At 40.2% G+C, this 72,089-nt stretch overlaps 4 protein-coding genes across 12 annotated transcripts; 2 read left to right on the forward strand and 2 right to left on the reverse strand.

Moving 5' to 3' along the window:
• The first annotated feature begins 14,546 nt into the window (after window positions 1-14,546).
• On the forward strand, window positions 14,547-19,794 carry LOC141623343 (chromatin assembly factor 1 subunit FAS2-like). The gene is made up of 12 exons (XM_074439453.1): window positions 14,547-14,779; window positions 15,985-16,096; window positions 16,618-16,644; window positions 16,756-16,828; window positions 17,176-17,279; window positions 17,389-17,600; window positions 17,674-17,770; window positions 18,454-18,526; window positions 18,698-18,786; window positions 18,878-19,016; window positions 19,098-19,198; window positions 19,297-19,794. Exons 1-12 carry the CDS (start codon window positions 14,666-14,668, stop codon window positions 19,503-19,505), a joined length of 1,350 nt encoding a protein of 449 aa, XP_074295554.1. The 5' UTR covers window positions 14,547-14,665; the 3' UTR covers window positions 19,506-19,794.
• Window positions 19,795-19,997: 203 nt separating this feature from the next.
• LOC141623344 (uncharacterized) lies at window positions 19,998-20,894 on the reverse strand. The gene has a single exon (XM_074439454.1). The coding sequence runs from the start codon at window positions 20,818-20,820 to the stop codon at window positions 20,119-20,121; it is 702 nt and encodes a 233-aa protein (XP_074295555.1). The 5' UTR covers window positions 20,821-20,894; the 3' UTR covers window positions 19,998-20,118.
• Window positions 20,895-21,853: 959 nt separating this feature from the next.
• LOC141623346 (protein trichome berefringence-like 7) lies at window positions 21,854-26,083 on the reverse strand. Of its 9 annotated transcripts, none has more exons than XR_012533320.1 (6): window positions 25,818-26,083; window positions 24,485-25,598; window positions 24,214-24,372; window positions 23,233-23,535; window positions 22,883-23,086; window positions 21,854-22,088 (listed from the first exon to the last, which is right to left on the reverse strand). XR_012533320.1 is itself a non-coding variant. In XM_074439455.1 (5 exons), the coding sequence occupies exons 2-5, from the start codon at window positions 25,300-25,302 to the stop codon at window positions 22,052-22,054; spliced, it is 1,317 nt and encodes a 438-aa protein (XP_074295556.1). In that variant the 5' UTR covers window positions 25,303-25,598; window positions 25,818-26,083; the 3' UTR covers window positions 21,854-22,051. The 9 variants fall into 9 exon arrangements, 4 of the variants coding, with proteins under 4 accessions (XP_074295556.1, XP_074295558.1, XP_074295559.1 ...); XR_012533319.1 differs by having other exon boundaries at window positions 21,854-22,183; XR_012533321.1 differs by having other exon boundaries at window positions 22,860-23,086.
• A 1,103-nt stretch (window positions 26,084-27,186) lies between these two features.
• LOC141617472 (uncharacterized) lies at window positions 27,187-47,798 on the forward strand. Its single transcript, XM_074434669.1, has 4 exons — window positions 27,187-27,462; window positions 27,585-27,830; window positions 27,923-28,111; window positions 47,574-47,798. The coding sequence occupies exons 1-4, from the start codon at window positions 27,187-27,189 to the stop codon at window positions 47,796-47,798; spliced, it is 936 nt and encodes a 311-aa protein (XP_074290770.1).
• The last annotated feature ends 24,291 nt before the right edge of the window (window positions 47,799-72,089 follow it).

Below are 72,089 nucleotides of genomic sequence, written 5' to 3' on the forward strand. Positions count from 1 at the left end.
CGCTGTTTGTTACATGTTAATTCGAATTTTCCATGATTTTTATGATATGGGTTCTAGACAGTCGGATTTTTCGACTGTCACTTTGATTTTTGCTGTTGAAATCTGTCTAGCTAGCATCTCTATTGCGATTTTGCTGCTGATTGTTGACTAAAATCGAACCCCTGTCGATGCTTAGACATGTTTACTCTGGACCTTGCACAGAAATTGCGATTAGGGCTGCTTAAGTCGAATTTTTCGACTGTCAGACGGTTTATATACTGCATTGTCTTAATTAACTTCAGTTGATGCTTACATGTTCGATGTTAATCGCTATTCCCATTCCCTATCGCCATTTGCATTCGTAATTCGAAATTTTTGAGGATTGTTGGGATTTATTTCTTTGTAAAGTCGAATTTTTCGACCGATAGGCATTCACATCTTTGTCACATGCTGGTTTTACGTGTTGTTTTAGCCACGGTTAGCAGCTATTTTCTCATCATGCCCTTTACCTTGTCACAGGATGGAGTCCAGTACTTTGCCTTCTACCAGTACCACCTACAGTCCGTCCTTGAGTGAGTCAGTGGCCCCTGCTGTCGCCACTACCACCGCCTTAGTCACCACTGCAGCCCCTGTGTTCTTTGTTTCAGCTGCAGGGACGGTTTTTACTCCAGTGAGCTCAGCTGCGAGCTCAGTTCAGCTACCACTTCCTCCACGGTCACCACCACAGCTAGCACTGCTGCTAGTTCCTCTTCAGCGGTGACCACAGTAGCCACTACCTGTACACCAGCCACCACTTCTACACCTGTGGCGGACTCACCAGCAGCCGCAGCCGCCTTCAGAGCTGCCTTGGTTCCTTACACCGTCCGAGAGAGGGCCGCTGCCTTGCGTTCCAGAGGCCGGGGTCGTAGACAGTCTCGAGCTACGCCAGCTCCTTCTACCTCTACTTCCGCCCCTAGCACTTCTACAGCTGCTGCTCCTGCTTCTACTTCTGGGACAGTTACAGTTCGAGGGGACACTTCCCTCGATTCTCACCCAGATTATCCACAGGTACTCTTTGTTAATGCTTTACACCGTGATAAATTTTATAACTTGCTGAAGTGTATACATGTGCCTTCCCGATTTTTGGATAAATCGGCATTAGATAAACTCGGCATTTACGAGTCAGTCTGTACTTTACTACGGGTCACGGGGATGCCTGGGCTCATTACTATGAGAGGCCACACCTTCTTAGAGCTGAGTCTCGAGTTTCTCAGCTCTTTTACCTTCTCCCCAGATGCACATAAGACTGACCCCGACAGTCTTTCAGTCTCCTTCCGGTTGTTTAACCGGACTTTTCCGATGCCTCTAGCGGAGTTTGGTAGGTTGCTTGACCTTACCTCCTCGGGTGTGACATCAGACTCGAGGAAGGTTTACCGTCAGGTTTGGCGGTGCCTGGCCCAGACCCGTTTCCAGGAGCGAAAGCTCCACCAGGTCCACCATCCCCCCGTCCGTTGTTTTCTTAGACTGATGGGGAGCTCTATTTTCGGCCGAAAGGAGCCGAACAACATTACCAACACCGAGCTCTCCATCCGGGCGGTTATCCGAACGTCGACTGTGAGGGTCCTTTTACCTTCAACATAGCCTACTTGACCGCCCAGTACCTCCATGACCAGGGGAAGAAGGAGGCGGGAACCATTGCCTGCGGTGGCATAGCCACCATTCTTGCCCACCGCCTTTTCCCCACCTGGCCACGTGACTTGCAGTACCTCCCGGGAGAGAGGTTACTGAGTCTAGACGCCATGCTCGCTCAGCATTGGCTGACCCAGACCACCGGACTTGGAAGATTGACGGCTCCTTGTCTGTTGACTTACCTTGTGACAGTCTCCTCCGTCTTGAGCCCTTACCTACTGTGGTAAAGAGCCACTGTCTGCCTGCTTTGCCTCTACTTCACCTTCCACTTCAGTCTTGTCCACCTCCTGCTGCACCCACCGCTAAGAAGCGGCGACTTGAGACTGGAGAGGGGTCCACACCTTCAGGGAGTACCCAGCCTTCCACGGTTACTCCCGATCCGACCCCTACTCCCACTACTACTACCACTCCTACTCCTGCTCCACCTTCCACTGACCAGACACAGACTGAGCCGGCTTTCCCGACTACTTTTAGACCACCTCCTCCCTTTGTAGCGCCCGCGGTCCAGGACCAAGGGGGCGCAGTTTACGGTTTGTTGATCGAGCTTGCAGAGCGTCAGGCTCGTATGGAGAGGGACTTAGCTTTGACCCTACACCCTCTGTACGAGTACCACTTGCGGCGACACAGACCGATCCCGGAGGGTTGGCCACACCCTTCCTTCTTCCAGTACCCAGCTGAGGGGTACCCGGCGTCAGAGGAGGAGGAGGAGGACGAGGACCCCGAGGTTGCAGTGAAGAGAGCTCGCGCTGAGGAGCGGAGGAGGCGAGAGGAGGAGGAGGACCCGGAATACAAGGTGGATGGAGACGACGACGACGAGTAGCTACTGGTCTACTCACTTCCCCAGTTTTCTGGCTGGTTTGGGGAAGTTCGTATTTTGTATGTATCTCTTACTCTTTTATTTTGTCTCCTTTATTTTATTATTTTTATTTTGTTGGTTGTATATTCCTGTTTCCCTGTATATATCTACTGGTGTATGCTGGAGGACAACGAGGGCGTTGTCCGTTTTGGTTTGGGGAGGGTATTGCATCCTTTTGAGTCTGCATCTGCATTTGTTTTGCATCCACGTTTATTTTTCAGTTTGAGTGCATTTGTTTTGCATCCACGTTTATTTTTCAGCCTTGCATTGTTTTAATTCATTGAAAAATCCAAAAAAAATTAAAAAATTTCAAAAATTCAAAAAAATATTCACGTTTATTTCTGTATATAGGTTGAGTCGGAACGGTAGATTCCCATGATGACAATGCACTATAACTGGTCTTTTTGCTTGAGTCTTGCACTTTTATTGATAGTTATTAGCTTTGTCATACGCATAGTCTACGAATTTCTGTTCAAATATAGCTGATTGTTTAGACTTGACCGATAAATTGGCAAACTACTTAAAAAATTCTGAGTTTTAGAGCCATAACCGGTGACATTTATGACCAGTTCATTAGGAATTGAGAGTAGTACTCCTTGCATAGCATGTTCATCATTTTTGCACATTTATGACAATCAATTTCTTGTTAAATGCACATATTCGGGTTTGTGGTTGGTGTCACATGCAGGGAGGTGTTTGCAAATTCCCCTTTCCTTATACTTTTCACCCATTTAGCTCCAAATTAGCCAAAACTTACCTTTTGACCCATTAGCTACATTCCAAATTAAGCCTGCCTAGTCAAGCTAGTTTAGTATGTTCTTTTGTGGTATGAGTTTTCGTCTGCAGTTTGGCCGTATCCCTTTTGTATGGAGTTGTTGGAAAGTTGAGGAGAAGGAGAAAGAAAGAAAAAAAAAAGTATTGAAAAAAAAAAGAGAGAGAGAAAGAAAAAAAATAAAGGCTGGAACGTGTAAGAAAGAAAGAAAAGAAAAAGAGAATGTGAAAATGGAGGAAACAGACGTGCTCCTCTTGTCTGAGTTGAGAAGATGTTCGAAGATATACAATCGAAAAAGGTTGATTTGGTTCAGTTAGTTATTTCAGACGGTGTTTTAAAAAGGGAAGTTTGTGACCGTCTGACTCCTCCGTTCTATCCCATATTTTTTTGAGGAGATTGTGTTTTGAGTCTAGTGAGTTTTGTGCCGAATGAAGGGCACCTGTACTTAGTCTTTTAGTCAGTTGAGATTCGGATGGTTTCATTATGGTCCTGTTAGAAACTAGCTTGACGCTTTTACCTCCACATTTCCATAACATGTTTTGCCTTTTCTCACCTGAACCTTACTATTCCCAAATCATTTGCAAACCCTCGGCTGTGACGGACATTATTGGCTGGAATGTGTGCATTAGTACTTGAATTGTCTTTCATTTTTGTTGCATGCATGCTATGTAGGTCGCAGTTAGGTGAGTGACTGTCTTTCCTTCTCTCTTTTACATATAACATTCACCCTTTTTGCTTCATGAGAGAAGAGTGACCACGAGAGAGTCCGATTTTGTTGGTCTTGCAAAGTCGAAAGGTTGGCTATATTTCTGAACAGCTTATAATTCGTTTGCGTATTGACTGCTTAGCTTTAACTGTTAATTTTTGTTGCATTAAATTGGTTCAAGTAGACAAGTTAAGCTAGCTCTGAGTTATCATTCCGTTCCATTAGTGTATAGTTTTGAGTTTACTCGAGGACGAGTAAAGGTTCGGTTTGGGGAGATTTGATACGTGCCTAATGTATAGTCTTTTTAGCCTATTTCAGCACGTATTTCTATGCATTTTCATATTGTTTTTATGGTATTTTGCCCCGAATTGGCTACTTTGGTTCGTTTTGTCCATTTTGTAGAAATGAACGCGAAAGTAGTGGAATCGTACCCTTTTTCGTCCTTTTTGCATGCATTTAGAGGAGACGGGATTTTCCTGAGTGAGATACTGTGTTTGGAAGCGTCGTGGCACGCAATACGAGGCACTTAGACGCGGACTTGAGCTGAAATGAAGATGAAGTACTCGATCGAGGAGTTTTACCACTCGATCGAGTGGTTTTCACGTCCTCTGATGGTCGATCGAGTGGTTTTTCACTCGATCCATAAGTTGCACAAAGACCTGTTACTCGATCGAGCAGCTTTCCAGTCGATCGAGTAGAAATTGCTGAAGAGTTGGTCGATCGAGTGGTTTTAAACCACTCGATCGAGTGGTTTCGTTAGTTTTGGGCTTTAAACAGCCCATGAGTTGTTTATTTTCGCTAAACTTATTTTGTTTGCTATTTAAGCACGCTTTACTAGGTTAATTAGCATCATCTTTCATATTAGAAAACACTCTCATTGTTAACATTATCACGTACCTCATTCCTCTTCACTGTAACTTTATCTCGGGATTGCTTTTACTCGGATTTTGTGTTCTTTACGCCGGATTCGCTTGGATTGTAATTCCTTCTCTCTCTTTAATAATAATTAATCATTTGTTTTCTTTTATTACTTGTTTCGTTGCATTTACTTCTTTGCCCTAATCTTCCTTATTGCGATCTATTGTTATTTCATTATGTTTTCTGCTGGAATTTTAATTGCTGTTAGTTTAATTAGCGATATGAGTAACTAAATCCCTTTCATGTTGGGATTAGGGAATCTGCGGTAGAAATATGACGACGTAGTAAATGAATTAGATGAATTAATTGTGAGACCCTGTCACCATAGCAATCTAACTGTATTTATTCGACTTAGTTGAGTGCACGCTTCTATGTCACCCTTTAATCTGGCTAAAATTAATCCTGGATCGAAAGATTGGACTAAATAGGCTCGCTATGAACAAAAGAGACTACCCTAATGAGGACGAAAGTTAAGTTAGTGGTATTTTAGGATAGAAAGTGGACCGAAAGGACCTTTCAACATCCGTCTCACATTAGTTAAATCGAGTCATTTTGGTGAGTTATTGGACTACCGTAGTGAACCGAAATCCCGACATGTCCCTCTCTTCTTGATAGTTTAAACCGATTTTCTGCCCTTATTGCTTTTGTTTTTATTTCCTTTTCCTTTAAATCTCGTAGTTTAGAAATCAATTCAACAAAACCCCCCATTGTTACTTTAGGACTAGAATTAGGCAACTGTTAATTACATTACCTCCCTGTGGATTCGATACTCGACTGCCTCTGCTACATTTTAGTTGAGACCGTTAGGTTTTATCTTTGATAGGGTTGCGATAGCCGTGTCAATTGTGTGTGCGTGTCATGTGGGAGTTGTCTATAGATTTTGGAAAGCCAGAAATATTGCAAGAGTTCACTCTAAGATTATCCATCCTCACTATATGGTCAAGCAAATTATCAAGGATATTGTTCAGCGGTTTTGCTAGGAATACTGGAGTTATCAAAAACAATGAAGCTGCTTGGATTCACTCGATTAGTAATTAATTTGTATTCTCATTTTTATGTATAGATCAATTTGGGTTTTATGATTAATATATTTACCCTTTACCAAAAAAAAAAAAACTACTAAGCTAATATACTTCACTACAACAATTCGAAGGAGAATTCAACTTTTTGTGTCAAATTTAAGTTCTCGTACTAAAGTGCACAATATATATCACATTGTTTTAAATTTTTAGCTAAATACCGGATATTTATGGTCGTAAAAGCATGTGTCCAAGTCTTGCCAAATCAAATGCCAAATAACACACTTCTACCCAGAAACAAGCACTAACACACTTCCGACAAGTCATGCAGAACCGGTGGTAGCACTAATAAAGTATTACGACGTAATAAAGTATGTATTTATTACAACTTCTAATGATATATAATGAACATAACCTAACAATACTATATGTAGACGAAAAAAGCGAGCCCAATCCTCGGACTCTGCGAGTTTCACGGGGTCCAAAACTAGTTAACCATTAACAATAATTATGTAAAAGCATAAGATGATTATGCATGTGTCATAAGAAAAAGGGAGCGGGACACAAAATGTGATACACCCAGTCTTGTGTGAAAAGACACAACCCTTCATCAATATGCCTATTTTCGACTTGGAGGATTATTTATATTGGAATAGTACTTCATGTAGTAAATTCTTCCGAACCCCCCCGGCCCTATTGCCCAACCAAATCATGATTCGATTAAATGACGTTTCTTCTGGCAACTTCTTGCTCAACAGAGAGTGGGGATGTTCATATGGCTTGCTTCTCATGGTAGACTTATGTGTAATGCAAATCCTATTAGAAGGGTGTTGTCTGACGATCCTCTTTGCTGTGGGTGTTGTCTAGATTATCCTATTTCATCCCGTCTCTATAACTGATATCATATAATGTAGGTAATCGTTTCCCTTTCGCTTATGACGATTGGTCTTTGAAATTTGCAATTACTTATTGGTGGCTGTACGTGGCTTGACAATATAATATTATCTTTGGAAGAGCTGATGATAATCTAATTCATCCTCTGCCGTTTATTTTACAACAATTTGAGACATCGAAGTAGACCTTGGATAAATTCTCTTTATTCATATCACATATTGGTCCTACTCACAAAGAGGTAGCCGAGCTAGTGATTAACTCGCTAATCTAGGAATCACTCCTTCTACAATTTTATCATCTTGAATGCTGCACCATCTGCTTTCCGTATAATTCTTAGAGAAGATATATTAGTTTATTTCTTTTCAGGGCCTCCTCTCCATGGTTTTAGAAAACACAAATATGCCATTTTTTTGGGACATGCTTTTTCACATACGGATTTTACTCTTTTACACAAGACTTTTTCAACATTACCCTTGTCATTTTTCATTCCCTCACCCAACAAATTTTTTCCTCACTTCCTTTATTTAAGTCATCTCCCACCACAACAAATTGTTATAGTTAATCAATTAAAAAATCAAATTAAACTAATCAATGAATAAAAAAAAAACTATAAACTAAAAAAAATTATTAATATTAAGAAGAAACTAACTAATATAAAAAAAAAATTAAAACAAAACAACGAAAAACGCAGGTACACAATAACCTGTCATCTCCATTCCAATCACCACTTGACCTCCGTTCACCAGCCTTTTCCCGGCTGACAAGCCGACGCCAACAACCCCAGCTCGTAACCCGAGGTCGACTACCCTAGCTCACAACCCGTTGACAACACATCAAGAATCATCTCCCTTCCGTCACCACCCAACCATCGTCCTTCCTCGCTCACCAACGTACCACCGTCATCAGGCCACCCCTCTAACCACAACGCATACCCAGAAAAACCGTCAACCCTCATTGGACCACCGTCACTACACCGCCATAAACCCTAACTCATAATAAATTAATAATTGCAAGTATTTTAAGTTCAGTCAAAATTAAACCTAATAATTTCAATAAAACGCATTAATAATCGCTAATAAACAAAATTACTTCACTAATTGGAGAATTATAATCCATTGTTCAAGTTTTTAGAGTAATTAGATTCAAATATTAGGGAAAGATGTGTATATGAATTAATTAAGTTGTATTTAGGAGAAACGGTATGATACAAAAATTTTATGAAAAATTGTATGTGAAAGAGTAAACTCCGCATATGTGAAAAATTAATTCTTTTTTTTTTCGGGAAAGTGGTGATTGGCCCATAGCTTTGTGCAATTGTGAAATTAATCCCCGCAACTTTCAGTTGGAGTGATTAGGCTCCATAACTAACATAATAAGTGAAATTAAGCCTCTTTATCAAAATCTCACGAGAAATTCAATTCATCGTATCAAAGAAGTACAAATGGTTATATTTTTATGAAAAATACAAAATAAAAGTTTACAAAAAATTAATAAAAAAAACATAAATTAGATAAAATAAATTTAAAATACTTTACGAAAATCAAATAATTTATTATTTTTATATAAACTACAGATTTTTCAAAAAAAAATCAATTTTTGTAAAAAAAATTCGATTACAATATTTTTTGTCAGGTAGTTGTTTTAAAATCAGAAGTCGGAATTAAAAGATTTTAATGATATAAAATATAAAAGTTATAATAAAAGGGTAAAAAAATTGCCTTTTTTGATAAGATAAATTGAATTTCTCGTGAAATTTTCATAAAGGGGCTTTCACTTATTATGTTAGTTATGAGGCTAAATCTATAAAATATAATTAAAAGCCTACCCTAAAATGTGTAATTAACGCCACGTAGACAATGCCACGTAGGATCAAGAAAAGCCACGTTACTATCGAAGGAAATGTCAGCAGCTTTAATTGCTAAGCAAACATTATCTCCATTCATCACTTCAAACCAACAACGACCCTCATCCCACTTTCTTCCGCTCATTACGTCAAGGGCCGATCGACATTCCACACCAACCACCGCCATACTCCACCTTCACATCATGGTTTACCCATATTATCCCCTTCATTCGTTTATTCCTCCGTCATATGGTTGCCGGAATCCCCCACTTCGCCGGCCGACTTGCCACAGACCATTCCCGATTGTACTAGGCCCTGAAAGGGTGTGTCGCACAAGCGGTTGTGGCGGCCACGGATTCTCGCCGCAGGTCAGTTATTGCCTTTAATGTTTGCCACTTTTCATTTCCAGATTTTTCGGTTACTAAATAAAGAATTGATTACATATTATTGTCATTTTTGGACTCCCTATATCGGTTACGCCATACTATATGATTTAATTTGGGGTTTGATTGCATTCCCCATTTCCTGCACCTATTTTTTAGTTAATTCTCGGTTGGTTTTCCTTCTTTGAGTTATTGTTCTTCTTTATAATGTTTTTGACGAAAACTTTGACATGGCATTGACTTACTCCATATTTTAAAACTTGACCCCGTCTTGAATATGGTTGTTGTAGGTTGTTAAACGGTATTACGCGGAATTTAACTGCGTTATTTTCCCCTTACAAGGTATACCCTTCGTACGCTTTTGTTTGTCTGTTCGTTGTCCTGTTTTTTGGGTTAATAATTTTAGTATTGCAGTATTATTCCGGTCCTTGATTAGTTTATTCAGTTGGTATTACGTTCTAATATTGTTGACTCCACCTTCAATGCCTTATTTTGATCCCGCTTTGAACGTGGTTACTGCAGGTTGTTAAACGGTATTACTCGGAAATTTAGTTGCGTTATTTTACCCGTGTAAGTTATACCTTCCATATACTTGTGGTTGTCCTTTGTACGCTTGTAGCATTCCTTTATGTGGTTGTCCTTTGTACGCTTGTGGTTGTTCTTTGGTAAGTGCATTACATTGATAAGGCTGATTGATTTTCATCTTATAGTGCACATTTTTGTAAGGCATTCACTTTGAATGATTTATTAGGGGTTATTTAGAATTGGATGTAGATCGCTATTGTAGCTTTTGTGAGACAGTTTTGTAACCAGACAATGTTCGAATTTTAGGTTGTTATGCTTACATTTTAGTTGAACAATGTAAGTCAGAAGATACTGAATACTTCATGATACACCTTTTTTACTTGAGTTGCTTTCTAAAAGGTGTCCCTAATGGCATAACCGCATAACTCAAACATGAGTGTACTTCATTTTGGATATTTACACTGCCGATGTAAGCAGTTTCTTAAAGTTTGTGAGAATGATCTTCAAGGATTTATGTCATCTTATTGCTTGGGTACTTGAATTCAGATTTATAAGATTATTTTGATAGTGAAGGCTGAATGTTAGTGATTACTTAGCAGGCCTGTTAAGGATAAAGGTTTGATACTTTGTAATCTCCGAAAGTAGAGGGAGGAGTCTCCGTTCATCATTTTCTGATATGGTTATAGAGAAGCCTCTGTAATAAACGTTAGTTTGTTTTAGTAGTGCAATGTCAACTCCCGGTAATGGTAAATCAAATGTTACTGGCATAGAATCTAGTTCTCAAGTGTCAATTTTGCTTTACAATTTCTACTAATAAAAGGCTTTTTGAACTTCGGATGTTTACTCATTTATGGGTGTAGCGTACCGTCTGTTGGCCTGCTTTTTGGGTTAATACGATATACCGTTATGGTGTTGTTGTAGAATTTAAGATGTAATTGAGCAATAACTTGCTCTTGGGGAAGTGTAGAACTTGAACTTTCACAGATTTAGTACAGTGACATTGCCCCCTTTGGTTGTATTTGAACATCCCTCACAGTTTTTTTTTTTTAGGGTAAATTCCCGAGGGCCTTACTTCATTAAAGCCAAATCATAAATAACAGCGCTGTTCGCAGTCGGAGGTAAAGTGTCCGACCACACCGATCTACCAACAATTCTAGGAAGTAAATGAGCTAAACAATGTGCTACTCTATTGTTCATACGATTAGTAAACGACCAAGAAACAGAAATAAAAGCAGAACATAAAGATTGAATATCGTCATAAATAAGCGAGAGAAGGCTGCGTCCCGAATCCTTCCTCCTTAGAGCATCGATCACCGGCTGACAGTCGCTTTCCACCACAATCCTGGTATGCCCACGCTGTGCCGCCTCAGTCACACCTTCCAGCACCGCCGCTGTCTCAGCCATCTGGGGTTCCCACCGCTGCTCCTGCACCACCGACACTCCCCATAGGACCGACCCAGCCTCATCACGACATACCACCCCCACACTAAAACCATCTCCCTCCTTAACCCCTGCATCTGTATTGATTTTCACGTATCCCGCCTGTGGTGCTGTCCATCGCTCCCTCCCCTTCTCGGCTCCCTCACCCTTCTTGCCTCCACCACGTCCCGACCCCAGTCCACCTCCTTCCATCTCCTCCATCACCTCCTTAGCTCGCCTTACAACCATCCAGGGATCCACCTCACGATTATCGAAAATAACCTTGTTGCGGTGCTCCCACAAGGCCCAACATCCTACCATAAAGAGCGACTGTTCTCGGCACCCAAACTCCCTCCACCTCCCTTCCACCCAATCTCTCACACCCCCTGTCTCCCTCTCGTCCTCCCCTAACCCGATCCCTTCCCACACCTGTCGAGCTATTGGACAAAAACAAAACAAATGGTGACTAGTCTCATCGGATGAATTACATAAAGAACAGAAAGTGGACTCACCTCGCACTCGAGAAGCAATGTTAGCTCGTGTCGCCAAAGCCTCGTTGCACGGCTGCCAAAAGAAGAGTTTCACTAGGGGCCAAACCGGGACTTTCCAGAGCCTATTCCATAACCACTTTTCCTTCTCCCAATCCGACACACCTCCCATCTCCATATCATTCCGTTCCCCTGCAAGCCGTCTATAAGCAGATCTGATTGAAAAGATCCCGTCGCGTTCTCCCACCTAAAACCACGCATCCTCCGGATGATTTGTACTTAGCCTAATTTGCCTCACTCTATCACACTCAAACGGTAGGAAAAGCGAGCCAAGCGTCTCCTCCTTCCAGCCCCGCCCCCCCGCGTCCATTAAATCAGCCACGATCAGATTCTCCATGCCCTCAACAGCCGGTGAAATAATGCGTCCCGACTGTGTATCTGGCAGCCACGCATCCCCCCAAACACGAGTAGACAGCCCATTCCCAATACGCTTCCGCCATCCCGACTTCAACACTTCACGTGCTTCCACTATACCCCGCCAAGTATAGCTCGGATTATGCCCAATGCAAGCCTTCATAATATCCTCAGCTGGGTAATACTTAGCTTTCATAATACGAGCCCACAAACACTCCGCTCAATTAGCAACCGCCACACCTGTTTCCCCAATAAAGCCATATTAAACATGTTGAAATCGCGGAAACCCATACCTCCCAAACTTTTGGACACACACAATCTCTTCCAGGACACCCAGCTTATCCCCCTCTTCCCTTCCTCATGACCCCACCAGAAATGAGACATCATCGATCTAAGCTCATCACAAAAACTTCCGGGAATTTTAAAAATACTCATAACATAGGTAGGGAGTGAATTGGCCACTGCCTTTATAAGAACCTCCTTACCAGCCCTAGACAAGATTTTCCCGCGCCAGCCACTCAGTCTTTTGCTTAGCTTATCTCTCAGGATATTCGTAATTGGTTTTTCTGACCTTCCGATCACCGTAGGGAGACCCAAATACCTCTCCTGTTCCTCCACCTCCACTATACCCAATCTAGTAGCAAGATTACTCCGCTTCTGCAACGACACACCCTTACTAAACGAGACCGTAGTCTTGTCAAGACTTACTAGCTGCCCCGAGGTAGTCTCATACCGCCGCAAAACCTCCGTGACAGCCTCCGCTTCCTCAATCGCCGCTTTCATAAAAAAGATATTGTCATCCACAAACAGAAGGTGTGATATTGGAGGAGCTTGATGAGCAATTCGGATACCATGTAAGTTGCCCGCTTCAACCGCCCGTCGCATCAAACTAGATAAAACTTCGGCGCAGAGAATAAATAAATAAGGTGACAGAGGGTCACCTTGTCGCAGTACACGTGACGGGCGAAACTCGTCTGAGGGCTGCCCATTAATGAGCACCGAAAAGGACACGGTTGTGACGCAATCCATCACCCGGCTTACCCATCCCTGATCAAAACCCATAGCGGTAAGAACCCTCTGTAAGAAAGTCCACTCAACACGATCATACGCCTTAGCCATATCTAACTTAATAGCCATTGTCCCGTCCAAACTTCTCGAATTCTTCATATAATGAAAAATTTCAAAAGCGATCATAACATTATCCGAAATAGCTCTCCCTGGAGTAAAAGCGCTCTGATTCTCCGAAACAATGTCACCCAGGAACAGTTTTAGCCGATTGGCTAATACTTTGGAAACAAGTTTATTGGCCACATTACACAGACTGATGGGTCGAAAATCTCGTATCTTGTCTGGAGCTTTCTTCTTAGGAATGAGGACAATATTAGTTTTATTAAATTCCGTTGGCTGCTTATGTCCACGCAAAATTTCCAGAACCGTATTCACCACTTCCTCCCCAATCGAATCCCAGTAAGTCTGGTAAAACAGTCCATTCATCCCATCTGGCCCCGGAGCTTTGAGAGGGTGCATTTGGTGCAAGGCATCAAGAACCTCTTCCTCCCCATAATCTCGCTGTAAAGCATCGTTCATGTCCTCCGTTACACGTTGCTCGACACCATGAAGAATATCCGCCTCTATCACCGGGTTTGAAGTTGAAAAAAGCTGCTGAAAATAGCTAGTAGCCACGGCTTTAACCTCCTCTTCCCCGTACCGCGTAATTCCATCATCATCCACAAGATGTGCTATAAAATTCTTCTGTTTCCGTTCACTGGCTCGAATATGAAAAAACTTCGTATTTTTGTCCCCATCTTTCAACCACAGGGCTCTCGATCTTTGTCTCCAATATTGTTCTTCTTGTTTACTCAAATTCGCCAACTCCGCTACAAGCTTCCGGCGCCGGTTCACATTAGCTTCGGTTCTCTCCTTATCGTTCAGATAACCCAGCTGCTTTTGTTTCTGCATAATGCCCCTCCCTATCTGGTGAATATACGTTTGGTTCTTAACCACAAAGAGAGGGGAAAGGTGCGAGAGCGGAGGTTCGAGCAGATGTGGGGAGGAATGTGGGAAAGCCGTGGAGCGTGGGGTGGAGCGGGGAACATCCCTCACAGTTGGTTTCATAAATGTTGACGCGCCGTCGACCTGGTTTCAAGATGGTAATCCGTTTCAAGTAGTTTAGGCTTCTATGTTTCTTGGGACCGCATTAAATGATTTCATTTGCCATGTATGGAAATTGTCGATGCTTGAGACACATGATTGTGGTTGCTATAAGTTTTATTCATCGTAGGGACTATAACGGGATATATGCCATATTAAACCACAAAGGGGAAAAGAAACAAAGCCCAAAAACACACAAACAAATTTGGGCCACGCAAATGGGCCCAAACGGATTCAACGCAAAACCGCAATGCAGGCTTACGGAATGAAAACCAACTGAGAAGCTAAAAACAAAAAAAACACGTGATTTTCACGGGTACCAAAACTAGTTACTCATATTAAAAATTATGAGTTTAATTTCATAATCGCACAAAGTTATGGGTTAAATCACCGCTTCCCGCTTTTTTTTTTCAATTAAAGAAACAAAAAATTAAAAAGGGAAGTTATCTTTGGCGTATTACATTTCCCGCCAAGACGTCCAAAAGCACGCGCCAAACCCCTCGCAATCCTCATCTCCACTTCCCTCATTTCCAGAGTATACGCTCAACACCTCACAACCCTAAACAAATTGGGGAAAAATCAACCTCTCTTCTCAATTTCTTCAATCACTTCTCCCAGAATTAGCTGAAAATGAAAGGCGGCACCGTTCAAATCAATTGGCACGACACTAAACCCGTCTTAACCCTAGATTTTCACCCAATTTCTGGACTTCTCGCCACTGGTGGTGCCGATTTCGACATTAAGGTCCTTTTCTCTCTCTTTACTGACGAATTCTCACTATCGACTACTGATTTGTTTCATTATTATTGCGGAATATTCTATTTTATTGTGTGATTTGCTTCAATCAATTATATTTTGTTAACAATTAGGATTAGGGTTTTAAGATTTTTGGGCCATAGTCTTCTGACAGTTAAGCCTTTGGCTCAAGCAATTTGGGTCTAGTGGGAAAATAGGGTTGAAGTAAGTTTTGGGTTAGCTGAAATGCTCCAACACCTCCAAGTATTAGGCATCTATCTTATTAGCAAAATAATGGATCTCAAAATTTGGATTATGAATTAAGGTTAAATCGGATTAGACGATCTCATTTGATGTAGCTGCACACGAAGTATGATTATAGTTATAGCTTGACCGATCATGAGTGTGATTAAGGCTAAGCCTGTTGGATAGTTAGCTTGAGTTCGCATTTGATTTACTAGTTGCGTGAGAGAATGCGGTATCAGAAGTCAGGACAATGTATCTTATCAATCCCCGCAAAGTGAGAATTTCACCTTTTTAGCTAGAGTGGCTGTGAGGCGAGGATCTCACTTTCTAGTGATGGAGCATGGTTGATGCGACAATTGATGTGTGTTATTAGATGTGGTTTTGGGCTTTGATATCGGGGATTCATAAATTGATTTGTCTCAAGATAACATCTTTAATCTTTTTGACTTGCCTAGTGCAGTTTTCGTCAATTTGCTCTCCCATTATTGGCTCATTTTATGTTTTGGTGTATTTCTTGTTGTAGAGAAAACCATGCCGAGTGCATGATAAAGTAAACGTAGGATCAATCTAAATGCATTTGCAATATAAGGGAACAAGGAAAAAAGAACTATTGTGTCTAACGAGATGTTGAAATTTCCAACATTGCTGGATTAAAGAAAGTATCTTGACTTCAATTTCTCTATTTCTTGGAATCATCAACTACTTCGAAGTAGTAGGGATGTATTAGCCATTTGTCGTAGTTGAAGTCATGTGCTTTCATGGGATCGCTGAGTTCTCTTAACTCCCTGTTACACTGATAATCTCAAACAACTCTTGCTCTGTATTTATCATATGGAAAGACTCACTGACGCCTTGCTTATTCTTTTCTATTTATCTTTAAGACAATTTGCGTCAAAGATAATTGACCTTTATGTTAAAGTATAAGCAAAATATTCATTATTGCTCAATGTCTTTTCTAATTATTTCAGATTTGGCAAATAGATTCCGGAGAAGCCCAAAAGAAAATTCCAACAGCTTCATATCAAACCAGTCTTTCTTATCATAGTTCTGCCGTGAATGTTCTCCGATTTGCGCCTTCCGGTAAGGGGTAGCCTTGCTGAGAATCCTTTTCCTTCTCTTACTGTTATTCGATCTGCATTCCGGTGATCTCCCGTGCTGTCACTAATAGGTTAAATGAGATACACGTTATACTTTCTACACTTAGGATTTTTGACGTTTTTCTCTGGTCATCCATTATTACTCAAATCTCTCAGCTCCTGCTCCAGGTGTTTAAGTATTTGTGCCTTCATGCTATGCTACATATGATTGCAGATGGTTATGTAGATGTCAAATGATTTTAAAGAATTGAAAATAATATGTTTGGCTGTTTGAGAATCCATAATCATACACTTCTTTGCACTGAGGAGGGTGTGGCTAATTTCTTTTCACCTTTCAAAAAAAAAAAAAGAATTATACTTTTCCTCTAGCCTGCTTAGCCTTTTATTTTAAAAGTGTCATTTGGTTTGCTGCATTTTGCACACATAGTGTTATATTCTATCTTATGTCTTATTGTTCTATTCTTGGTGGCTAAAATAGCTAATTCTTATCCTTGTGATCTCCAGGAGAGCTGCTTGCTTCCGGAGCAGATGGTATGATAGTGCCTTCCATGGATACTTAAATTCATCTCTTTTAGTGTGTACAAATTTCTGACACATTGAAATATGTACTTTCAGAATTGACACGTTTTCTTTTGACCTCAGGAGGTGAACTGATATTATGGAAGTCGCATCTAACAGATACTGGTCAAACATGGAAAGTCCACAAGACACTGTCGTAAGAGTCCTCCGCGTTTTGAATCAGTTTTTTATGAAACTATCTGCAGCATGTAATTAGTTAGTTTGCTCTTGCAATTTGTCCCTTAACATACATGATTGAGTTGGTTGGTGGGGATTGATTGTCTACTCTCCTCATCTTATGATCCACATGGTGGTGGCCCTCATTTCTTCTTATTACAATGAAGAAAAATGAAGCAATGGCCTGGGGAGCATCAGTATATATAGCCAAAGGCGGCTGTCATAGTTATGGTCATGTTCATTGTTCGGCAGATGATAAACGTACAAGTGTTTTGAGATGCGTGTTCCGAGTTTTGATTTACATGAGTAGTATATTTTGTTTTACAGATTTCATCGCAAAGATGTCCTTGATATGCAGTGGTCTAGGGATGGAGCTTTTCTTATTACAGGATCGGTAGATAATTCTTGCATAATATGGGATGCTGATAAGGGTAGGTCTAACCATTTCCCCTTTTCTATTGAAACTAACTCATAACACAACTCTATTTGTGTCTGTTTATTATACTTTGTTGCTTAATAACCTCAAGTTCTCTGTTCTAGGTTGTGTTCATCAGATCCTGGATGCACACCTCCACTATGTCCAAGGGGTTGCATGGGATCCATTGTCTAAGTATGTTGCCTCAATTAGTTCTGATAGAAGCTGCAGAGTTTATGTTAACAGGCCTCAAAAGGTCAAGGGAGTAGAGAAGATGAATTTTGTTTGTCAGCATCTGATTATAAAGGCAGAACAGCAAACTACAGATGATACCAAGGTTAGAAATGATGCTTTTCACATAGAATTGAGTTTCTATGAATTAGTTGTGGCATTAATTGAGTTTAATACAGAGCTCAAAGATTCATCTCTTTCATGACGAGACCTTACCATCATTCTTTCGAAGATTAGCCTGGTCTCCGGATGGATCATTTTTACTAGTACCTGCAGGTATGGACCTGTATTACATTTAATAGTTCGGAAATAGAGTATTATGTTCTCCTTTGGTTCACTAGTACCCGGGGGAGAATTCTCATGATGAGAAGTTTGCGTGGATTATGGGACATTTTTTTTGTCCGCTTTAATGTATGTCAGCTCCCTGCCTCCCTGGTCTCAGCAAGCCTGTTGTGTTGGGGGTGGGTTGGGTGGGGGTTTATGACTAAAGTGTAACCTTTACTGCTAAATGTATTGCTATCAGACTAGGAGCTTGTGAATTCTTTAGTTGGTCTTTCTAGAAATGGATTGAACCCGTCTATAAATATGACATGGGTTGAAACTTGAAATTACTTTGCTAAATAGTGAATATCTTTATATATCATCTGTAGCTTGCTGGAGCTAAATATTTTAATGTTCTCTAGTGATGGCTGCCGAGGCCAAGAGTTGAGAAAATTATGCTAATATAATGGTAGTTTTGCGAATTCATTTTCTGGAGGAAAAACTAAGTTTACAAGTTCATTGCTTAAGTCTCCTCGGTTCTAACTCAGTATGCTGTTTGAACTTCAAAGATGCTGAGGCTGTGGGATGTGTATAATTTTGCGTGGACCTTGATTATCTACTCTTATTCTTAACCCTTTTTTCCTTTTCTACTTCGTGTTTAGTTTGGGGTTTTCTTTTTGACTTCTTGTCTCTTGCAGGTTCATTCAAAGTTTCCTTGGCGTCCGAACCTGTAAACACAGCCTATGTATTTTCTAGGAAAGATCTTTCAAGGCATGACTCTTAACATAACTAAATATCAGATTTGTTTTTTTTTTTTTAATCTGACCTTTGATCTGACGTGTTTTAATTCTGTTAAGTCATGTTACTCCTCTTGATCCGACTCTGTTCTGAGGGGAGTAGCTCTTTTACTTTATAGTAAGGCTAGTTTTCTGTTATTCTCAGACCTGCACTTCAGCTTCCAGGCGCCAGCAAGCCTGTTATTGCCGTGCGTTTCTGCCCTTTGGCTTTTAGCCTTCGTGGATCAAACTCTGGTAAGATCAGTCAGTTGACACATGATTTATTATTTTATTTACACGATATTATTATATGTACGACTAATTAATATTGTACCATTATTGTCAGCTGGGTTCTTCAAACTTCCATATCGGTTCATCTTTGCAGTCGCAACTTTGAATTCATTGTACATCTATGATACAGAATGTGTAGCGCCTTTGGCAGTCTTGGCTGGTCTCCACTATGCAGCTATCACAGATATTACATGGTAGATTATTTAACGTTTTTAATTAGCTTCAAAATTTCAATATTTGGTTTTGGACTTGGTGTAACACTCTACTATCAATAGGTCTCCAAATGGCAAGTATCTAGCACTGTCCTCTCAAGATGGATATTGCACCCTAGTAGAATTTCATAACGACGAACTGGGATCACCATTTCCGATATCAGGTCACTATTCCTTGTGCATTTACTCATTTAGCAATTCGTTGTTGTATTTCTTTTATACTCCACTAGTTTATTGATCCACTTGATTTTGGCGCTTGTAGATGGAAAAATGCTCAACAAGGATGTTAATAAGGATGCTAGTGAACAGAAACCGATGGAGGTTGTGGTGGAAGCATCATCGATAAATGACATTCCTGTTGTAGAAAAGATTCAATCTAACGTGAAACAAGCATCACTAGTTGCAAGTACTCCTCCCGCCACTAGCAAGCCAGCTAAGAGACGTATTACTCCTATGGCAATCGATCCGTGAGTTTCAGGCCATATAATCTGTCTTCTGTACAGTGACTGCCTGACTGGTGAAATCATTTCTTAGCTCTCCGTGCCCAAGGTTAGGATTTCTTCCTGTATTTTGCATACCAGGCCTTGAGAGGGTTACGTCTGAGTTATGGGCAAGAAATCAGCCTGAATTTCTTTTTCTATGAAAGGTAGGTATTTATGCTAAGACTATAACGGCGCTGTACGATCAAATGCTGATGTATGATGAGCTAGAACATACAATGCAACACAGTTGTTTCATATATCATATCCATTTTTTTTTCCATCTGGTTTATCATTTTGGTAATAAATTTAATGATTTTCATTGGTATGTGGTACTTTTATGAATGCAGTTTTTCTATCTGCAATAATGTATAAAATGTGATGAATTCTTAATATCAGCCACGACAATGAGAATTTGCAATAATGATATAGTACAGTATAAATGAAGCTATAGAGGTACACGAGTTCTTTTCCCTTGTTCCCTCTATCGCCAAGAAAAGCTGAACCGAACATGATTTCTGGAAATAATCAAAGAACGAAAATATGGAAGATAGTATATATTATTTGCTCTTTGCGGAAGCCACTCTGCGTTAAATGAGCATAGTTTATTTAGTTTCGGGAGCCCTGCTCTCAACATGGTGATGGCCGGTGCTAAGAGAAGCTTCTCCCACTATTTCATCCTTAATTTTGGTCTCATGAGCATGAATATCCTCTTCAAATGTCACAAGCACAGCTTGCTCTCCATGCGGGCCGCGTACAATTTCCTCCTGAACATTCACCCTTTCATCAAACTTGAAGTCATCGAACTCCTTGATCATTCTCCTTTTCCTCTTTTTCATGAAGCAAAAGAGAGCTGCGGCGAGGAATGCTAGGAAGAAAACGCCTCCAAGGGACACAAAAACAACAATAATGACGGTAGAATGGTGTCCTGGAGCAGGAGGTGGAGTAGGGACCACGTGGGGTGGAGGTGGTGGTAGATATGTATGAGGTGGCGGTGGTTTTAGGGACGGTGATGGTGGAGAAATTGGATGTGGAGGTGGTTTAGGGATAGGTGAGGGAGGACTCAAGGGCTTTGGTGTTGGTGTTGGTGTTGGTGTTGGTGGAGGAGCCTGGTGAGGAGGTGGTTTTGGTGTCGGTGTCGGTGTTGGTGATGGAGGAGGGTTCAAGGGCTTTGGTGGGCCCGGAACTGGAAATGGCGGCGGGTGAGCAGATGGAGGGGTGGCAGGGTGAAAGGGGGGTGGGAATGGGTATGCATGAGGTGGAGCAAAAGGGTAATTTGGGAACTCGATATTTTGAGGCTGAGCCATAATAGTTTTCGACTTTTCGGCTTAAAATAGTGAAGTATAGGCAATGGACTTAAGAGCTGATGAGAACTAGTCTAATGGCCTTACCTATTTATATACTATATGATGAATTGTTATGATTCATTCCCTAATTGTTTTTTCAATGTTGAATGAACTTGCAAGTTTATGAGACTTGCCCTTCATTGCAAGATTTTGAGAGGCTGTCTTTGTTTGAATTGGAAAACACTTTTATGTTCCATTGCTTCCCAATAGAGAGGACGTTTAGTTTTTAATTAATGTGAGATTCACTTGAATTTTCATACAAATCGAGTTAAGAGTAGGCACTTAATTTTATTTTACCTTTGAATGTAAAGGGATAGATAATAATACAATGGAAAGTCGATTTTGATGAATTTCAACCCATATGACGAGTATCACATCACCCCGATTGAATTTACAAACATAGTTTACATATGCCTTGTCATGTACAAATATATATCAAGTTTCCTGCATGGAATTCATTGATAATTTCCGAACAGAATTTGGTAAGACCGTATTTTGGTCGCACATCTGTAGGATCGAGGAGGCCAACTCTACTGTCATTGATGCATCAGAAAATGGGTATTTTGCCCAATTTCTGTGCTGTAAAACATACTATAATCTCTAGTCTTTTTGGGTATAAAAATAGGATATCCATATAACCACAGCGATATTGTATCGAACCACTATATCTTTGTATATGATATCTAAAATGCCCTTCTAATATGCAACCTACTCAAATGGTGAGAGAACTGCAAGGGTAATCTTAAAACTATATAAACAATTTTCGCGACTGATAAAACAATTAACCTGGAGAATTATTAGTAGTACAAAAATATCTCGCTAAATTCAATAGGATGCCGGAAAAGTTTTTTTGAGGTACGCCAATGTGAATGTTGAAGCATTAGCAAGGGTATCCACGCTCATCGCCTCAATCGTTAAGAACAGAGATCTCAATACACAATTTAAGATTGGAAAGCACAATGATGAAGGAAGTTAAACCCAGATCAAGGCAATATTTCTGCACATCCTTACAAAGTTATAAATACCGGATAACATTAACAGGAGAAAAAGAACAAACAAGGGGAAAAAGCCACTATAATTTTCAAAATCTTCGATAACTTGGGACTTTTTCAATGACAACAAGGTCTTGACTCTCTTTACATACACCACTCTAAGATAAATCCGTATGAAAGAATGTTACTCTTCGTGTCATTTACAGTTTCTTGCCGTGATCATAAAACTGTCGGTACCTATAAAAAAATAACAGTCCTATCAAAAAGAAGACAACCATGTCTTGTGAGTACAAGTCGGGAATCCATACTTCGATTACCACGGGGTCAATCATCTGCAGAAAATAGTGAACAAAGATGAACAATTTGTTTACTGGGAAGACGGTAGATTTGTTTTACAGAAAATATAATTCAATAATTGCATTGTTCTACACATTTGTTTCTACAGAAATAGACCACCACAAGAGACCCTTAATAGCTCAAATGTATTCGGATTTATTACATGTTCATATGACAACTAAACAAGTTTTTGGAAAAGGGAAACAAGGAAGGCTATAGATAAATGAATGGACAACGCAAGTAAATAAAGCAAATGAATGGACGCTGGAACGGTGGAACCCACATATACTCTTTAGAGGAGACTATTGCCTTTTTACAGTCAATTTATTCCAAAAATAAAATGTATCCAATTGGTTTGAATGACTCCAAATAAAAATATAGTGGATACTAGCGAACCAAGGAAATAGCAACACAGCGAATGCAGTCTCATCCCTTTCTTACAAGGGTAAGGCTACAACTTACAGCATTGAATATTCTAACCTAACCTATTATTCCCAAGTTATGAACCCTCTATATGTAGTTGTTCCGCAGGGTGTAAGAGGGGATTCAGAATCCAAATCACTAAAACCTTCTCAATACGAACCTAATATGGATAATTTCCAGGAGAAGCAAAATCTGGTATGAAAATAAACAGTTGCATTTTTTCGAGCAGATAGGAACTGGGTTACTCACATGAAGTCATGAAGAGGTGATACCTGTGACATGGGTTCAAAACCCATTAGTACCAAACTCGCTCCTAGGGGCTCCGCTTACACTACTAAAAAAGAATTGACGTACGTGAACTAATACTACAAATGGCTGAAAATTTTGTATGCAATAGGCAAGTGTTACTCCGACTCAACTGAAAGTGTCGGACATGACAAGTGTTGGCGAGTCACCGTGTCGGTTATGATGATTTTCTGCAAAATTTTAAATTTTTTGGTCAAAAATAAAGTGTCAAAGTGTTGTACCGCGTCGGACACTCCCAATTATCTGACACACAAAGTGTTGGAGTAACATAGCAACAAAATAATAACTTAAGTGTTTGAGAGGAAACAAACCTCACCCAAATTGTCGTAGTTGAAGATCTTTGTTGGGGAAAAGGTATGATAGCAGAATTTCGTTCCAAATGTCGGGTACCCCAGGAAGACACCAGTGACTACAGTCAGGTACAACTTTACGGTCACTCCAATTGCCTACATGAGCATCACTTCGGGAAGCTGTCATCGAAGTGATGCGCAATACAGTAACAGGTGTTTTCATATTCATCACCATGTTCAATACACTATTTGTGAAGGGGCTTTCATAACTATTTTCAGTTTCTGGCGTTGGGAACCGAGTTACGTTGCAGTATGCACTGGATTCATTACTGATGCATATAATAAGAGGAGGAAAAAGTTAATTGGGAATTTGATGTAGTCTCATAGATAAGAACTTCATAAGAGAAAACATAATCAGAAATCATATACTCCGTATTACAAACTTGACAAAGTTACGCGTATTGATAGAATACCAAAATCACAGTCCTTTAAGGGTTCCTTCAAATGGTAAGGTGAGGAAGTCGAATATATGCAGCCTTACCCCTAGTACATTGCAAATTGCAAATCGGTTTGAGCGAACTCTATCATGACGCTTAATTTAAGTTTATAAAACAGACATTCTATAAGACTGTATTGCGCTCGTATTCATAACAAAGTAGGTAAACTTGCCAGTATGGTTGCACAGCCCATTAGTGCTAGTATGATAGACCTTTGAACTTGGCAAAAAAATTGAAAGACGGAGCATTTATACCAATAGATCTTACGAATGTATGGCGAATAGAGCATAGATAAAAATTTCGAACAAGTTAAGCTGTAGATCCTCTATACGACTATACATCGCCAGCTTATCAAATGGTGATTGATTGTGTGGATTCAGTAGACAAGTAAAGGATAGGGAAAGTGTAAACTCGGTATTAACTTTAACATAACATGAAGCAGAATATATATATATGATGTGATACATGATAATAAGATAATAAAATGTATAAACTATAGTTTTAGGGTACCTCCAATGAGATGGCTCAAAAGTACGGAAAAAAACACGTGTCCTAGTTGAATTTATTGAAGCATCCATCCATGAAGCCCATGTTGAAAGAGCTGTCTTGTAGGCCATATCAATTGACATTCCAAGCTTCAGCGAATCAGCTAACTGAAAATAGCAACCCCTGTTAGAGACACAATTTAGATCCTGAGAAATCGTCCAAACTTAAGGAGGTTGCATGAAATTGACAAATATAACATGATACTTATATTTTCAGAATGCATAAAAGGACTTACGTCGTAAATAACTTCGATGGTACCCACCAATGTCCAGAGTTGAATATTAAAACATCAGAATCTACCCATTCCTGACTAATGTCATCCAGTTTATCCAACACGAGTGTTGACTTGACTCTCTTTGGTGCATGCTTTGTTGCCATACCGGGTTGAACCAAGAAAACTGAGCGATAGAACTCTATAGAGAAATTGAAGGAATGGAAACGAACAACCAAATGTCTAGCCGTCTTTGTAATGTTTCGTCCTTTCACTTCATAAACACTAGTCTTATCCTTCACACCTATCATAAGCAGGCATATGAGAGATTCCCATTGAGTTCTACTCATAGAATCCCCCACAAACACAACTCTTTTTCCCCGAAGCCTTTCCAACATAGTCAAAGAATCAAATTTAGAAATGTCACAATTTTTAGGCTTCCATCTCCATCTAAGGTAATCATCATCACTCCTCCCGTTACCCAAGCAATTGAAACCTTGTTCCGTGAAAGGGCACTCCGAAGAGTTGTACAAAGGGTAGCTATAGTCTGGCACCCAATTTCCGTCAAAGACATCACACTGACTAGAAGACACGTCATTTCTATGGAATGCCAGCTCAAGATTAGGAAACACATAAAAGTACCCACAAGAGAGAGCCAAGATAAAGGTTATCAATGGTCCAATCGTAACAATAATGTAGAAATTTTGAGAGACCCATCCATTCCTATGTAATCCATCCGAGTTTTGTCGGTGAAGTAGCACCTTAGGGCTACCAGAAGTAGGAGTCCTCCTATTAGAAGACTTACTCCTACTAAAAGATGTACTTCTACTAAATTCACTCATGATGTTAGTCACCCATACTGCCCTATGGGGACATATCAACCCAATACATCCTCAAAAACCCTTTATTCCAATCATGTACCGTTCCTCCCAAAAATCGAATGTCGAAAAATGATTCTGGTTTCACTGCATATTCATTAACCCCATCATCAGAAAGGTAACAATTGATTCCAAACCCTCATCCCAACTATCATCAAGCCATAAATCATTAAATCATCACCTAAACCAACATCTACCAACACACATCATAGCTTGGGTATCTTGCAACTCAAAGCATCATAACAATACACAAATCAGAGCTGCAAGCACAAAAACATGTGAAGAAATGTATCAAAACATATCAATGCAACATATTTTAGATTTCCAGGAAAGATTGAAATCCAACTCAAGATCAAACTTTGAAGCATACCCAATATAAAACACTTAAACACGTATAAATATCAAAAGGGTATGTCAAAAATGTGAAGAACAAGATACAAATACAGAAATCATAATGAAAAAGTGCAGGAAATAATTACCAAAAGAAAGAAGCAGCTTAATCTAATCAGCGATCTTTGGACATTAAATAATGAAGAAATTATGAGGAAATGAGGGTGATGAAGATGATAATGATAATAATAATAATAATAATTTGAAATGAAGAATCTTGGATTGTTCGAAAAAGAGAGATCGAAGTTGGTTGGAAGCAGCGGATGAGACAGACAGACAAACCAACTGTGTTTTTTCCATAATATATTGTTGTTCAGATGCCACTTTCATTTTTAGGGGGAGATTTTAGGATAATGATAGTCCTTAATTGAGTCCTGTTTAATTTGCAAGTTTTTTTTGGGTTTTCTATGGGGTGCCCTGAACTATTCATGTTTCTAAATTGTACTCTCGTGTTTTTCAAATTATTAGTTGTACCCTTAAACTCTAATAATTAGTCCTAAACGTGACCCTTAGTTTCTAAACCGTTAACTAAGGGACGTTAAGTGCTTACTTGGCTTGATGACTTGGATTACTTATCCTATGTGGCTATGTGACTGGGCTATGACTAGGGATAAATAAGACTTCCTCTACACACTTCTCATATCACTCAGTTTGATCACACAAAACCTAAGCTAATTAAAAGAAAACTCTCAAACTTCCTCTGCTTCTCCCTCATTCAACTTCATCTCCCTCAATCAACTTCATCTGCATGCCCTAAATTTCGTTTCACCCTCTACTTCTACTTCATCCATAAGAAAGGGCGCACTAATTTCATCATCTAAAAGTAAGTTTTCTGTTCTTATTTTATATTGTTACAATGGTCTTATGCCCTTTATTATGGGTTTTTCAATTGTCTGGATTTTTTTTAGTCAAATAATTTTTTTTTTTTGGGTTGTCCGTTTACATTATATTGTTGTTTTAATCCAAAGTTTTCTACTTTTGTAAGTTTTCATTTGGTTAACCATGTTCTTGTTAGTTTATTCAAAGGCATTACACATCAATCAATATCCCCCAGGTGTGGCAGAAGAAGGCTGTCCAACCTGTTGAGCCGAAAGTTGTGGATAAAGGTAAAGCTCCCCTAATGCCTGCTACCCCTGTAGGCCCTAGAGTTGCTGTTGTCCAAACTCCAACTGGTATAGTCACTAGACTAATGAGGCAAGATGGAAGTGGACCATCTCTCAATCGTGGTAACATTTTCTTGGATGCTTTAAATATGGCTACTCTCATAAATACACAGATGAGGAGAAGGGGGACTGGGACTGGAATAGGAGGTGTGCTTGAGAATGGTTAATTTTGGTTTTTGGAATATTAGAGGTCTAAATAGCCTGAATAAACAAAAAGAAATAAAATGGTTTTTACATAATAATAATTTGGGGCTATTTGGATTAGTAGAAACTAAGGTTAAAGCTACTCAGTGGAATGAAGTTAGGAATTCTATTTGTAGTGATTGGGCAAATTTGCACTAATAATTCTTTTGCTACTGGTGGTAGGATCTGGTTGTTATGGAATTCTGCTCTTTTTGAAGTGGATATCTTGGATATTAGTCCTCAAACTATTCATACTAAGATAATCATCAGAGGGAGTCAAACTGTTTTCATGTTTACTTTAGTTTATGGATTTAACAAACCTGCTGAGAGGGTTGAACTGTGGCAAAGTTTGCAGAGGTACAGTCATATGAGTCAAGGTCCTTGGATGGTAGGAGGGGATTTTAATAACCTTCTCTACCCAAATGAGAGGCTGGGGGTGCTGAGGTGTCTTTTGCTGATGTTAAACCTTTTCAAGACTGTCTACATTATTGTGAATTATTTGATATCAAGGCAATTGGGTCTTTCTTTACTTGGAACAATAAGCATGACCTGGAGACCTTAGTGTATAGTAGACTTGATAGGTGTCTTATTAATGATGACTGGGTGAATATTTTTCCTGAGGCTTATGCTTATTTAATGCCCGAGGGATATTTTGATCATTGTCCATGTGTTGTGTATCCTTATGGCAAACCAGTCACAAGGAAACCTACCTTTAAGTATTTCAATATGTGGAGACTTGATGCCAACTTTAATAAGGTGATTAGTGAGGGTTGGGACAAGGAGGTTAGGGGACACTGATGTTCCAACATGTGTGTAAATTGAAAAATTTGAAACATGGTCTGAAGCAGTTGAATAAAGGTCCTATGGGGGATATTGAGAATAAGGTGAAGGTGGCTAAATTGGCTTTGTTCAAAATTCAGGAAGAGCTTGTTTCCAACCCTATGGAGCCTACCATGGTGGCATCTGCAAAGGATCTTTTTGATGAGCTTCTGAACTTGGAAACAGCCTGGCACATGTTTATGGATCAGAAGACTAAAGTGGATTGGACTAATATGGGGCATGATTGTAGATACCTCATTTCTGCACCTCTCGCAAACCACCCGATGATGATTGGGCCGCATGTTTGCTACGCGGAACGATTTGTGACAGTTCGTAAGTTTATCGTCAAGTGATTGCTCAAATACTAATGTCTACCTCTTAGTTGTCATCTACGTGCCGATACGGTCGTTTTGTGATAATTAGAGTACATTTGGAGTCCGGGCCTAAAACCGTCTTCATTTTCTGATAACCGTTAAATCCCGGGTCAAAATGTTCTGGAATGTTCCGGATATTTCTATTCCATATTTTATAAATATTTCACAATCTTTATCCTTTGGTAAACAATTTCCCGTAATATTCACATAAAATATTAAGGAAAACCAAATTATTCCGTCCTACCATAACTCAAACACGGAAATCTTTCTTCCGCAGGAGGAAACCACTTGGGAACAGACGCAGTCTTTGCGCCTCTTCCAAGAGACGCACTGTCTGCGCGCTCTTCCCAGTCCTTTTCTGCGTAATTTTCGTATCTTTTTCATATCTTTCCGAGATTCACTTCCAAAGACTCTCCAAAACCCTAATTCCTTCACGTGATTAGTATAAATAGGAGCCTTCGCTCCTCATATTTCTCACGCGAGTGTCCGCCCTTCTCTTCTCCCTTTGCATTCTAGACTTTTGTTCTTACTTTTTGGCGTCTACGTGCTTGAACTTTCGACCACGTAAGCTCGGATCCTTCTGAGTACCAGCCTCGTTTGCATGACCGACCAATTTGACCAACTCCACAATCAATCAACTTAATTAATCTTAATCGTTTTCCTCTTACAAGGGCACTTTCTTTACATTCGCGTCGAGCATCACTAATCGATATCTTAGTTCATCTCGTTTCGTCAAACATGTAAGTCTGAGGGTGTAAATCTCTCTTTTATTATTGTTCTTTACTTTTTGTAATCATCAATGTAAGGTTTATGTCGAAAATACTTATTAAAACCGATTTCTAAAACCGTGCTTTAAAACCTCTTTTTTTACGGATTTCCAGTAGACATACGTCGAGAAAGGACGCAAGAATCGCTGCGCCTCTTGAAGGAGCGCGCGATTTCGCTGCGCCTCTTGAGGCCGCCAGCAGATTCTCGCTTCCTTTCTTCTTCCTCCGTCTTTTGTCAATTCGTTTGTTTTTATTAGTTTGTTCTTCAATTCTTTGATATAATAGCATAGTAATTCTAACATGTAATATATTATCATCATTAGTATTTAATTCATCTCATTAATTTCCGACTTAAATCCCAAATAACCAATATTTGCGGGTTTTTGTCATTAAACTCAATTCGGGTTTTAGAGGTTCGATTTACCCATATTGAATCTCTGGAATTCATCATTGATATATTTGCATCTGTTTATTTATTGTCACCATCATATATTCGTCATTAATCCATCGTATTTAGCCTAATTAGTTTAATTTGTTATTTTTGTTCATTAATCATGTAATTAATTCGTATTAATCAATCGTTCATCCATGTAAATAAATTCGTTTGCATCCGTCTCATCCATGTTTATTGCTTTCATGACTCAATCACATGTAAATAATCTATTAATCACTTCCATCCGAGTCGAATATCATAATTAATCCTTAAATCATCAATTAACATTAACGATTGGCAGTTCCGGCTTCACAGCCAGAACTCACCCTTGGAACAGACGCAGCAACTGCTGCGCCTCTTCCAAAAGGCGCAGTCCTGCTGTGCCTGTTCCAGGTTGATTTCTGTCTCTGAACTCCCGTGTTGCCTTGACTTAGTTTATTAATTACGTAATTAATTAACTATTATTCGTATTATCACCCTAATTCCTGTTCGTTAATTTGTTTGTTTATTTATTCTTTCTTTTCCAAATTATCCGTTTTAAAGGTATTTTCGACATAAATCAATGAACCAATGTAATTATTGTAATTTTCCTTTACTATATTTATCATTGTATTTCGTATCATTTGTATGCTTTCACATGTAATTAAATCTAAATCCCTACTTCGACTCAATTGTATGTTAAACTAATTGTCCACCGACTTAGTCTAATTCTCACATGCTAGGATTAAAACTTGGATGTTGCATTGCATGCATATAGCCGACGATATATCGAGTACGAATGATGTCCCTAATCATTAGTAGAGGCCGCTATCGAGGCGGGCGGGATTAGGTGTTCGATCAAAAGAGCTTCCTAATACGTACCCTCACCCCTTACTCCAGATCTCCGTGAACACCCGTGTTCATTGGCATCCACGAGAGTCATTCTAGACATAGAGTGCTAAGGGTAACGATTGCTTAGTGTTCATGTCTCTACTTTGTGTCTAGACATGGCCCGAGGTATTCGAACGGTTCCAATTTCCCATAAAAATTGGTGGCGACTCCAACAAAAATGCAAACGCTTGTTCTCTTCCTCCCAAGCGCCCCCGTGGGCCCCCCGCTGTCCACAGTTTGGCGACTCCGCTGGGGATAATACACTTACGTGTAGCCAAGGGTGAAACTTGAACAAGGTTAGGGAATAATTTGTACAAGACAATTGTCGGTTTTCATAACTCGGTCTTCCTAGATCGTTTCATTCGGCCTTCCTAGGCCCAACCCAACCCATTCGACCAATCGTCCCGTCTAAACGGTCCTAATTCTTATTTGGGCCTAAGGATGGATAGCGATTGACGTCATCCATACCATGATGCTTAGTCTTGTTTGTATCAAGGGCCTTCACTACTTGAGGAAATGGACTAGGAATCGGCCTTACTCTTGTTTGGTACGAGCCTCTCCACAGACTTCGGGTTTGATGGTTCGGTATGGCAACCCACCCTTTAAACCAAAACCCTTTTAAATGCACTCAGCATCCTGTTATAATGCTTGTATAAATGTTTGTACCTTACATGATCACCATTTCTAAACGAAACCATGACGTTTTTTGTAAAAATCAAAATCCTTTTTTTAATCAAAATTTCGAAAAAGGCCATTTGATTAGCGCAAAACCCAGTCGAAACTCTGTCCATTTGTCGAGTCAAAGTACGGGTCACAAGCCCATTTCAAAACCTCACTTCGAGTCCACTCCTACAACTACACTATAGTTGACTAGGATACACATTTTCAAAATCCTTGTCTTTCTTCAAAGCTCACTCAACACAAGTGACACACACCCACTTTACGAGTCAAAACATTTCTTCTTTTAGCAAGTGTGTTAGATTGGTCGATTGTGTTTTGATTCGTCATCGGTCTCTTATCCAGTTTTCAAGATGCCTGGATCCAGCGAAACAAACCTCCACCAACTTCAAGATGGTAATGATCGAATCCTAGCCGCGCTAGCCCAAATCCAAGTTCCCAAGACCAAGTCCACGATCGCCTTGAGATCATCGAGGGCCGGATCTATGCCGTAGAGGGGAGGTTACCTCCTCATGAAAGTGAAGTAATAGGTGACTCCGCGGATGAATCCAGGGATGAAAAATCCTCCCATGGGACTAACTGTAGCCGAGAAAAGACTCCAATACTTAGAGGAGCAATTGATGTACCTTAAAGGGGATGATATTTATAGGGAAAATAACCGCAAGTACGAGGCCGTCAATTCCAAATTGCCAACCAACTTCAATATGACGGATATCCCTAAATTCAAGGGGCACGAAAACCCTTTGAACCACATCCGTGCCTTCAAGGATTACATGTCTATCAAAGGCATCAAACCCGAGATGTTCTTAAGGATCTTTCCTTCATCTCTTGACACCATCCCGAAGCAATGGTTCTATTCCTTAGAACACAAGAAGGTCGCGACTTGGGAAGATGCCGCGATCGAGTTTTCTAAGCAAAATGCGGATAATGCCGAGATCCAAGTTAACATGCGCACTCTAGAGGTTCTTACCCAAAATGACAAAGAAGGATTCACCGACTTCCTAAGTAGGTGGAGGAAGACTAGTACCCAACTAGTTGAGTGCCCGGATGAGGCTACCCTTTTGGAGAAGTTTGCGGACAATCTCAAACCCATCTATGACAATTATTTGAGATACCAAAACATCAAGACTTTCAAGAACCTAACCGTACTAGGGACAAGGATTGAAGATGACATCCGTAAAGGACTCTTGTCCAAAACGGTAGGTCGAGGATATCAAGGCTCAACAAGTCGTTCATACGGCTCCACTAGCAAGACCGATGAAGTTAACCTTCTCGAGCCATCCAAGAAAAGTACCCCACCAAGGAAATTCACAAATCTTGGGGACACTTACTCCAACGCTCTAAAAAGGTTAATGAAGCAAGGCAAACTCCAACCCATTGGACCTACTCCCGAACCCGAAAGGAAATCCAAATTCTGGGGACGAGAACTCGATCGTGAATACCATAGGGGTAAGGGGCATGACACAGAAAAATGCTACAAGTTGAAAAATGTGCTTCAAGACATGATTGAAGATGGTCGACTACCAATACCGCCGGGAGGCAAACCTAACAACACTCATAATCCTCTTGGAGTTCTAGTGATTACAAGTGAAGAATCTACTTTAGATTGTTCACATCTCATTTCTCCAGTCAAAAATAATATCCACGCAATAAAGAGTGAGGGGTTCTACTCTACCATCTCCCCTACCATTTCCGACTTCATCACATGGGCGAGGAGTGTGGATAGGCAAGTTTGGGAATTAGAAAATGTGGTGATAACTTTATGTGATCCCAACGCAACACCCAAGGACCGTATGCCACTAATATTCTCTCAAAACGCTACTATGCATGAAATAGTCGCCGTGGTTGATAAACTAGTCGACCAAATCATACGACTAGAGGGTGAAATCATGAGAATGAGGAAACTAGCTACAATCAATGGAGTTTGGGCCGACGAAGATGAGGACGAGTATCTCATTGAGAACTCCCTAGTCAAGGAAATAGTCCAAAATGGTGAAGACCAAGATGTGGACCACCTAACTCGTTCGGGACGTCCATATCAAAGCACTACTCAAAATGGTCCAACCAACGTTGTCACACCAAATGATAACGAAGAGGACTCCACTGACCATTTGCTCAAGCAATTACAGAAGACAAAGGCTGATCTTTCAGTCTGGCAATTAATAGCGAGCTCATTCCCACATCGCCAAGCTTTACTACAAGCTTTGGCCAAACTAAATGTAGCACATAATTCGACACCCGAAGATGTGGTCAACTTGGTCTTTCAAGAATCACCAAAGTTAAGTAATCCTATTACTTTCTCAGACAAAGATTTGCCACCTTTTGGCGCTAGTCACAATCTAGCTCTTTACATCACTGTAATTTGTCTAAAGAAGAATGTCCCAATGACCTTGGTAGATGATGGCTCTGCATTCAACATCATACCCCTCAAAACGGCATACAAATTAGGCATGAAAGAGTCGGATTGGACCCCTACCAATCAAGGTGTGCGTGCATATGATGGTACACGATGAAAGGTGGTAGGACTTGTTAACATAACCATAGCCACAGGGACAATTGAGCGAAAGGTTAACTTCCAAATAGTGGACATCGAAGCTTCCTTCAACATACTCCTAGGAAGACCTTGGATTCACGCTTCCAAAGCAGTAACATCCACCCTTCATCAAAAGATCAAGATCCCACTAAATGGCAAAGTGGTGACGATCACTTCATCACCCATCAAGGCAATAATCGAAAAGCAGTCGAACAATCAAGTCCTTGCAGATCCTGTATATGAACTTGGGGGTTTCCAGAGCATAAATGTCATAGAAAGCGAATTGGCACCCTTATACTATGATCCCTACTCCAACTTGGTGGTCAACCACATACTCAAAACCTAGGGATACTTCCCTGGAATGCCTTTGAACCCTACCCGAGGAAACACCTTCGCACCATACAAGGAAGGCAACTCAAAGAGGACACCACTTGGACTAGGGTACAAACCCACCAAAGAAGAGGTTCTCGAAATGCTCGCTCAAGTTCAAAACCGTAAGTATGTAGGAGTCCAAATGCAACCCTATCTCCCTACCTTAAACGGGTACTTTGTTGAAGAAGGAAGTCTAGAACTCTTTCACGGATTTCCCGAGCCTTGGCATTATCTCGAGAAGAAGCTAGCCGGAAACGAGATCTTTCACGATTGCTACTTCATCCCTCCAGAAACGGTTCCTACCGTCAAAACCCGTCAAGCACCTTGCTTAGACGAACAAGCTGTTAGTCTATTGTTCGGAGAGGATCGCTTTGTTAGGGCCGCGCAGGATGAGATCATTACCATGATACTTCAATACGATCGTTTCAACCCCACTGCGTTAATCACAGAAACCAATGCAAGTCAGCAGAAAGGATGGAGAAAATCAATCAAGTGGACCAACAATCAAGGAAGACTCTTCAAGCTTACCACTGGAGAAGGAGAGATGTTCAAAGGAGAACCAGAAGACGATGAGTTCGAGTCGGAGTCGGAGTCAGAGTCGGAGTCTAGAGAAGTCATTAGAGAGTCTCCTCCTGTCGTCATCCCCACTCCCTTTGTTTCTCCTAGCTTAGCCTCGAGTAGTCACAGTAGTTCGGGAAATGTCCCAACCACTGTCCCTTTACCGCCACTGACCATGGATCAGATGGCTTATTTGTTTCAACTTTACTCAAACCTTAATATGAATAAATCAGGTTCTGCTTACTCTTTGTGTTATCTTGAGTGCAATTCTGTTTACGATGATACTTGAGGATGACCAAGACCCAGACCCGATCGAAATACCTCCCTACGTAGCCAAAGAAATACTACAGGAAGGGGAAGGGGGACTAGTAATAGAGGACACCGAACCCATCAACGTAGGAACCGAACTAGAACCCCAAGAACTTAGGATAGGGACTACCTTGAGCTCTACCGAAAGGGCCGATTTCATAGACCTCCTAAACGAGTTCAAAGACGTTTTCGCTTGGTCCTATAAAGACATGCCAGGGATCGACAGGGATATCGCCGAACATAGAATCCCGATTAAGCCAGGTTTCAAACCTGTAAAACAGAAGCTTCGACGAATGAGGACAGAATGAGCTCTCAAAATTAAAGAAGAAGTTGACAAACAATTCAATGCCGGGTTCATCAAAGTTTCCGAGTATTCTGACTGGGTAGCCAACATAATACCTGTACCCAAAAAGGATGGGAGAATCCGTGTTTGTGTTGATTTTAGGGACTTAAACAAAGCAAGCCCCAAAGATGACTTCCCTCTACCACACATCGACATATTGGTGGACAATACTGCAGACCACGCATTACTATCCTTCATGGATGGATACGCGGGTTATAATCAAATCAAGATGGCCATAGAAGACATGCATAAAACCGCCTTTGTCACTCAATGGGGAACCTATTGTTATACGGTCATGCCGTTTGGATTAATCAACGCCAGAGCTACATATCAACGCACCGCAACTACACTTTTACATGACATGATGCACAAAGAAGTTGAGGTATACGTAGACGATATGATTGTCAAATCCAAAGATAGAGAAGGGCATATTGCGAACCTTCGCAAATTTTTCACAAGGCTACGAAAGTACAACATGAGGCTCAATCCTCAGAAATGCACATACGGAGTAACATCTGGCAAACTCCTGGGATACGTCGTTAGCCAACGAGGTATAAAAATAGACTCTTCCAAGATCAAGGCTCTGATCGAAATGCCACAACCTCAAACAGAAAAAGAAGTCAGAGGATTCCTGGGAAAAGTGCAATATATAAGTCGATTCATATCGAAACTCACCATGATTTGCGAGCCTATCTTCAAGAAGCTCAAAAAAAACAGACCACACCATGTGGGATGATGATTGTCAAAAGGCGTTCGACCGAATCAAATAAATATTGGCTAAACCACCAGTGCTCATGCCACCTCAACGAGATCAACCTCTTGGTTTATATCTCACAGTAACCGAAACAGCCATGGGTGCCATGCTAGCTCAGACCGTAGGAAGTGAAGAAAGGGCTATCTACTACCTTAGTAAGAAGTTCTTGGAGTACGAGTGCAAATACTCACAACTCGAAAAGACATGCCTCGCTCTTGTGTGGGCGACGAAGAAGCTACGCCATTACATGCTTAGCTACTCCGTCAAAATATACTCCAAAATGGATCCAGTCAAATACCTCTTCGAAAAACCCGTCCTCAATGGACGCCTAGCAAGATGGACTTTGATGCTCTCAAAATTTGATCTCAAATACGTGCGTCTGAAAGTAATATAAGGACGTGCCGTTGCCGAATTCTTCGCAGAAAATCCCATCAATGATGCACAAACAATAGATACTTGGTCATTTCCGGACGAGGATATACTCCAAACTGATGTAGACTCCTGGGACCTTTATTTTGATGGGGCATCAAACTTAAGAGGATTTGGAATAGGAGTGTTGCTCATTTCTCCTGAAGGTGAGCATACTCCAATCGCTGTCAAACTCGACTTCGAGGTGACAAACAATGCTGCCGAATACGAAGCTTGTCTAATCAGATTACAAGTGGCAGTAAGCTTGGGCATTAAAAACCTCCGAGTACATGGGGATTCATCACTGATCATCAACCAAGTTACAGGATCTTGGAAGATTCGAAGCGAAAGCCTAGCACCTTATCAAGCCATAATAGACCAAGTTGCCCGATTCTTTGATCATTTGACATATCTACACCTACCTCGGGAAGAAAATCAATTTGCAGATGCTCTTGCAAAACTTGCATCTTTGATTAATATGCCAGATGACATGGTGGAAATGCCTTTGTGCATCGAACGACGGTCAGAACCGGCTTATGTACACCAAATCACCGATGAAGAGAAGATCGCGCAGGAACCCTGGTTCCAAGCAATCCTGAATTTCAAGCTCAATGGTACCTATCCACCCGATATGGACAAGAGGGGACAACGTGCTATACGCCTACTAGCTTCCCAATACGTTCTCATGCAAGGAGAGTTATACAAAAGAACACCTCTTGGTGTAATCCTACGTTGCCTTGATCATTCACAGGCACGAAAGGTGATGGAAGAAGTCCACGATGGAGAATGCGGTCCTCACATGAGTGGGCCCATGATAGCAAAGAAAATCACACGTTTAGGATATTATTGGACCACAATGGAATCCGATTGCATCAAATACGTAAGACATTGCCACAATTGCCAAATCTTCGGGAATGTACAACACGTCCCTCCTTCATTGCTCTATACGATGACCTCACCTTGGCCATTTTCTGCTTGGGGAATTGACATAATCGGGAAGATAACCCCAACCGGAACAGGAGGTCACTGTTTCATCCTAGTGGCAATCGACTATTTCACCAAATGGGTAGAAGCGACTTCCTACACTAGTCTCACGGCTAAAAATGTGGCAAAGTTCATACAAAACAACATCATCTGTCGATACGGTTGCCCACATGAGATCATTAGCGATAACGGATCACATTTCCAAGCTGAGACTGAGCAATTGCTAGCCAAATACAAAATTAGGCATCACCACTCTTCGCCTTATAGACCACAGACTAACGGTGCGGTAGAGGCAGCAAATAAGAACGTTGTCACAATTCTCAAAAAGATGATTGACAACTATCGAGATTGGCCAAGCAAGATACCCTTTGCTTTGTGGGGATACCGTACATCTGTTAGGACGCCCACTGGGGCTACTCCTTTCTATTTGACCTACGGCATGGAAGCTGTAAAACCAGTCGAGCTAGAGATACCATCCTTGCGTATTTTACTCGAAAGTCAAATCCCAGAAGCCGATTGGAAGAGGGATAGATATGAAGAACTCATCCTCCTGGATGAACGTAGGCTACGCGCCTTGCATAATGTACAAACATATCAAGCACGTATCAAACGAGCTTTCAACAAAAGGGTTAGGCCAAGAAACATCAAGGAAGGAGACTTAGTACTCAAATCGGTTAGAGCTCTTCTACCTGTTGACCCACGGGGAAAATTCAAACCTAATTGGCCCGGACCATTTCTAGTCAAATCCATACTTCCAGGGGGTGCGGTTAGAATCACAGACCTAGACGGGAATGAGTTTTCCAACCCAACAAACCTCGACCAACTAAAACGGTACTATGCCTAGAATAGGAACACAAAAACGCGCCTCGCGTAACCTCACGTGTCGCTCTTGTGGCACTAAATAAACGGCCCCTGGCCAAGCTGAAATAAGCTAATGTCACTTTGCTCTTGCACTTTGACATTTTTTTTTGTCATCCTCATATCATCAAATAAACTAAATTTGGACCTTCAGAGTAAGCAAAAGCTCATGCTTATTTTCTAAGTTCATTACAAGCTCTTGCTTAGAACAATTATTCTTTTACATTTACTCGAACTACGCGCAAGGGTTTGATTTCATTTTTTTAATGAATACGTAGGCAATCCTTCACAGGATACAACCCACTACTTTTAAAATGTAAATAAAAGGACATTTGCATTGCATTTGGAATTCGACAAGAATAATAAATAGAAAATCACAACGGTTTCATGACCATTTAACCTTTTTTTATTTCATTCTTTTTTTTTTCTAATAGTAATAATACGCTACATAATAAAAATAGAATAGGCTAGGATTCTAAAAACCCCACCTTTTTATTACAACAATAAATAATAATAATAAATAATAAATAAAGACTCGGGCTATTCTTCCATCTTCCCTTTTCCCTTGTCATTCTTGTCATATTTCTTGTCACGACCTCGAGCCGGACGCTCTTGCGCCACTTCGGACCTAATCACCAAAGGTCTTTCTCGAGGCCTAGACTTCCCCTTTTTGCCAATCACCATCTCTACGACAGGAGAGGTCTTCGGTTTCTTCGAAGGATGAACGACTCGAAACCCGGCTTCCTCCTCTCCATCAGTCAAATGCTTTTCTTTATCTTTCTCCACCTCACGCACCTTGTAGTCAACGGGCTCGCGCTTCCTCAATCTCTCGCGCTCTTCCGGAGTAGTAGCTTTCCTCCATCGCAGATAAGAATCTGACACCCATAAGGCATTAGCAGAAGAGTTCAAGAACCATACATTTCTTTGAGCCCATTTAATGGCCCACTCCTTCTTGACTCTCTGTAGTAAGCGCCACGGCCGTCTCGGGACGGTATCAAGCTTCGGGATCGTCTCGCTTTAGTCCAACTTGTCTCATCGAGCCTTTCGGGAAAATGCACACCATAAATTCCAAGCCAGGAATGCGCACGGACCGAGTAGGATCCAAAGAAGACACTCGAATAGATTTGAGGTGCCACCACGGCACAATCCACCTAATCAACGGGCCATCATCACTCTTCAGTTTGTTCTCCCAATAATTGCAGACTCGGGTGAAGTCCACCATGTAAAGCCTGGTCCTCATCGCAATCGAACGAGCATGATAGGAAGGAACATGAACTGGGGGCTCGATCAATCGAAGCCGTTCCATAAGCCAAACCTACCAAAAGCGGGTATTAGACAAAAAAAAAAAAAACGAAAAAAAAGAAAGGAAAAAGAAAAAGAGAAAATGTTCTTTTACCTGCAGAATGACGGACTTCCCAAATACGGTAGGTCAAGATTGGCTTTCCTATTATCCAAGCCCAACAGGATCTCTCCTAAGCATAAACAAGCTGGGCTCCTGCGCAGCTCCATTTGCTCAACAAGGCCCAGAAGACGGGGATCACCTCTCAAGTCTTCATCAACATGCCCTTGGAAGACATACACATGCAACAAGAAAAATCCAAATGCCCTTCGCCTGGCAACATAAGAAACGGTGGGGTCAGCCCTGTTAATAAATCGGTCAATGAAGTCCAACATTCGCACTCCCTTCGAGGTCACTAGACGGTCCACCTCGAGTCTAGTCAACCCAAGCAAGTCTCTAAATTTTCTTTTATACCCTTGCGAAGTAGAAGGAATGGCAAGCAAGTGCTCAGGGTCCCACCCACCAATCGCAGCAATTTCTTCAGGAAATGGGCAAATATCGCCTCCAGGGAACGCAAAAACATGGTAATTCGGGTCCCAATAATCGAGACAAGCATCCAAGAACGGTGTAACAGCCTTGATAAGCTTCAAACTCAGCAATGATCCAAGATTATAGGCACCCATATCATATTTCTCCATGTTGGAAAATTCGTTGGTCCATTCTTTTACGCGAACCTCTAAAGTATTCATGATGAAAGATTATTTTGAGAGTTTTATATAATAGGACGAAGAAAAGACGGAAGAATTGTGTGAATAAAAGCTCCATCGACGTCTCTATTTATACTAATTTCTGTTTCCAAAAATCCGCCAGAACAGAACAGCATGGGAACAGGCGCAGCACCTGCTTTGCCTCTTCAAAGGGACGCAGCTCATGCTGCGCCTCTTCCTCAGCTTAACTTATGTGATTTTCCGCGTTGGATCTTTCCTAATTCCATGACGAATAATTTCCTATTCCTACGGAATATTATTTTGGTAACTACGTGAAAGTTACCATATTTCGGGTTTCCTAACTTCTGCGAGCACGCTTTCCGAGACGGCATCGACATTTTCGTCATTTTCGCACACTTGTACATTTTCATTTTAGGAAATAATTTTCATTTTTTTATATTTTTTTCATTTTAGGAAATAATTTTCATTTTTTTATATTTTTCATTTTAGGAAATAATTTTCATTTTTATAATTCATTTTAGGAAATAAACTCTAAATTTAAATTTGTTCTATTTATTTCATTCTTTTAATCATCTCATTTCTAACTTATAGGTTTCTTGTTTTTTTTCTTTTTTTAGGGGGTAACCCTCCCTACCGTCCGGTCATTTCTGGTAAAATTTTTGCATTTTTGCATTCTTTTGAGTCACTCGTTTTGCGCTAATCAAGGCCATGTATATATACAAATGTATGTTTTGCGTGATTTCTATGTAAATCTCGGCAGCATGACGGCGTAAACCGTCATCTACCAAACCTGTTCAAAACTAACCTGCAGATACAAGCAAAGACCTGGCCAAAGAAAGAAAGGCACTCAGGCCATCTTATATACAACCAAAAAGGGAAATGTACGACAAACTGGGGGCTCGAGCCCCAAACAAAGTCCGGAATGTTCAAAATGAAAGTCCAAAATGTACAACTGTACAAAATACAGCCAACAAACAAACAAAAGCTAAACAAAACTACTGCTGGTCGCCCCCCCAGCTCTGCAACCCTTGCCGCAAGAGCAGCAATCTCGGCATCTCGAACCTCGAGCTCCCTCAACAAGCGAGCTGTCTCCTCCCGAGACTGGGTCAACTCTCGCTCCACCTCGCGGTCCCCCTGTAAACAACAAAATTGGCCCATGTCAATCGTTTCAAGAAAATTTGGAAAATCAAAAATTCGAAAATGAAATAGGCAAGGTTCATACCTGACGGCCTCGACCACCGACAAGTGCCTCGACGGCAGTAGCTCGCAGCCGGTTGGCCACCCTCCATAACGCCACGAACCGAGATGGCACAACCTACATTTTCAAAAAGAAGTCCTCAATAATTGAATAAACTCAATCAAATGTGTTCTTACACAAAAATCACACAAATTTAGAGGTTTACCCTCCGAATCAGATGCTGCCAATCGTCCAGGCCAACATCCGTCACAGCCACGTCAAAGTCACGTAGCTCGGAGATCGTCGTCCTCCCGGTCGCGTCAGTGTACTCGAGGGTCTCAGGGTACTCTGGGGGCTCGATGCCCGCCACCTCAACCTCCTGCAAAACCAAATGTTTCTCATTAATCGGTGATCTTTCATCATAGTTCTCGAAAAATCAAGTAAAGAGGAAGAGTAAAAATGCTCACCACTACCAGCCAGTACTCCAACCTCCCGTAGAGGAACACCGAGTAGTCCTCGCCAGGAAGAAGGAGGGCGTCACCACTAGCGCCAGCCAAGTCCGCCTCCTCTCGGCCTCGAAGGCTCCCGAACATCGTCGGGAGGATCGACAGAACCGTCAACACGTCCCGATAGCACCGACGAGCCAAACGCTCGCCCAAGTACCACACATGACCCATCGACGTCCTCAGCGGCGGCTCGAGCTCCTAGGCTGAAGGACCTCAGCCACAAAAGGAGGCACGTCAGCGTACTCCGCCCAAGGCCTGGGCACCCACTGGGACAAGATAAGCAAAGGAATCATTCTTATGATCAATTTAAAGGCAATATAGAAGCAAATGAATGTAAGTGAAATGCTTACACTGTCTAGCTGAAGAGCGTTCACGTCCCGCCGGTAAACACCGTGAGAAGAACGCTTGCTCTTCGTCCTGCACATCACCCAATCCCTCACCACGGGATAGGCCTTCTCTAGCGGCTCCGTCCTCTTGGGCGCGAGGCCCGGAAAGTAGGAGTACACCCACACCTGTAAAGCAAGATAGTTAATAACGATCTTTCGTGATTTGATAAAGAAAGGAATTGATTTTGGTCTAAATGAAGGTTCATACCTCCAGCAGTAGTCCAGGTCCGACAGCGCCAGGAGAAGTCCCCTTATCCATCAACTCCGGATGAACCATGGCCCTCATGAAACGGATGAGGACCGCAAAGCCGCTGATGACCGGTCCCAACGCCCTAGGGAGCTCGGGTCGAAAGGAAGGAAGAAGCTTCATCGACAGCCTCTCTCCCTTGTCTCCGAGGTAAATCAAAGACAGAAACCACCAGAGCCACAAACGGACCCTCTCCGCTCGGTTTGACGAGGAGGAGGAGCCGTCTCCCTCCGTCAATCGTCACCGGTACGGGATCTTTCCCGCAAAGTAGTCTCGAACGTAGGAGCTGGGCACCAAACCCAAGCATGTGATGCCCTCGGCGACAAGTTCCGGCCGATCAACCTCCGAGCCTCGACCGAGTCCACCCTCATGGCGTCTCCGCCACTCCACGACCTCGATCCCGCACGGCAGACCAGAAATCATGCCGTAGTCCTCCAGAGTGACTCCCACCTCACCAAAAGGCATGTGAAATGTGGAAGTCGTATCCCAGAATCGGTCCAAGAAAGCGCGGGCCAGGCTAAGGTTAGCCCACAGCTTCCTCTTTGCGATGTCCCTCCAGGCCTAAACCAAGGCACCGAACGCTCCGCGCTCGATCATGGCGCGCTCCTTCGCCGACAGCCGCTCGTAGCACTCCATCACTGTCGTGTAACCCGAGAACGACCTGATGTTCCCGGCCTCCTATTGGGATTTGAAACAAAAGCTATCTTTAGTTTTTGAATGAAAATTGGAAGAGATATGAACAAATGAATGAAAGAAGATGAGTGATGAGTAGTGAATTCCTATTTACCAAGCTCTTCACCGTCCTGTAGGACAGGTGACCCTCTGCAGCCCACAGCAAGTGCCTACTCTCCCAGGTCTCAGCCCACGCAGGATCTCCTCTCAGCTGACGACCTCCTCGCCCAACGTTGACCCGTCTCGGGGCCTCCTCCTCCTCAACAGCCTCCTCCTCATGGATCTCGTCCCCAGCAGCCATCACCGCAGCGGTGAAGGCCTGCTCTAAAGCCTCCTCAACAGTAGCAACGTCTATCTCCATGGGAGTCCTCCCAGAAGTAGAAGCCTCATCACCTGCGACATTAAAGCAAATTTAGGCCGCGTCGCGTGACGACGAGCCTTGGTTAAGGGATTTTCGAGCCTTTGGAAGCCCTGAAATTGCTCTTTTCTCGCCATCTTTGGCCATATTCTTACAAACCCGATCACTCATGTGGTAATTTGGGTCAAGTCAAGCCTAATTTGAAGCCTAGTTCTGGGTTTAAGTCGAAATTTCGGCAGCATTTCGTTATAACAACGATTATGCCCTAGAAAAGTGTCCTGAAAAAGCTGTCACAAACCAAAATTCCGAGATGGTAGGAAGTTTACCCATTATCCAAGGATCCCAAATATCAAGTTTCCTCGCAAATGGACAATCCTAAGGCCATTTTCGAAGCAATTTACGGTTTAGCTGTGAAACCGTCTCAAATTCGCTCAAATGCTCAAAACTCATCGAAAATTCGAGACAAATACATGGTTATGTTCCTTATACTACCAATTATCCGTTTCTAATGCTAAATTCACAAGGAAAATGCATTTGGGGGAAAAGCCCCAAATTTTCGATCAAATTGGGTTGAAAACCCTAATTTTTTCGATCCAAAATTAAGCCAATACGGAAGATTAATGCAAGAATGAAGCACATACCTCGATTAGTCATGATTAATTCAAGCTTTTGGATCAAACCTTGGCAGAAATGGTGAAGATTTGAGAGAGAAATGTGTGAATTATGTTTCGAACAAATGAACACAAACCCTTCTGATTATCGCATTTTTACGCAGAAAATAAACTTTGGGGAATAGACGCAGCAGGCGCTGCGCCTCTTCCAAGGGACGCAGCTCTTGCTGCGCCTCTTCCTTGTGTTCCCTCTATACGAGTTTTCAAAAATTCGTTATGAGTTCGTTATTTGTGGGCCCATCTTTGGTGCGCCTCTTCCCCGGTGCTGTTTTATCCTTTTGGTCCGTTTGACGATTTTCTTTCGTTTCGGCCCGCATTTTCTAAGCCAGCAACAGACTATTATACGTTATTTATTGCTTCCAAGACCTTGCTGGTCGCAACAAGCAAGTATTTCTCGACAGGTGTTTCGACACGCCTTCTCTTCATTATCTTGCCCCCAAGCGAGAGTAAGCGGATATACTTTCCCTCTCAAGGCACAGAGATAAAATTCCCGATTACGTTCTCCATACGAGAGTTCACGACCGTCATGGAGTTCAACATTGTTTTCTCTCAGCAGTTCCCGCCTGTGTCCTGCTACTCGCAATTATTTCTCGAAGACTACCCAAGCAGTTTTCTCTCAGCAGTTCCCGCCTGCGTCCTGCTACTCACCTTATTTAGCTCCCACGCTTGACCTTAACTCCTATAGCTCCTATGCGCCTCCGGAAGCGTCTCTCAAGAAGTTTCAGGTATGGTCTCTTCTTATGGCTGGCGAGCCTCCTTACGTAGTCTAATGGACTTTAAACGACCCTCCCCGATAGTCGACAGACTCTAAAATGTTCCCAACGACAGGTCCTTGGCTCAGACCCCTTGAGCCGCCTCGCGTCGCCATAGTCGTCAGGTTATAATCCTCGATTGACCTGATGGCTATACTTTGACTTTCGCCTTGTCCAAGCCTCAGTCAAAGTGGAGGCTCTGTAGATACCTCATTTCTGCACCTCTCGCAAACCACCCGGTGATGATTGGGCCGCATGTTTGCTACGCGGAACGATTTGTGACAGTTCGTAAGTTTATCGTCAAGTGATTGCTCAAATACTAATGTCTACCTCTTAGTTGTCATCTACGTGCCGATACGGTCGTTTTGACAGTAATTAGAGTACATTTGGAGTCCGGGCCTAAAACCGTCTTCATTTTCTGATAACCGTTAAATCCCGGGTCAGAATGTTCTGGAATGTTCCAGATATTTCTATTCCATAATTTATAAATATTTCACAATCTTTATCCTTTGGTAAACAATTTCCCGTAATATTCACATAAAATATTAAGGAAAACCAAATTATTCCGTCCTACCATAACTCAAACACGAAAATATTTCTTCCGGGAGGAAAACCATGAAGAATGACGCAAAGCAGTGTCTTGCGCCTCTTCCAAGAGACGCAGTGGCTGCTGCGCCTCTTCCCAGGTCCTTTTCTGCGTAATTTTCGTTTCTTTTTCATATCTTTCCGAGATTCACTTCCAAAGACTCTCCGAAACCCTAATTCCTTCACGTGATTAGTATAAATAGGAGCCTTCGCTCCTCATATTTCTCACGCGAGTGTCCGCCCTTCTCTTCTCCCTTTGCATTCTAGACTTTTGTTCTTACTTTTTGGCGTCTACGTGCTTGAACTTTCGACCACGTAAGCTCGGATCCTTCTGAGTACCAGCCTCGTTTGCATGACCGACCAATTTGACCAACTCCACAATCAATCAACTTAATTAATCTTAATCGTTTTCCACTTACGAGGGCACTTTCTTTACATTCGCGTCGAGCATCACTAATCGATATCTTAGTTCATCTCGTTTCGTCAAACATGTAAGTCTGAGGGTGTAAATCTCTCTTTTATTATTGTTCTTTACTTTTTGTAATCATCAATGTAAGGTTTATATCGAAAATACTTATTAAAACCGATTTCTAAAACCGTGCTTTAAAACCTCTTTTTTTACGGATTTCCAGTAGACAGACGTCGAGAAAGGACGCAGCAACTGCTGTGCCTCTTCGAAGGAGCGCAGTTCCTGCTGCGCCTCTTCGTGAGGCTGCCGCAGTTCCTGCTTCCTTTCTTCTTCCTCCGTCTTTTGTCAATTCGTTTGTTTTTATTAGTTTGTTCTTCAATTCTTTGATATAATAGCATAGTAATTGTAACATGTAATATATTATCATCATTAGTATTTAATTCATCTCATTAATTTCCGACTTAAATCCCAAATAACCAATATTTGCGGGTTTTTGTCATTAAACTCAATTCGGGTTTTAGAGGTTCGATTTACCCATATTGAATCTCTGGAATTCATCATTGATATATTTGCATCTGTTTATTTATTGTCACCATCATATATTCGTCATTAATCCATCGTATTTAGCCTAATTAGTTTAATTTGTTATTTTTGTTCATTAATCATGTAATTAATTCGTATTAATCAATCGTTCATCCATGTAAATAAATTCGTTTGCATCCGTCTCATCCATGTTTATTGCTTTCATGACTCAATCACATGTAAATAATCTATTAATCACTTCCATCCGAGTCGAATATCATAATTAATCGTTAAATCATCAATTAACATTAACGATTTGGCGATTCGCTTCACTTCACGAGAACTCACCCTTGGAACAGACGCAGAATCGCGCGCCTCTTCCAAAGGGCGCGATCTGCCGCGCTGTTCAGTTGATTTGTCTCGAACTCCCGTGTTGCCTTGACTTAGTTTATTAATTACGTAATTAATTAACTATTATTCGTATTATCACCCTAATTCCTGTTCGTTAATTTGTTTGTTTATTTATTCTTTCTTTTCCAAATTATCCGTTTTAAAGGTATTTTCGACATAAATCAATGAACCAATGTAATTATTGTATTTTTCCTTTACTATATTTATCATTGTATTTCGTATCATTTGTATGCTTTCACATGTAATTAAATCTAAATCCCTACTTCGACTCAATTGTATGTTAAACTAATTGTCCACCGACTTAGTCTAATTCTCACATGCTAGGATTAAAACTTGGATGTTGCATTGCATGCATATAGCCGACGATATATCGAGTACGAATGATGTCCCTAATCATTAGTAGAGGCCGCTATCGAGGCGGGCGGGATTAGGTGTTCGATCAAAAGAGCTTCCTAATACGTACCCTCACCCCTTACTCCAGATCTCCGTGAACACCCGTGTTCATTGGCATCCACGAGAGTCATTCTAGACATAGAGTACTAAGGGTAACGATTGCTTAGTGTTCATGTCTCTACTTTGTGTCTAGACATGGCACGAGGTATTCGAACGGTTCCAATTTCCCATAAAAATTGGTGGCGACTCCAACAAAAATGCAAACGCTTGTTCTCTTCCTCCCAAGCGCCCCCGTGGGCCCCCCGCTATCCACAATGATAATACTCAATATTTTCATTCTCAGTTAAAGAATAGAAGAGCTAAGAACAAAGTGATTCAGATCAAGGATTCTAATGGGAAGCTTTGTACTACTAGCTCTGACATCCAGCAAGCTTTCATTTCCTTCTACAAAGAGTTGTTAGGGAGTAGTAATGAAGTTGATCCAGTGTGTGTCCCTATTCTTAATGCTGGCACCTTATTGAATGAAGCCCATTATGAGATTTTGAATGCTGAGGTTTCCTCTGATTAGATTAAAAAGGCTATGTTTGACATTGGTGGTAACAAAGCGCCTGGCCCTGATGGTTTTAGCAGTCAATTCTATAAGGATACTTGGGATATCACAGGGGAGAGTGTCATTAAGGCTGTGAAAGATTTCTTTGCTACAGGTAAAATACTTAAACAAATCAACAATACTTTACTTACTCTGATCCCTAAGGTTGATTTGCCTCAAGATGTGACTCAATTTCGACCTATTGCTTGCTGTAACACCATCTATAAGTGTATCAGTAAGATTTTGTGTAGCAGATTGAGTAGGATCTTACCTGATATTATTAGTCCTTCTCAGAGTGCATTTAAGAAGGGTAGAGATATTGTAGAGAATATCCTTATCTGTCAAGACCTAGTGAAAATGTACAATAGAAAAGCTGTGTCTCCAAGGGTTATTATGAAAATTAATTTGCAGAAGGCTTATGACTCCATTGAGTGGAGTTTTGTGAGGAACATGTTGAATTCCCTGAATTTCCCTCCCACTTTCACCAATTTGATTCTTGAGTGTGTGACCCCTTGTGGGATTTATCTGTATGCATCCCTTTAAATTTAAGGACTATAACGAATTTATCATGATGAAAGCATGTCATAAATTAAATTGCATAAACAAAAGCATAAAGGATTAAGAAATAACCTTCGGTCCTAGCAAAAACGGCCTAAGAACAATATCAAAGTTGATATTCGCCTATCAGTTGCACCCAAGACGATATGAGATATGCCCTTGTTCTTTTGCTAGAATCGATCCCTCAAATTTTTGTAAAATTAGGGTTTTGTGTTTTGTTGAGATGAGAGGCAAGGAATGAGTTGAAAAAATTAGGTTAGAAAATTCACTCCTCTCTTCCTCTTAAAACGTGTATGAGGGAAGATTAGGGTGGATTTTTCTTCTCCTAATTTTCGGCCCAAATACCGAAATAATAAGGGGTTTTAATTCCTTATTTTCGGTTTTGGCAACTACCAAAAATGAGGATAAAAATCCTTATTTTCGGTTATTCCAAAAATGTATAAAATGTGTTAAATATAAATTGTCATTTAGTGAGGATCGATCCCATAACCTCTTGGTTTGAGTACCCTTACTATTACCACTATGACACATTCATCTTGTTGATATTAAATATAACCGATTACATTTAATTACGAATTAACATATTAATTCGTCCAATCTAACATTACATACATTTAATTAAATATAACTTATTATATTCAATTTACGAATTGACAGGTAATTCGTCTCAACTAATATTATTTAATCGGCATTAAATAATCGTCTCATCAACACATTGACTAAATGTTTAGTCATATAAGGCATCAATGTGATTATATTTCTATAACCACATCTCTCAAACACATCCTATAGGTGTGACCTTTAGGGACCAGTTGATCACCGCCATCTGTATGATAATAACGTCAAACTTTCTAGCAAGCCAACCGTTATTAGGTAATCGTTAATCAACTGATTAAAATACGAAGTATACCCTTGTGAACCTGTAAGAGATTTACAAATGTTATCACACTAATTTGTGGAGGACACAAGCTCCAACACCCCTCTCTCATATTCTTTGTCCCTTAATGGGGAACTTTTGGTTATTTTCAAGGGAAGAGGGGTTTGAGGCAAGGGGATCCCTTATCTCCTCTCATTTTTGTCATTTGCATGGATTACCTGAGCAGAATTCTTGGCAAGATGAAAGATTACATTAAATTTAGATATCACCCTCTTTGTGGCAGAATCAAACTCAATCATCTAGCCTTTGCTGATGATCTTCTCTTGTTCTGTAGAGGGGACAGAACTTCCATTATTGGTTTGCTTAGGGCTTTCCAATCCTTTTCTAAGGCATCTGGGTTACAAATGAATAAGGGTAAGTCTAGCATCTTTAGTAATGGGGTGGATACATCCATTTTGGCTGAAATTATCAAGTGTACTGGCATGTCTCATGGGTCTCTTCCCTTCAAGTATCTTGGTATACCTATTGCTTCTAAAAAATTGTCTGTGTTGGATTGTGCTAGTCTGGTTGATAAGGTGGTCAGCAGATTTAGAAGCCTTGGTAGTAGGAAACTGAGTTATGCTGGGAGGTTAGTATTGATTAAATCTGTACTGGCTAATTTGCACAACTATTGGGCTAGAATTTTTGTTCTCCCTAGTTCCATTCTTAAGAAAATTGCCCAGATTTGTAGGAATTTCTTATGGATAGGGATAGATAATGATAAGGGTAACATACTGGTATCTTGGGATCAGATATGTCAGGGGAAGGATCATGGTGGTTTGGGTGTTCTTTGTTGGAAAATGTGTCCTCAACAATAGTGCGATCACATGATTTAAATATCATAATCTCATACTAAGAATACGTGAGAGATGATTCTTTATATAGTCAACTGATCGTCATTAATCGATATTGATTGGCTAACTAGAGTTTGACATTACTGTCGTATGACGGTGGTGGTCAGTTGATCCCTTTAGGTCACAATGAGGTCCAAATAGATGTTTAATTAATTGTATGCGATACAGATTGATTAATTCCCTAATTATGGGAGTGCGATTTTACGTCTTATTGTAATGCGATTAAATAAGATTTAATTTAGTAATTAAGTGTTAAATTACTAAATTAGTTGAGGTTTTATATAAGTTTTGAGGTAGATGTAATTAGTTATTTAAAGTTACAAGGAGTTGTAATTTTAACCAACTAGCAATTATATGACCCATTATATGTTGATATAATGGTAGTATAATACTCAAAAAGTGGAGTGTATATTATATTATTAGTTGTAATATTTAAGTGTTAAATGATTACATTAATAATTAATTATGTAAGATAGTTAAACATATGACTTATAAGCATTTGTGGGACAAATGACTAAAGGCAAAAATGGACCAAAATGGCTCCATAATTCCGGCCAAAAGAGAGAGCAAAAGATGCTCCTTTTGTCTTTTGTTTATTTTGATTAGAGTGTGATAGTGACACATCACACAAGCTTTAATCATACTACATCTTACAATATCCTACCTACACTATATCTATAAGTAAAATAAGAGAAAAATATTCCTCCCTATGCATAAAGAGCAACCGGTTTTGGCTATTTAAATGGGGATTTGTTGCTCATTTTTCTCTCTTGCTACTTACTTGCTTTCACTTGTATTTCCCTCACATGCAAATTGCTAAAAAGTCTCTCAAATACTAATACTCTCCAACTATTACTAGAGGTAGTAATACTAGAAATATTAGTAATATTAAGGTAACATTTCTACTACATATCTAGTTAATATTAGTAGGAATTTTTGGGATTAATCTTGGGTGCAACTTATTGGAGTGTCTTCTATACTTGGAGTCTTATGAGGATCATCCATCATATTAAGCTCAAGAACAAGTAAAGGAAGGTGACCTTACTTGTGCCCATATTTTCGAACCAACCATCAATGTAAGGGACATTGTTTTTCTCATAAATCTCTTATTTTGTTATGCATGCACTAGATCTAAAGAACAAATAATTAAAAAGTTAATTAGTTCACTATTAGAGGAGTCTAATAATAGGTATATGAACCTAACAAGTGGTATCAGAGCATAAGGATGTTGCATGCATAATCGGTTATTGTTTCTTCGAGTTAAAATGATAACATATAAAACTAAAAATTTGAGTTTTATGAAGATAAAGCCACGAAAATTTTTGCATGTTATATATTCTCGTCCTAAAATGTTTTTAGATCATTTTTATGATTTATGGAAATTTATTGCTCATTATAGTGCTTTTTTGGTCATTTTATTACATCTTTATGATTAAAATGGGAATTAAAATGCTAAAAATAGTTAAACTAAGTCTATGACCTTGAAAATTTTATATAATCTCACATGCATATTTTACAAGTTGTGTGTAAAATCTCGTATTAATTGGATTAATATTGCATGATTTATGATTTTTATGAGATAAAAATGGATTAAAAGAGGTAAAATGGTTAAAAATAGTTAAATTTTGAATTAGGCCATTAGATTTTAATATGTTGTCACATGCATGATTTAAAAAGTGTATGTAAATTTCGAGATTAAGTGATTTCATTTAGCATGATTTATGAATTTTTAGTGTAAAAATGGCATAAATAATGACTATTTTAGCATAAATTGCTAAAACGAATTGCATGGCATGAGAAAATTATTTTAGATTGCACAAATATCCCACTAATCAGATATAATATTTTAAAATTGATTGGATTAATTTTTGGATACTTTAGATTTTTTATGAGATAAAACCGATTAAATGCAACTATATTTTCTCAAGATTAATTCGAAAGTTTTAACCATAATTTTTGACATTATGAGTGTCATGGAAATATTTCAGAATGTTCAAAAATTTAAAATCAAATTTTGAAATTATTATGATTTAATTTATATTTATTTCATATAAATGATAATTTTAAGGTCAAATATGAGCATAAAAATTAAATCAAGTTGAATTATTGTCAAAAATTGAGTGATGACTAATTTTTGAGTCCTAAAAGGTGTTAGGATAATTAAATTGAGCTTAGATGTGATTTAAGTGTTAATTAGTGATTTTAAAAGGTTATTATCACGCATTTCCATAAAACCGGGTTATATGTACGACATAAGTTAAATAGGGCGATTTGGCACATAATTTGGCATGATAGGTACATATTATAATGCTGCATATGTCAATTGTTGAATGTTTTTATTTATATAATTTTGAATTATGTAATTTTCTCTTAGTATGGCCTTAGTTTTAATCGATATTACCCGTAATGAAAGGGAATATTGATTTGGTTGTAATTTAATGTGATCTCGTATCACTTTTATTTCATTAGTTTTTCCATTTTTACAAATGTATAATAGGAATAGCTTTGTATTTTTATTATTATTTGTAATTATGGAGCATCTTCAAAGACGGTGCCATTCGGAAAGGTGATCCGACGAAGACAGAGTTCTTGGAAGGCGCGCCACTTGAAGATTCAATGGACCAAAGGAGTTGGTTTCCGAATATGTAATAGATTATTAGATTTTCTATTTTAGGAATTTTATTTATTACTTTGCATTTCTTTTAATATGTTACATGCATTGCCAAATCGCCATAAACAACAACATGCATATCAAATCGAGTCATCGACCGTGTCAATTATAATTATCGTAGTTCACCACTTTAGTTCACTTAAAACGTGATAGATAATAAATTGACAAGACCTCTCACATACAATAATTGAGAAATAGCCTTACCAAATAGTAGAAACCATGAATCCCAATTTTATAAGGGAGTTAATCCGGCTTCACCGTAATACAAACCTTATTACGGTGGGTAATAAAATGTTATTACATCGAAATTTGGATTGAGCTCAACGGAAGTATTCGTGACCGTAGTCGCATGTGTTCCGGGCTAAAGATGAAAATTAGAGTAATTTTTATCGACCGAGTTCTAGAAGTAGAATTGATTAAGAGGTTAATCCACTGAGTTATATTAATAAGGGATGACTTGGCTCACCGTACCCGTATTAATATGAATTTGGATCTCGGAATCATTTATATTAGTTGGGTGGAGTTCACTATATAAATGTTAAAACTTGTTTAAAAATGTTTACAAGTTTGATTAAAATGACAAATGTTAATATTTCCTTTACCTCATATTTGTAGTTGATATATATCACAATGGATCCATCACAAGCAACAACACCAATAACCATTGAGTCATGTCACAACTTATTTGACGAAGTTTGATCCAACAACCACCTCGATACTACTAGAGAGCTTCATTTTGGGATCGGTTCTGATGGAAATCTCAATTTCATCACTTCCTCCATACCTCCTACTATAACTAGGCCTTGTGTGAATGCGTCTCGGGTAGACCATGTCACTAAGTCTATGAGATCCTTATCTTTAGAAGAAAGGGATGCCGAAGTAAGTGGGAGTCCTAGCAAGCAAGTTCTTGCAACAAAAGGGAAATGGTTCAAGAGGAAGGGAAAGAAATGGAGAAACTTCAACTATGGTAACAAGATGGCTAGTGGGACTACCAGAGGAGCCAAAGTTGATGATGAATGCCATTACTGTCATGGCATGGGACATTGGTTAAGGAATTGCCCCATATATTTGGGAAATATAAGGGATGGACTTGTTATTCCACTTGGTAAAATTCCTTCCGAAATTTATGTTATTGATGTAAATTTCACTTCCACCACAACATGGGTACTAGATACTGGTTGCGGTTCTCACCTTTGTAATCATTTACAGGGGCTAAGAAACGTGGAAAAGCTGAGCAAAGGCGATGTTGATCTCCGACTTGGGAATGGAGCTAGGGTAGCGGCCACATCCAAGGGTACTTATGTACTTGTTCTAGCGAATGGATTTGAGTTGTATTTGCATAATTGTTTTTATGTACCTTCTCTATCTAAGAACATTATTTCAGTTGCTATGTTAGACATAGAGGGCTTTAATTTTGCCATTAAAAAAAATTGTTGTATTATTTCTAGAAATGACTTGGTCATAGGCCGAGGCTCTTCTATTAATGGCATTTATGTTCTAGAGACTTTGTAACACTACGGATTTTCCTTGGTGACTACTCGACCGAGTAGCGCCTACTCGGCCGAGTAGTGCTGAGGTTGTGTGTTGTTTTGGTTCTGCCGAGGAACACTCGGCCGAGTATAGTTAACACTCGACCGAGTATGGGACACTCGGCCGAGTACACACTTACTCGACCGAATGTCCGGTTTGGCGGAGTGTTATTTCGACGGTTTGATTAGGGAATGTTTAGGGTATTTTATATTTCCGCGTCAGTTTCTAATATCATTTGAAAGCTTTATCATTCTACGATCTCTCCCTAATCACCCCCTAATCATCCTCATATCTCGTTGTGTGTGCAAATCGTCGTGATCCTTGCGTGTAGTCTCTTATTCTACTGTTGGTAAGTTTCATTCCCTTGTCATTTGTATTCTTTTGGGGTTACTGTATATATGGAATTGGGGAAAATGGGATTATGCAATGTGTAATTGTAGTATGTGATTATTGTTGTAGGTGACGACGTGATATTTGTTATGCATTTGTATGGTCGATTCTGACATAGCGGGTTGCGAAAAGGTAGGGTTTCCCCTACTCGGTATTGTTAATTGATTGAGATTACTATTGTATTGTAATTGTTGTTATCTGCTGATCATCGGAGTATGGGTGTTGTGGTGACGGTGGTGAGGTGATTGTGTTGACAACAGTTTGTGATCTTTGTGGTTTGTGTGATTGTGGTGGAGTCACTTGCGGGAGTGGCTTCACACCCTAGTTCGCCCTCCGTGGAACCCGCCATGGGAGGGGATGTGCACATTAAGGGACGGGGATTGTTAGTCGCTCGTTGATGAGCTGGACTAGGTGGGGATGGGTGCGGTCACCCATGGCGGCGAGGATTACTGTTGCGATGGGTAATGGGCGGGGCTACACACTTCGGTGTGTAGTCGATTCTTATGCGTGAGATCGATGATCGGCTAGCGGTAATGTTGTTGTCTTATATTGATTGAGTATCTTACGACCCCGTGTTGTTGTTTTGTAAAACTGCGGTGATCCATTCGGGGATGGTGAGCGGTTGTGACAGTGATACATTTATTGAGCTTGGGGGCGATCATGGGAGAGTCACCACGCTGGATTAGATGACACCATCACGAGCTTTAGTTATTGTTTTGGTAGTTGTTGCCATTTGGATAATTCGTTTATTAGATCTTGGAGACTATGTAACCTTTATAATTACCGTACATTAATATATGTGTTTGACCGTTGCTTTTGATATATACTAACCTCGGGCAGCGAGATGGTAACAACCTTTCATTTGGGGTAGTCCTGGTAAGGTACCTTGGTATGAGAGGGTGTTACAAAGTGGTATCAGAGCCGACGATTCCGGCACCTAAAACAAATGAACCCAATGAACTTAGGGAGTCTAAATAAAATGAACCCCGGGGAGAGTTGTTTGGAGCTACCGCAAAGACTTGGGAGACGTCCCGGAGTTGCACTAAGGCCCTTACAATCTCAAGCCGGTCACATGGGGGAAAATTTTGTATGTTGAGTCGTGTGTGTGTAATACTTGTAACTTGAGCCTTGTATTGTTGTTGGATGAAATGAAAGGATCTGACCATGGTGGTATATGATAAAGGAAGTGCGTAGTTGCGTGTGACAGAACCTGGAGCATGTTATGTGGTTACTGCTTGGCTTTTGAAACGGGGTGTGGAGTGTCATATATAGATGGAAAATCTTGTTTAATTGTGTAAACGAAAGGTGAAATAATTGGAGTATATGTAATGTGAGGTAGGATGTATTTATATGATCATGATGATGTTAATGTTTGGTTGTTAGTAGTAGCATGTGATTAAGCTCATGTGTCTATGCATATGAATGTCGTGTTTAATCTTCATGTGAGAATGATAAAAGTTCATCCATGTACTGGTATTTAGAAGTATTAAGTTGTTTTTGTTACCTTATGCATGTTCAAGTTGTTTTGGCATTAGAAAGCTTGATTTATCTGAATACCGATTACGGAAGGGTTGTCTTAAAACTGTTATAAGTCAAGTTCGAGAAATGATATTGCTGTGATTCCAAGTTGAGGTGATAGCTTGTCCTCTTACGATTCTAACGATAGGTCACACGCCCAGAATGACCAAGTAACGAGTGAGATATGACTGTTTTACGAAAACTGGACGGTGCTGAGAACTGCACCTATACTCGACCGAGTAGTACCTACTCGGCCGAGTGTCTTTTATACTCGACCGAGTATTCCATATTCGGCCGAGTAATCTCTTTGTGATAATACTGTTTAGCGTCTGGATTCGTGAACTCGACCGAGTAGTCTCATACTCGACCGAGTAAGGTCTACTCGGCCGAGTATTCCCAATACTCGACCGAGTAATCCTGCGGCAATTGAGTTGCTTCGGAGTCGAAAACTCGACCGAGTAATATAGTTACTCGACCGAGTACCTTGTACTCGACCTAGTATGTTATGTACCCGACTGAGTACCTCATTGGGCGGTCACTTTGAGTCGGTGGCTATGTTCTTACTTTTGTTTTGAGTCGGTGGCTATGTTCTTACTTTTGTTTTGAGCCGGTGGCTATGTTTTTGCATTGTTTTGAGTCGTAGGGTAAATACACATGTATGTTTTGAGTCTTAACGCATTCTTTTATATGTGAGACGGTCTTGATACGTAAGTTATCGGAAGTTATGACATGGAGAATGACGGCTTATGAGGGACATGTGTTGGGTAAGGAAGACATGTGTTAATGTGGTTGTGAAGGATAGTGGAAAAAGAAAAGGGAAGAATGATGAGCTAATCGAGGTAAAGAGCATGTTTTGTGAGATATGATGAGTGAAATAGTCGTGTATTGAGTAGTATAAAAGTAAGTGTATATGGGCAAGGGTGATGTAAGTGTAAAGAAGCATGAGAATGAAAGATTGAGATGAGAGATACGAATAGTGACATTTCGGGATGTGTAAGGACTTATAGAGGGAGACGGTTAGCATTGTGTTGCTTAAGGATATATGTAATGAAAGGTTGCTTTAGATGGATGGAGAAGAGGGGTATATAGTGAACTTAGATAGAGATATGTCGCGACGTGGAATTGAAGATGGTGACCAAGTTTGGGAATTTGGAATTTTCACGATGTGAGCCTAGTGAGTAATTCTTTGGGCAGCTAACGGTATGAGATGAATTTTGGTTTCCTAGTGATGTAAAAAGGGAGATGCAATTGTTTTGAACTTTAAACGTTGATTCTATGGATAGATTAGTGACAATTGGGAGTTATAGTATAATGAGAGAAGACCCATGGTAAGAAAGAGTGAGATGATATCGACATAAAATAATGGGAATTGAGTTTGGAGCAATGTGAAGGTAACCAGAGCACTAGAGAGTTAGATAGAAATAATGAAGAGTTGGATCATTAAGGGAGTTGTCGAGGGTAAAAGAAAAGAATAAGGGGAGTAAAACTAGGAACATGTTCCTTTGAGGATATGTGATATAAGAGTAAGGAATCGTAGAGATGTATGATACTATCATGAGGATTTGAGTTACAGTTATGTAGAAGTTCCAGGACAACATGATAATCGTGAGTTTCGAGGAATTAAAGAAAGCAAAAGTTGGGTAAAGAATTTGCACGATATGAGATTTGGTGGTGAGTCGGGTGACGATACAATTACGGATGAAATTGGAAATAGTGTTGAGGTGATTTTTTGTTGATATATTTGATGTTTGTTGTTTGGGATGAGAACCAAAGGGAGGAAAAGGATTGTTATATTAAGAAGTGATAGTAAGAGAGTAGTCACATGAAAAATGTTGGTGTCATAGTATTGTCACTAGTGGTTGAGGATGATGTTATTTTGGGGAAGTTAGTTGTTCTAATGAGGTTGATTTTGTGAAGGTGATTAATGTTTGGTTATGAGGGATTTTAAGGTATGGATATATGAGGTATTCGTTGGTAGTTAGGTACAAATGATATGGCTACGTTCGCCGGGTGGTGATAATTGTGTGTAAAAGAAGATATGTTATGAAGGGCACCTGAGTTAAGTCTGGATAAGAGATATTCATTGTCAAGTGGTAACTTACGTGATCAAGATTGACTAGTTGGATGTGATTACGGGTCTATGGTATGTGTAAATGTTTGTGTGAGGTTCTAACCTCACAAGAAGTGGTATGGTGTGATAATTATAAAGTTGTTATATGAATGTTTTGTAATTTATGTTGGGTACGGTATACTAATGGAATGAGGTTCAAAAGGTAATAATTTGATTGATCTGGCATGGATAGCTAAAAGTGTATGTGTATTGATGATACATGTTTATTCCGTGAAATGGTAGGGATGATGTTCATGAGATTTTGTCGATTCATTCCGTATAATATGTTGTGTTATAATCTAGTAAAACGGTTTTGAATGAGTTTCTTGTTCGAAATGTCATGCGAGTCGGTGTTTATGGGAATTATATGTGATTGGGATGGTTATCGATGTGGTTGTGGTGCCTCGGGTGGTGATCCGGGCACGGTACTTAGTGTTGTGATGCGGGTATTTTCGCACTGCGGTACGGTTGTGGTGGCGGTTTTGCGATGCCGTCACCGGTTGTGGTGGAGTAGGTGAGATGTTTACGTTACGAGTTTTCGAAAGTGCTTACCAGTTAAACATATATTGTTGTTTGTTTTTGAGCTGCTTTGTTCTGGTGAGTTTTGGTTGAACATGCGGTTGTTGTTTTGTTTGTTGATGTTTCTTACCAGTTTCGGTTTGAGAATGAGGGTAGAGTATGATATGAAAGAGAGTTGTATATGTTTTTGTTGTTGTCATGGTATAGTGATATTTTGTTGATAGGATACGATTGTGAGAAGTTGTTCTGATAATTTTGACCTTGTTTCAGGATGAGATATCGGTAGTCATAGTCATGACAAGTGATTCGTGGAATATGTGTTATAATGATCTGAAAACGGCAAAGCGGTTCATAATCTTTTGTTGAGATAGTGAGTGCGGGATATTGGGAATTGGTGTCATGTTAAGTTATGTATGAGTTTTGCGGTAATGAAAGAAAAGAACTTGAGGATCTAGTATGAGTGTACGTAACAAGTGTGGAATGTGAGTTATGCTTTTGGTGATATGAGTGTTATATAGTTTATATAGAGAGGTGTGTCATGTTGCGGTAATGTGGAAGATTTGAAGTTTTGGGTTAAGTTAAAGATTTTGAAATTGAAGGATGAGAGTTGTTTAAGTAAGAGAGCCTAAGATATATGCATGGCGACGGTTCAGATTATAAGTGGTTATCTTTGACACGCGGTGGTGATGGGGATAATGAGAAAATACAGCTAGGATTTAGTATTAGCGAGTTACGAAGACGTAACATTTATCTTAAGAGGAGTAGGATGCGATAAAGGATAAAAGAGATTTTGATGATTGTACATATGGTAGTATAATTGGAAGTAGAGTGTTGGTGTAGCATAAAGGTCGGATATTTGTTTTGATTAAAGGTCATGACCGTGCTTGTAGTAGTTCGATGTTTAGCAATGAGAGAATATTTCAATAGTGTTGATAGTTGAATGACAATGATTATGAGTCCAATAGTTTTGACAGTTGGAAGATGACGTTTATGTGTTTGAGTAAACTTCGAGGACGAAGTTCATTTTAAGGATGATAGAATGTAACATTCCGTTTTGATGATTGATCTTCTTTTGTGGTTGAGTGCTATTGAGTGTTATGGAAGTGATACAAGGTTGGCAACATTATATTGTGGTTATTGGGTAATGTTATGGAGTCAGTGTTGAGAGCCTATGCTATAGTTGAGACGATATCGTGAGCCATGTTGTGGAAGGAAGAGTAGTTTGTGGAGTTGGTGTTAAGTGTCCATGTTTTATAGGTTGGATTGGAACGTCGCGGTCGTGTTTTGTTTTGTTTGTTGTTTTGCTTTGAGTCGGGGTAATGATTTTGTGGTGACTTGTGTAGTTCCTTGGTGTTGTTATATGTGGTTGGTATAGTCTTGTGGCGTAGTGTTGTGCTTTGTTTTATAGTAGAGTGTGAACTTCGGGACGAAGTTCTTTTTAAGGGGGGAAGATTGTAACACTACGGATTTTCCTTGGTGACTACTCGACCGAGTAGAGCCTACTCGGCCGAGTAGTCTTTGAGGTTGTGTGTTGTTTTGGTTCTGCCGAGGAACACTCGGCCGAGTATAGTTAACACTCGACCGAGTATGGGACACTCGGCCGAGTACACACTTACTCGACCGAGTGTCCGGTTTGGCGGAGTGTTATTTCGACGGTTTGATTAGGGAATGTTTAGGGTATTTTATATTTCCGCGTCAGTTTCTAATATCATTTGAAAGCTTTATCATTCTACGATCTCTCCCTAATCACCCCCTAATCATCCTCATATCTCGTTGTGTGTGCAAATCGTCGTGATCCTTGCGTGTAGTCTCTTATTCTACTGTTGGTAAGTTTCATTCCCTTGTCATTTGTATTCTTTTGGGGTTACTGTATATATGGAATTGGGGAAAATGGGATTGTGCAATGTGTAATTGTAGTATGTGATTATTGTTGTAGGTGACGACGTGATATTTGTTATGCATTTGTATGGTCGATTACAGCATAGCGGGTTGCGAAAAGGTAGGGTTTCCCCCTACTCAGTATTGTTAATTGATTGAGATTACTATTGTATTGTAATTGTTGTTATCTGCTGATCATCGGAGTATGGGTGTTGTGGTGACGGTGGTGAGGTGATTGTGTTGTGACAGCTGTGATGCTGTGGTTTGTGTGATTGTGGTGGAGTCACTTGCGGGAGTGGCTTCACACCCTAGTTCGCCCTCCGTAGAACCCGCCATGGGAGGGGATGTGCACATTAAGGGACAGGGATTGTTAGTCGCTCGTTGATGAGCTGGACTAGGTGGGGATGGGCTGCGGTCACCCACTGGCGGCGAGGATTACCTGTTGCGATGGGTAATCTGGCAGGGCTACACACTTCGGTGTGTAGTCGGTTACTGTGCGTGAGATCGATGATCAGCTAGCGGTAATGTTGTTGTCTTATATTGATTGAGTAATCGACCCGTGTTGTTGTTTTGTAAAACCTGCGGTGATCCATTCGGGGATGGTGAGCAGATTGTGACAGGTGATACATTTATTGAGCTTGGGGGCAGTCATGGGAGAGTCACCACGCTGGATTAGATGACACCATCACGAGCTTTAGTTATTGTTTTGGTAGTTGTTGCCATTTGGATAATTCGTTTATTAGATCTTGGAGACTATGTAACCTTTATAATTACCGTACATTAATATATGTGTTTGGACTGTTGCTTTTGATATATACTAACCTCGGGCAACCGAGATGGTAACAACCTTTCATGCTGGGGTAGTCCTGGTAAGGTACCTTGGTATGAGAGGGTGTTACAGACTTCAAATCCAAAGAATGACATCTATAATATACAAACCAAGAGACTCAAATCAAGTGAACCAAACGAATCGTACATTTGGCATTGTCGATTAGGTCATATCAATGAGAATCACATTAAAAGATTAGTTTCTACTAACGTGATTAAACCATTTGATTTCCAATCTTATGGTATATGCGAATCTTGCCTCCTAGGCAAAATGACTCGTAATCCTTTTAGTGGTAAAGGGACACGAGCTAGTGAACTTTTGGGCCTTATACATACCGATGTGTGTGGACCAATGAGTGTCACTGTTAGAGGTAATTATGATTACTTCATTACCTTCACCGATGATTTAAGTAGATATGGGTATATCTACTTAATGAAGTATAAGAGTGAAGCTTTTGAGAAATTTAAAGAATTTCAGAATGAAGTAGAAAACCAATTGAACAAAAGGATAAAGACACTACGATCGGATCGTGGTGGAGAGTATCTCAGTAATGAATTTGATTCACACTTGAAAAAATGTGGCATTGTGTCACAACTCACTCCACCCGGTACACCACAACTAAATGATGTAGCCGAGAGGAGAAATCGAACCCTAATAGATATGGTTCGATCTATGATGAGTCAAACCGAGTTACCCGACTCGTTTTGGGGTTTTGCAATCCAAACCGCAATCAAATCATTGAATTATAGTCCATCAAAAGCAACCGAAAAGATACCATATGAGATGTGGAAAGTAAGGGTTCCTAATATATCCTACATGAAAATTTGGGGATGTGATGCTTACGTCAAGGTAAAGACCGACAACAAGCTAGCCCCGCGATCCGAAAAATGCATCTTTGTAGGTTACCCTACTACCTCCCGAGGCTACTACTTCTACAAACCTCAAGAAAACAAAGTGTTTGTGTCTAATGAGGCCGTCTTCTTAGAAAGTGATTTTATTTCTAAGAGACAGAGTGGGAGAAATTTTGAACTTAATGAAGTTCAAGAGACACAAACCGAAATAGAGGTAAATGAAGAAGCACGTGAAGACGTTCCTTCGTCATCTAATTCGGAAGTTATTCCTCAATTGAGGAGGTCGGGTCGAGAAATTCGCCATCCTGATAGATACGTGGGACTTATCGAAGAGGATGGGAGTCTTGATGTGTTGCTTCTTGAAAGCGATTAACCCGCCACCTACAAAGCTGCAATCTCTAGTCCTAATTCAGCTTTATGGCTTCAAGCCATGGAATCCGAAATTAGTTCTATGCATGAAAATCAAGTTTGGAACTTGGTAGATTTGCCTGAAGGAGTGAGACCTCTTCAATACAAATGGATCTTCAAAGTAAAAAATGGCATAGAAGGACATGATGATGTCTACAAGGCTAGGCTAGTAGTAAAGGGTTTTACCCAAGTTCAGGGTCTTCACTATGATGAAACCTTTGCCCCTGTAGCCATGTTAAGATCCATTCGGATATTGTTAGCGATTGCTGCATTTCATGACTATAAAATATGGCAAATGGATGTAAAGACCGCTTTTCTAAATGGGCATTTAGAAGAGAAGGTGTACATGTTACAACCTGAAGGTTTTGTAGATCCGATAAATCCTAACAAAGTGTCCAAGCTTAAGAGATCCATTTATGGTCTCAAGTAAGCATCTAAAAGCTAGAATCATCGATTCAATCATGTTATAAGAGAAAATGGTTTTACTCGAAGTGTTGAGGAACCATGTTTATACATGAAGTTCAGTGGGAGTAATGTTGTGTTCCTAATATTGTATGTGAATGACATACTACTTATTGGAAATGACATTCCAATGTTATCCTCCGTCATGGAGTATTTGGGAAATTATTTCCAAATGAAGGATTTAGGAGAAGCACAACGCATACTAGGTATCCGGATCTATAGAGATAGACCCAAAAGGATATTGACATTAAGTCAATAATCTTATATTGAAAAGATTCTTCGACGTTTCAGCATGGATAAGTCTAAAAGAGGCTTAATTCCTATGGGTAGTGGAATCATTTTGAGCAAGTCTCAATCTCCTTCCAAATCCGAAGATGTTGAACGCATGAAGTTGATTCCTTATGCTTCCGCTGTTGGATCAATCATGCATGTATGCCATGATATGCACTCGTCCGGATGTCTCATATACTTTAAGCATGACTAGTAGATATCAAGATAATCCAGGTGAGAGTCACTGGATAGCTGTGAAGAATATCCTTAAGTACTTGCGAAGGACTAAGGATTCTTTCTTAGTGTTTGGAGGTGACTCCGAGTTATGTGTTAAGGGTTACACAGACTCGAGTTTTCAAACAGATAGAGATGATATGAAATCCCAGGCTGGATTTATATACATGCTCAATGGTGGTGCCATAAGCTGGAGAAGCTTCAAGGAAGCTGTGATTGTGGATTCTACTACGGAGGCTGAGTACGTTGCAGCATCAGAAGCTGCCAAGGAAGCCGTGTGGATTAGGCAATTCATGGAAGGGCCAAGGGTAGTTCCCACCGCCAAAGATCCTATCACGATCTTCTGTGACAATAGTGGGGAAATCTTTCAAGCTAAAGAACCCAAGTTTAGCAACAAGTCTAGACACGTACTTAGAAAATTTCATGTAATTAGGGATTTCATTGAAAGAAAGGAAGTAGCGATTTGTAAGGTTGGAACGGATGACAACATAGCTGATCCATTGACCAAAACTTTATCGCAAGCAAAGCATGACCATCATGTTGTATCCATGGGTCTAAGGCGTATGCCAAATTTGTATTAGATTATAAGATATAAAAAGAAAAACCTTTGTTTTTGGTTCATATATGATAATCGCATTTGTTGTTTGAGTTTATTTATACAAACTCGTTTATTAATTACTTTGTCTTATCCAAATGGGTTGTAGAGACAAATTGAACCTCATTAAAGTGAACTGGATTGACATGGTATTCGCCCCTAGTTACTTATATGAGGTGACGTCTCGAAGTGACTAGAGTGTGATGCGATTGATGGCAAGTTCAAGTGCCATAGAGTCATACGGGATGACTAGTCGATCAGATAGGCAGACTGTATGGGACACTCTGTCGAGCAGTGACCTCTTGTCAGGGTTGTTTGAAATCTCAAGGCCACTCGAGGAGTAGTTAACTGGAAATGCGTGGCCACGCTCGGAAGGTATCCATGGGAGATAATTACGGTCAGACAGTTACTCTCCAGATCGAGGAAACCACTCAAGATATGATCAAGTGCAAGTACGACCTGCAAGACACCTTGCATTGAGTGGGAGATTGTAATAGGACAAGAGAATTGGTGACGCACACTTGTCTCGGACAAGTGGGAGATTGTTGGAAAATGTGTCATCAACAATAGTGCGATCACATGATTTAAATATCACAATCTCATACTAAGAATACGTGAGGGATGATTCTTTATATAGTCAACTGATCGTCAATAATCGGTAATGATTGGCTAACTAGAGTTTGACATTACTGTCGTATGACGCTGGTGGTCTGTTGATCCCTTTAGGTCACACCTATAGGATGAGGCCCAAATAGATGTTTAATTAATTGTATGCGATACAGATTGATTAATTCCTTAATTATGAGAGTGCGATTTTACTTCTTATTGTAATGTGATTAAATAAGATTTAATTTAGTAATTAAGTGTTAAATTACTAAATTAGTTGAGGTTTTATATAAGGTTTGAGGTAGAGGTAATTAGTTATTTAAAGTTACAAGGAGTTGTAATTTTAACTAACTAGCAATTATATGACCCATTATATGTTGATATAATGGTAGTATACTACTCAAAAAGTGGAGTGTATATTATATTATTAATTGTAATATTTAAGTGTTAAATGATTACATTAATAATTAATTATGTAAGATAGTTAAACATATGACTTATAAACATTTGTGGAACAAATGACAAAAGGCAAAAATGGACCAAAATGGCTCCATAATTCCGGCCAAAAGAGAGAGCAAAAGATGCTCCTTTTGTCTTTTGTTTATTTTGATTAGAGTGTGATAGTGACACATCACACAAGCTTTAATCATACTACATCTTACAATATCCTACCTACACTATAGCTATAAGTAAAATAAGAGAAAAATATTCCTCCCCATGCATAAAGAGCAACAGGTTTTGGCTCTTTAAATGGGGATTTGTTGCTCATTTTTCTCTCTTGCTACTTACTTGCTTTCACTTGTATTTCCCTCACATGCAAATTGCTAAAAACTCTCTCAAATACTAATACTCTCCAACTATTACTAGAGGTAGTAATACGAGAAATATTAGTAATATTAAGGTAACATTTCTACTACATATCTAGTTAATATTAGTAGGAATTTTTGGGATTAATCTTGGGTGCAACTTATTGGAGTGCCTTCTATACTTGGAGTCTTAGGAGGATCATCCATCATATTAAGCTCAAGAACAAGTAAAGGAAGGTGACCTTACTTGTGCCCATATTTTCGAACCAACCATCAATGTAAGGGACATTGTTTTTCTCATAAATATCTTATTTTGTTATGCATGCCCTAGATCTAAAGAACAAATAATTAAGAAGTTAATTAGTTCACTATTAGAGGAGTCTAATAATAGGTATATGAACCTGTTTTAGCAGGATTTTCCTGAACGGATCCGGCCTGATTAGGAAGTAATTCGGGTATCTAGTTCTATATATTTGGTAAAGATTAAGGGATAAGAAAAAGACTTAAGTATAGAGAATATTGTTTATATTATATGGAAGAACTGAGTACAGATTAGTATATATGATCGGATATTTTTAGAGTAATAACAGATAGAAAAAGTGTAGAAAAATTAAAGAGTCCTCAATTGATCCTCATTGTCTATTTACAAAAGCTATATATAGTTCTCATTGCTATTCTCAACGTTACAATGATCAACCACCTCCCCAAATGTAGGAGTTGTTCTTAGGGTTAATAGGGTATGTTTCCTATTAATCCGCTTGACTTATTCTTCTTTTAACGAATCTTCAGCCCTTTCTCTCCTTTCCGTCTTGATTCATAGATGATAGGATCTTTTGGTTGGACTTGGTCTTCCTTAAGTATAGGACACGATTATTTATATCCAACAATTGCATTTCTTGTTTATCTTTCTCAATCCAGCCTATTTTAATGATCTCGCGAGGTTATTCTCGTACTTACCATCGGGCTTCTCTTCCAGGATTTGGTAGCCTTCTTACTATAATATTCTTTAATAGCTGAACAGTAGTTAGACTTGTCCGGTCTCAGGTTACTTCAATCAGACTAATAAGGTGGGGCCGGGTTGGAGTCGACCGGGCTAAACCTGGGCCTAACAATTGCCCTTGACATTTTACCCATCTTTGGATCCGGCCGGGGGTGAGATGTCAACTTTACCGGGTTAAACAATAAGAAGAATCATATTTATTCAGTGACTCTTAGACTCCTAGTTACCGTTGAACACCGTAACGGCTAAGTGATGTCATCTTTGTGATTTTGCAATTTCTAGGGTTTCCATACCGTTATACATCTTCTATAAATACGGTATTTGGGGCGAGATTATTCTTCACCAAATTTCCTCCACTTTCTTTGCTAAATTTTTTCTTGAAATTCTCCCTATTTCCCAGGAGTCTTGTTCGCTAGTTTATACTTTTTCAATAATTTAACTTCATCACAATAAATCAAACAATAAAAGATATGGGAGCCAAAAACGTCCCGTATCCGAAAAACCGCCGCATCTCGATTGTCTGCTGCTGAGCTCGAACCCACGGATGTCCAGGAGGAAGAGGTGATGGAAATTGATCCTCCCGCTCGTCTTTGTGGCTTTTAAGTACCAGGATTCGTATTCACCGCCCTTCAATCTTTGGATCCTTACTTTCCGAAGAGAACTTGTTGAAAACAAATTATGACAAGATATTAAGGGAGAAGAAAATAATTCTGAGTTGGTCGAGGTATGGATCCTGAATCTTGTCGATCGGGGCTAATCGGGTGTCACCTGGTTGGTTTTGTATTTTTGAATGGGCGTTCAAAGCGGTGTAAGTTACCTTTTACCCCTTTAATGATTGATACCATTCGTGCAATGGAAGTATCACTTTTTCAGATTATGCCAATGGTTTGGAAACTTATCCATTTTGTTGAAAATTTGTGTGCTAAGCACAATCTCACAATTACCCTTAACGATATCAAGGCAATTTATCATATGAAAAATCCAGTTAATGGTCGTTTTAATTTGAGAATCAAGTCGAAAATGTCTCCATTAATTACTAACCTGGACTCGGAGACGATAAAAGTTGGGCAAAGACTTTCCTGTTTATCCGGACCGAGACTGCGGGATCGAGGCTTTGATTATCGAGATATCCTCCCTTGGAGAGTGGTAGGTTCCCTGTACTCTTATTTTGCAATATATATTACATGAAATTAATAGATTTTGATTTTCACATGTGTAATTTTGACGGTTTTTGCAGCTCCTGATTAGAGCTTTGATCCTCTTGATGAGGAAGCTGTTTCCAGGATAGAGGCTTTCCTTGCTATTCCGGAGGAAGAGAGGACTGGCCAGCTAGTTTGGGCGGGAATTATCGCCCGGTATATGAAGACCAAGCCGACCGGGGTCAAAGTACCCAAAGGCAAGCCTAGCTCTCTTCGCTCTTTCTGTACGTCTTCTATATGTCTTTATGTTAACTGTTATGTTCTTGTCATTTCTCATCTGATACTTACGTATATTCTTTATGTATTCAGTATTTAGGTCTTCTGCTAGGTTGGCCAGCTTTTCTGCAAAGGATTTGAAGGCTGGGGTGGCTAGGATTCTTTGAACAGTCCAAGAGCCGGGAGGCTAGTGGGAGTGACAAAACGCTTGATATTCGGTTTCGATGTCCAGCCTTCTCAAGATCCACCCAGGCTAGTGTCACCAGAGGTCGTCCAGGCTCCAAAAAGGAAGAGGGAAGATGTTATCCTTGAAGAGGAGGAGGGAGAGAAGGAGCATATCCAGGCTCAGCCAATCAGGAGTATAAGGCAAGTGCCTGCTAGGATTGATGACATGGATGATGCCCGGGCACAGATAAATGAGTTTTCTGCAAAAATGAGCGGCCAGCTCTTGTCCGCTAGTACCCTTGAGTCGTCTACCGCAGTGGTTTCTATTTCGACTTCTCTTGTAACAAAGGCTGCTGAACTTGCTTCCCAGGCTAAGGAGGTTAGTTGTAAAGGGATATTTTTAATTTGTTCATGTGCTTTTTGTTTTGCCTTGTACTTGGCTGATTGATTTTATATATATGTAGGGATTGGATGCGGGTTGGCTCTCGCTTGTCGGCTCGGGGATGCCCAGGCCAGGGTTACTAGTTTGGAGGAAAAACTGGATAACCTTAACCGTGACCTGCATACATCCAGGAGTAATGAGGTAGTACTTCAATCCCAGCTGGGGACAGCTAGAGAGGCAACTAGGGCTGCTATAGTTTGTGAGGTGGCCGCAAAAAATCCGAGAAGGTTGTCGGCAAGAGTTGGAGGCCGAGAAGCGAGGCAATGCAAGATCGATTGAGAAAAAATGAGGAGCTTGTCTTTGAAAAGGAATTAGTGGAGGCGCGGTGGTGATCTTGCTCAAGACTTCTTCGGGAAAGGTAGGGTTGATGCTATGAGGGATCCGGAATCTGACCGGGCTAATTGGGATCCGGACCGGGATGAGACAACATTGGACGCTCAGTATCCTGATTTGGCCAATATGGGTCAAGAAGAAGAAGTGGATTCTCCTCCTTCCAAGGCAAAATCTGACGACCAGGAAATGGTGGATGGTTGTGAGTCGGTTACTGGCTCAAAAATAACTTAGATTTTTCTTTTAGGTTTTGGTCTATCCGGGGGGAATGTCCCTGGAATGAATATTTAGGAATTGTTTTGGCCCATCCAGGGGGGATGTCCCTGGAATGGATGATTATTAGGTGTGTGGTAGGGCCGACTATTTTGGATGAATAAATATTTGGTCTTTGTTTGTTTCTTTTTGTGTTTTGACAAGGTACTTTTGTAATGTCGGATGTGCGCTGGATCTGACCAGTTATCTGACTGGATCGGGCCAGTTTTTGTGCTGGATCTGGCCAGTTTAATATTTTTTTGTTTGCTATGGGTGGGGTTGTTGCCTGTCTGGAGGGCTTACGTCCCCTGCCTGTCTGGAGGGCTTATGACCCATTTATGTTATACAAGTCAGGAAGGAGTTTTCCAGATTTGTATGTTAAGTGGAGCTCAGTATTTAAAGGCCCTGTTTGGCAATGAAATTTGGATATCAGTTGGATATTTGGTGGGGGTGGCCCCAATCTTTAGGATTTGTTTTAGATAAAATGCAGTATGTAAAACAAGTATTGAAGATTCTACTTGGTAAAAGTGCATATGAGAACATAGATAAGTTTTTGGGCACATAATTTGGCTAAATCATATACGGCATTTATTCATATAATGGCAAGTATCATACATGTAGTTTCATATCAAGCCAGGCAAGAAATGTTAAGGTGAAAAATTATACCTGGATTGAGAGATATATTTTATATGTGAAATAGTTTTAAATGTGTAATATTCCAAGCTCTTGGGATCATTTCGCCGTCCAGGGTTTGTAATCTATAAGCTCCTTGGCCGACTATTGAGTCAATCAGGTAGGGACCTTCCCAGGTTGGGGCCAATTTGCCAGCATTCTTTTCTTTTGTGTTTTAGAAGACTTTCCTGAGGACAAGGTCTCCTAACCCGAATACCCTGGCTTTTGGTCTTGTTGTAGCTTTTCGCAACTCTTTCCGATATCTTTGCTAATTTGATCTTGTTGCATCTCTTAGTTCTTCTCCGTTAAGTCAGTGTCCTCCATTAGAGGTATATCTTGGTTATTGTGTTCATCCGCATCCGGGTGATGGAATTTTTACCTCAACCGGATTATCGCTTCACATCCATAGACCAAGGAGTAAGGGGTTTGGCCTGTGGAATTTTTAGGCGTGGTTCTGTCGGCCCGAGAGGACCGGGGGAGTTCTTGACCCATCCGCCTTTTCTTCTTTCCATTTCTTCTTTATGCGGTGATTACCACTTATTCTTTTTGGATTCTCGCTTTGACCGTTGGCTTTTGGATATCCTGGTGTGGATGTTACTAGATTGATGTTCCATTGAGCACGGAAGGCGGTACATTCTTTTTCCCACAAATTGCGTGCCATTGTCGCATACTATTTCGGAGGGGATGCCATATCTACATATAATGTTGTGTTTGATGAATGCTATGACATCCTTCTCCTTGACTTACTGTATGAATCGGCTTCTATCCACTTGGAAAAGTAGTCAGTCATTGCTAGCATGAAAACTTTTTGTCCGGGTGCTTGAGGTAGTTTCCCTACTATGTCCATGCCCCATTTCATAAATGGCCAGGGCGCGGATATGGAATGTAGTTCTTGAGATGGTGATGGATATATGGTCCATGAATCGACAAGCTTTACATTTAGAGTGAATTCAAGGCAATCGGCTCTCAAGGTGGGCCAATAATAACTGTTCGAGTATTTTGCTTGCCAGGCTTCTTCCACCTTTATGATTTCCACAATATCCTTCATGGATTTCGATAATATCATTCGACTTCTTGTGGTTCCAGGCATCTGAGATACGGCCCAGCCTGCGATTTCTTAAAAAGCACGTTGTCAATAATAGTGTACGAAGCAGCTTTTATTTTTAGTGCTCTGGCATCTTGCTTATTTAATGGAAGGATTCCTTGTTGTAGCCAGTCATAGTAGGGTTTTGTCCAAGAATTAGCAATATAAATTGGGAAACTTTCATCTTGTTTATCTATTGCAGGTTCTAGTAAATGTACGATGGGTATTTTGTCGAAGTCTAGGGGACTGAAGTTAGATCCTAGGCCGGCTAGAGCATCGGCCTGGGTATTCAAGTCCCTGGGAATTTGGTCAATATTGAAACTTCGAAATTTTCCTTTTAAAATTTGAACAACATCTAGATAAAGCATCATTTTGGGGTCTTTTGCAGTATATATCCCATTTACTTGGTTGGAGATGAGAAGGGAATCAGTACGTACCTTTAGGTTTTGTACACCAAGGTCAATACATACCTTTAATCCAGCTATTAGGGCTTCATACTCTGCCTCATTGTTGGTAGCCTCAAATGCACAGCTTATAGCCTGTACTATCTTATCCCCCTGTGGCGATTTTAGTACTACCCTCAGGCCTGTGCCCCTCATGTTGGCTGCACCGTCGACGAATATGGTCCATTCTAGGTCTGTTTGGTCGCTGGTCAGTTTATTCACTTCTTTTATTAGGTCGGGTTCTAGGGTCGGACTAAAATCAGCCACAAAGTCTACTAATGCTTGTGACTTAATTCTTTGTCCTTGGTTCAAATGTTATATTGTATGTGCTCATTTGGATGACCATTTGCACATTCGTCCAGGACAATTACGGCTTTCTAAGTACAGACTTGATAGGAAGATTGGTTCTGACTATTATAGGGTGGCTTTCAAAGTATGGTCTTAATTTTGTGCAACTCATAA

The sequence above is a fragment of the Silene latifolia genome, chromosome X (assembly GCF_048544455.1).
Source record: "Silene latifolia isolate original U9 population chromosome X, ASM4854445v1, whole genome shotgun sequence".
NCBI classification, from domain to species: domain Eukaryota; kingdom Viridiplantae; phylum Streptophyta; class Magnoliopsida; order Caryophyllales; family Caryophyllaceae; genus Silene; species Silene latifolia.

Coding starts and splice junctions, on each gene's coding strand:
- LOC141623343 (XM_074439453.1), top strand. CDS start 14,666: ATGAAAGGCGGCACCGTTCAAATCAATTGGCACGACACTAAACCCGTC. Junction 18,787..18,877: donor CCTTCGTGGATCAAACTCTG/GTAAGATCAGTC, acceptor CATTATTGTCAG/CTGGGTTCTTCAAACTTCCA. Junction 19,199..19,296: donor ATCACCATTTCCGATATCAG/GTCACTATTCCT, acceptor TGGCGCTTGTAG/ATGGAAAAATGCTCAACAAG.
- LOC141623344 (XM_074439454.1), bottom strand. CDS start 20,820: ATGGCTCAGCCTCAAAATATCGAGTTCCCAAATTACCCTTTTGCTCCA.
- LOC141623346 (XM_074439455.1), bottom strand. CDS start 25,302: ATGAGTGAATTTAGTAGAAGTACATCTTTTAGTAGGAGTAAGTCTTCT. Junction 24,373..24,484: donor CCATCGAAGTTATTTACGAC/GTAAGTCCTTTT, acceptor TGTCTCTAACAG/GGGTTGCTATTTTCAGTTAG. Junction 22,089..23,232: donor CTTCAACTACGACAATTTGG/GTGAGGTTTGTT, acceptor ATTTTTTTATAG/GTACCGACAGTTTTATGATC.
- LOC141617472 (XM_074434669.1), top strand. CDS start 27,187: ATGAAGTTAGGAATTCTATTTGTAGTGATTGGGCAAATTTGCACTAAT. Junction 27,463..27,584: donor TGAGTCAAGGTCCTTGGATG/GTAGGAGGGGAT, acceptor TTTGATATCAAG/GCAATTGGGTCTTTCTTTAC. Junction 28,112..47,573: donor TTATGGATCAGAAGACTAAA/GTGGATTGGACT, acceptor TTTCATTCTCAG/TTAAAGAATAGAAGAGCTAA.